Below are 56,056 nucleotides of genomic sequence, written 5' to 3' on the forward strand. Positions count from 1 at the left end.
GGGCACGGATGGGGCCGGGCGGGGCACGGATGGGACACGGATGGGGCCGGGCGGGGCACGGATGGGGCCGGGGGGCACGGATGGGGCCGGGGGGCACGGATGGGGCCGGGGGGCACGGATGAGGCACGGATGGGACACGGATGGGGCCGGGGGGCACGGATGGGGCCGGGCGGGGCACGGATGGGGCCGGGGGGCACGGATGGGACACGGATGGGGCCGGGCGGGGCACGGATGGGGCCGGGGGGCACGGATGGGACACGGATGGGGCCGGGCGGGGCACGGATGGGGCCGGGCGGGGCACGGATGGGGCCGGGGGGCACGGATGGGACACGGATGGGGCCGGGCGGGGCACGGATGCCCCCGCCCCCAGTCCCGAGAGCGGGAGGCCCGGATGGCCGGCGGGGGAGCCCCGCACCCGTCTCGTGCGGCCCGCGGGAGGCCGGGCAGCGGCTCTAACGGCCGGGGGTCCGGGCGGGGCGGGGCCGGGGCGGGCCGGGAGCGGGCCGGGGGCGGGGGCGGGGCGGGGCCGGGGGCGGGGCGGGGCGGGGCGGGGCCGGCGCGGCCTATCGGGAGGCGGCGCGGCCTAGCGGGGCCGGCAGCGGCGGCGGCGGCGGCGGCGGGGCCGGGCCCAGCGCGGCCCAGAGCGGAGCGGCCATGGCGGCGGCGGCGGCGGGGGCGGCGGGGGTGGCCAAGGGCGGCGGGGGGCGCGGCCCGTCCGACCCGTCCCTGGGCCTCAAGTGCTTCAAGATGGACCGGCGGAAGTCGTCCATCTCCCGGGAGGGCGAGCGGCGCGCCAGCCAGTGGTGCCGCGAGTTCCTGGGCGGGGCCTGGGGCCGGGTGCAGCCGGACCGGGTCCGGGTCACCCCCATCAGGTGAGGGCTGGGGTGGGGGCGGGGCGCGGCGGGGGCGGGGCGGGGCGCGGCCGCCCCTCCCGGCCCGAGCCGTGCCCCTGTGCCGCCCGCAGCGGGGGCCTCAGCAACCTGCTGTTCCGCTGCTCGCTCCCGAAGGACGTGGGCCCGGTGGGCGACGAGCCCCGGGAGGTGCTGCTGAGGCTCTACGGGGCCATTCTGCAGGTGGGCGGGGCCGGGGGCGGGGCCGGGGCGGGGCCGGGAGGGCGGGGCGGGGGCGGGGCCTGGCGGCTGACGGGCGGGGCAGCCATCCTGGAGGGGGAGGGGCATGATTCCCCAGGCTCTTGGCGTGGATGAGGAAGGGCGTGGACCTCTATCTCCCGCGTTCGCCCTCCCCCAGGGAGTGGACTCCCTAGTCCAGGAGAGCGTCATGTTCGCCATCCTGGCCGAGCGCTGTCTGGGCCCTCGGCTGTACGGGGTCTTCCCGGAAGGGAGGCTGGAGCAGTACATCCCGGTACGGAGCCCCTCTCCCCGCCCCCCCCCCCGCCCCGACCCCTCCCGCGCAGGCAGAGCCCCGCCTAGGCCCCGCCCCCGGGAGCTGCGGCCCCCCGCCCCCCCGCGCCCCCGCCCCCGCCCCCGGCCCCGGGCCCGGCCGCCCCCCCCTGACGGGGCTCCGGGCGCAGAGCCGGCCACTGCTGACCAGGGAGCTCAGGGACCCGCGGATCAGCTCGGCGATCGCCACCAAAATGGCCCAGTTCCACCAGATGGAGATGCCCTTCAACAAGGAGCCGCACTGGCTCTTTGGGACCATGGACCGGTGAGGGTGAGGCCGAGGCGGCCTGGGGGCGGGCCCGGGGCGGGGCCGGGGGCGGCCCCTGAGCCCCTGCCCCCCTCCTTCGGGCCCAGGTACATGCAGCAGATCCGAGATTTGACGCCGCCCTCTTCGACCAAAGAAAACCTCCTGCACACCTACCACCTGGAGGAAGAGATGGGCACGCTGCGGTGGGCACTGGGATCGGAAGCGCCCCCTCCCGTGGGTGGCAGCCAAGGGGCTGCAGCTGGGGAAAGGCCGCCGTCTCCACTTGATCTTTCTGGGGGCTGAACCCCCCTTCTCAGTCGGGCCCCCCATGCTGGGGAAAGGCTCTGGTCCCCTTCCCCTTGGCCTTCCTTGGGGCTGAAGCCCCCCCTCCCCAGTCACCCCTACCCCCAACAAGGCCCTGCCCTCCCAGTTCCCTACCCCCAAGACAGAGAAGCTCTAGGAGGGAGGGAACTCTACCCTCTGCCATCCCTGAAAAGCTCAGCATCCATCCCTGTGCCCCCCCCATTGCAGGAAGATTCTGGATTTAACCCCCTCCCCGGTGGTATTCTGTCACAACGACCTCCAAGAAGGTACAGGGAGTCAGGGGAGGGGGTGCAGAGGGGGGCCCTGGGCTTGTCCCCTGACTGACCAGCCTGTCTCCCCGCCCCTGCCCCCCAGGGAACATCCTGCTGCTCTCTGACCAAGAACCTAGTCTCATGCTTATAGATTTTGAATATAGCAGCTACAATTACAGGTGAGTGGCCTCGCCCCCCTCCTCTCCCATTTCCTCCCATCTCTGCACTCCCCCAGACCCACCTACTGTACCATTCCTCCCCACAGGGGATTTGACATAGGTAACCACTTCTGTGAGTGGATTTTTGACTACACCTACAACGAACCTCCCTACTTCCTAATGAACTCTGAAAACTACCCCAACCGAGAGCAGCAGGTCTGTGGGGGAGAAGGAAGCAAGTCCTTGGTCTTGGGGTCTTTACCCTGGAAAGGGGCTGAGGGGCAGCTTTTTCCTTTTTCCCTGGGCCTGGGATTTCCTGGGTGTGTACGTTTGTGGGGGGGGGGGGCTCTACAGAGAGCTGGCTAGAGGGATCTGGCCCGGGTCACCCAGCCTGAGAGACAGAAGGAGCCCGAGGCTTCCTGGCATCTCATCTTCACCTCATAAATGTTTGTTGGGTTGGAATGCATTGGATTGGTAGAGTGGACAGGGGGATGACCTGGCATGAGTCCTCCTGAAGGCCTCTGATTTGTGGCCCCCTCCCCACTGTAGCTTCACTTTATCCGAAATTACATGTCAGTAAGACAGGGGGACGAGACACTCTCCCCAGAAGAGCAGAGCAAGCTGGAAGAGGCCATGCTGGTGGAAATCAACAGGTGAGGGCTGGGGGGCTGGGGAGAAGGGGGAAGGAGGAGCCATGAAAGGCAGGGGGCTCCAAGAACATGTAGGTTACCCAGCAAAACTAGGCCTGTGCTGAATTTGCCCATAGGTATGCCTTGGCATCGCATTTCTTCTGGGGATTGTGGTCCATCCTCCAGGATATTATGTCTACCATTGAGTTTGATTACCTGGTAAGCTCCTACCCAGAGAATTTGGGGATGGAGGCCCTGGTTGGGGATCTAGGGTTAAGGCAAAGGATGAGGGCTGAGGCCTCTTGTCCTGAGGTGCCCAATGGGGTACTCCCCCCCACCCCAGAATCTTCTCCCTGGTCTCTTAGTTAGGCTTTCCTTCCCAGGAATATGCAGGAGCACGCTTCCAAAACTACTTCAATCTGAAGGAAAAGTTGGACCCCAAGTTGACGGGTCTTAACAGCCCTCCTCCTCCCTGATTTCACCTCTCTAATGGGACACCACAATCCAAGGGACAGACAGGATGGAGATGGGGTGGGAGAAAGAGTTAGAAGGGAAAAAACGAGGCCTGAGCTGCCCCCACATGGTGAGAATGGACCAAAAACCAAAGGATCGGCTGCCCACAGAGCAGTGAGAAACCCCAAGCCTCTCTTAGCACCTAGAGAACCTGTTCTTCCTGTCCCTGCCACCCCTGGTCTGAATTGTGATCCCGAGGGGGCGGGGGGAAGACATCCATTGGGGCCTGCCTAGCCAGAGGCAGCCACTCTTGTACCCGCTGTAACTTCAGACCAATAAAGACTGGCACCTACTGGCATTGCCCAGCTGGGTCTCATCTCTCCTTTTTTTGATTGTTCCAAATACTGAGTGATTTTGGAGGGGGCTAGGGACCCCCATAATTAAGGCTGCCATGGAGAGCAACCTGCTGGGCTGGGGGGGGGGGAGCCCCCCGTAGGGCCCTGAGAGCCTGGGAGGGGTGGGGCCCCAGGCTTCGACCTTTCCCCCAGATTGGGCTATTTTTAGGTTGGGCGGCAGACCTCACGTGAGGGAAGCACCCCCACCCCAAGCCTCCCGGCCACCTCCAGGTCCGGAACCCCTGCCCACAGGACAGCCCCCAGAGGCGGCCATCTCCGCCCCTCGAGTCTCTCGACCCCAATTTGGGAGTGAGGGATCAGGTTGCGGCGGGGAGCGGGCGGGGCTGGAGGCTGCCGCTGAAGGACGGACGCGAGGGCACAAGCCACAAGTGCCAGGCCTCTGCCCGGAACGGACCCCCGCTCCTAGATCGAGCCGTGAGTAGGGGGCTCCCACGCGGCCGGGGAGCAAAAGGACAGCCCTCCCCAGCCTGTCCTGCGGCGGCCACTCGCCGGGGCCGGGGCACAGGATGGGCAGGGCTGAAGGGGGTCACTCGCGTTCTGCGCCCCCTCCCCGCCCCCGCTGCACTCCTCTTCCCTCTCCTCCCCGGGTTCTATATGGGGGTTCTTCAGAGCCCCGGCCTGGCGATGACACCCGAGGCCACGCGGGGCCCCGGCACCCCGGGTTCCTCCCAGCCCTGCTTTGGGACATCGCCCCTCGGGGTCCTTGGAGGCAGTCCCGCCTTCCGAGTGGGTGGGGCCGTTGTGGTCCCGCCCCCTCGCGTGGGGTCGCTGGAACGAAGGGACTGAGGGGCTCGAGGCTCGGCGGCCGTTGGCGGCTCGGGGCTGGCCATGGGGCGCAAGGCGGCCGGCCGGGGCCGGGGCCAGGGCCGGGCCGGCGTCTGAGGGCGGCCCCACAGCCTCGAAGCCCAGCCCGGCGTAGCCCACCCGGCAAGCCCGGGCCGGCCGGCCGCGGGGGCCGGGGTCGAGCTCCGTGGTGAGGGGCCGGGGGGGGGGGGGGGGGACAAGGGGGCGGAGCGGGGCCAGGGCTGCCCTGGGGAGGACTCAGAGCTGGGGCCCCCAGCCTCTGGAACCGGGGACGGGGTCGGGGGGAGCTTGTGCTGCATCCTGGGTTGGGGCGGAAGGTCCTGAAGCTGCCAGGTAAGACGGGATGCTGGGTGGAGGGGGAGGCCGCCACACAGGGAGATGCAGGATTGGGAAAGGTCAGTGGTTGCAGGACTCGGACAGGCACAGTCACTAAGGCTGGGTGCGGGGGTGTCCAGAGATACAGGGCCAGGCAGGCCAGGAGCCGGATGAGAGGACCCAGGCCCGAGGGGGAAGGGGGCAGAGCCCCTGGGCTGGAGTAAGCCAGGCTTCAGGGAGGCTGAGTCCAGGAAAGGAAGCTGGAAGTTGAAGGGAGAGGCACCAGCAGAGAAAGCTGCTCTGATGGAAAGCATGAAGGAAGGAGTGGTAGAGCAGGGAAGGAAGGTCCAGGTGGCTTGGCACATCACCTAGGATGTTGGAGTGAAGGGAGAGTGAAGGAGTGCAGCAGCAGCTCCACTGGGAGGCCTGGGGGTGAGGTGCGTTCCATTTGGGGCTTAAGAGGGGCTGAGTGGTGACTTATTTGGGACTCCCAGGTAAGAAAATGAGCTCCACTAGTACAGACTACCAGTCTCTAAGGCACCTTAGAAGAATGAGAGGGAATTGCCCAGGGCCTCACGGTCCTAGGTCAGAGGTGGGTCAGAACACAGGCTCTGAGGCCAGCTCCTGTTGGACCAAGCTGAGCAGTCAGGTGGGAGTGAATCTCTTGGGAGAGTTGTTTCTTTCCATGGGGAGAGATGAGATGGGACCGGGCAAGGATAGGAAGGGGAAGCAGAGGAGGCCTGGGCCTTCTGGGAGGTAAATGAAGAACTGTCCAGGACTGGAAAAGTGGGAGGGGCCAAGGCTCAACAGGACCCAGGGGGCTGCACCTCTGCTCCTTAGTTAGGCATGGCTTCATGTCCCCCGAAGGCCACAACTGCCCTCCAAGATGGCAGAAGCCCACCAGGCCGTAGCCTTCCAATTCACAGTGACCCCTGATGGGGTGGACTTCCAGCTCAGTCGAGATGCCCTGAAGCATGTCTACCTGTCTGGCATCAACTCTTGGAAGAAACGCCTTATCCGCATCAAGGTAAAAGCCCAGGCAGGGCCAGGGGAGGGGGCTGGACTGTCAAATGCTTTCTGCTCAGTGCCAGGGTTCCCAGAGGCAAGAGGGGAAAGGCGATTCTTGCCTGGTCCTGTCTCACCTGGCTCCCGCTAGGCTCCCCTTCCTCTGTTGGTCCCCACACTGGCCACATGGGGGCAGCACTCCTGTTTCCTAAATTTCTCTCGGCTGGCCTGTTGGTCTCATGATTCCCCGTTCCTTAAGAGCCCTGGGGGGCTCTGCCCCCGCCCCCCCCATCCCCACAGAATGGCATCCTCAGGGGCGTGTATCCTGGCAGCCCCACCAGCTGGCTAGTCGTAGTCATGGCAACAATGGGCTCCTCCTACTGCAATGTGGACATCTCCTTGGGATTGATCAACAGCATCCGGAAATATATCCCAGAGGGGTGAGGAGGCTGAGCCGGGGAGGGCATGGAGACGGGTTGTGGGCTGGGCCATGGGCATCGGGTAGGTTCGGCTGCTGGGTGTGGAAGCGAACCCTGGCTTGGGCATCACATCCCCTCATTGTTGCTTACCGTCTGGATCACATCATTTCCTGGGCTTGGGTTTCTTCATCTGAAGAAGCTGAACTTCTGAGAGCCCTCTGTCCCTAGACTGAAGAGCCATTGTCACTGTCCAATTAGACTGGTCTCTTGAGACATCTGGGAGTCTCAGTCCAGAGCTCTCGGAGCACCGTGGATCGCTCTAGGACTTGTGGGTTTGGGGAGGAAGGAGGATGGATGAGATGGAGAAAAACCATCATGGAGAAGGTTGTTGAATCAGCACCGTGTCCCAGCTCCTTTTTCCAATCCCTGGACAGAGGCAGCCATTACCTGACCCTGCAGACCCGAACGCTCATCAGTGTGGGCATCTTCTCCACCGGAGTCTGGATGACTGGCATCTTCCTCTTTCGCCAGAGCCTGAAGCTGCTGCTCTCCTACCATGGCTGGATGTTTGAATTGCATGGCCACACCAGCCGAATCACCAAGATCTGGGCTGTGAGCAGGGCCTGGCCTGGGTTGGGAATGGGGGGGAGGGACCCTGAGAACAGGAGGCAGAATAGAAAAGGGCACCCTGGGGAGGAGATTGCCAGGAGAATTTTAGACCTTGGTCCCCTTTGCTCTTAAGCCCTTTGGTCTCTCTCTTGACTTGGAATTCAGAAGACTGGGCACTTCCCAGACCCCATAATGCTCTCATAACCTTCAGATCTGCGTCCGGCTCCTGTCCACTCGCCGACCCATGCTCTACAGCTTCCAGACTTCTCTGCCCAAGTTGCCAGTGCCTAAAGTGGCAGCCACAGTCAATCGGGTGAGGGACCCAGACGGGCTGTTGAGGTTTGGGGGAAGGGGGTGGCTTGGCTAGATAGAGGGTGGGCCGTGTCTCCAGCCCTGACCAGTCTCAGAGAAGGCCAGGCCTGGCATGGAGACAAGAGCCAACCCTGATGAGAGCTTGGGGGGGTGGGGGGCAGTACCTAGAATCTGTGAGACCCTTGTTAGATGATGAGGAATATTATCGAATGGAAATGCTGGCTAAAGATTTCCAAGAGAAGACTGCTCCCCGGCTCCAGAAATACCTGGTTCTCAAGTCCTGGTGGGCAACCAACTATGTGAGTGCTCTCCCCACCCCCACCCCCATGGAAGTTCCTCAGTTCTCTACTCCTCCCTCTCTCCACCAATCCCCAGGACCCCTCCTCCTACTACTACCAGACCCTGACCTCTCCCTCCTCCAACCTGACCCTGACCTCCCCCTCCCCTACAGGTGAGTGACTGGTGGGAAGAATACATCTACCTCCGAGGCCGGAGTCCCATCATGGTGAATAGTAACTACTATGTTATGGTAAGAGCTGCAGCCCCAGGGGACTCTGGGGCCACAGGGCAAGGGCATCCCACAGCTTGACTTGGCCTCTGATCTGTTTTCTGCAGCTTGAGCTGGGAGCCCCCAAAACAAGACAGGCCATGCTGGTCAGTTGCACAGAGAGGAGAGTAAACCTTGGGATCCCAGCAGGGCCGCCCTGGACACCCTGAAAGGCCATACATGCTAGCCATGTCCAAAGAGCAGACAGGGGGATAGCAAGTGCTAGAAAATGCTAGGGAAGAACCTAGAGCCCCAGGGCCAAGGGCGGGCTTCTAAGGGAAGTGGGATGCCAAGGGTCAGAGGTCAGGAAACAGATCCTTTATTAGTGCCTTCCCTTCTTTTGAATTCTTCCTTAGTCCAGTATCCCACTGGAATATTTCAAGAGGCTCCAGCTAGTCTCCAGTGATATCTGCTCAACCCTCCTCAGAGCCAACCCTGCCCAAGAATCTCTGGGAGCTCTTCATTGCTTACTGGCTAAAGTCTTAAATAATTGCTCCTGCCATTTAAGACCCCTAACCAACCCTTCCTCCTCCTCCTCCTCAGCACAGTGCCTCAGCTCCAGCCAGGTGGGGTCATTCATGACCATGTGTCCTGCTCCCCACCCAAAACCCTCTCTAAACTCTTCACTGCTAACCCAACCGTAGCCACCCTTTAAGGGCCATGTTCAGTGCCACCTCCTTGGCCCAGTTTTCCCCGTCTCCTCTCCCTTCTAACTTCTAGCATGTATCAAGCAGGTCCCCAGCTGGGTCAATGGCTTTGTCATACCCCAAAACCTGGAAGCATCAGGGCAGCCTGGGCCTCAGGGGAGCCTCGGTGGTTAACCTCCACAATCTTCCATGAGCTTCAGGGTTGCTGCCCTGTGAATTGGTTCTTGAATGAAGAATGGCAAGCCATGTGCTAGGCTTGCAACTGAGAGACAGACAAGGTCAAAGGGTGATGATGGCATTGTTGTTCAGTCATCTTGGTGACCCTGTTAGGAGTTTCCTTGGCAGAGATACTGGAGTGGTTTGCCATGTACTTCTCCAGCTCATATGACAGATGAGGAAACTGAGGCAAACTTGCCCAGACAACTAGTGTTTGAGGTGGTTTGGAACTCGGGGAAGCTCAATCTTCCCTGACTGCAGCCTCTCTGTGCACTCTGGCACCCCTAATCATAACAGCTAGCATTTCTGTAGAGTTTTAGTCCATATGGAAGCTGACTTGATCCTCACAACAATTCTGGAAATCAGGGAGCTATTAGCTGTTTTACTGATGAGATTTCAGTTCCTTGTTTAGGGTCACACAGCCACATTTGAACTCAGATCTTCCTGACAACCAAGTCTGACACTTTTCACTCTACCATCCAAAACCCTTCAGTATGTTGTCTCAGAATTTCACCACAGCCCCAAGAGGGGTGTTCTTTTGATTGTCATTTTACAATCGAAAAAGCTGACGCTGTGAGAGGCTAAGTCTTTGGCTTAGGAAGTGTCAGGGGCAGGTTTTGAACTCAGCGTTTCATGACCCAGGTAGAACACTCCAACTGCTATACAATGCCAGAGCCAAGGGAGATGGATGCAGCCAGAGTGATGTGAGAGAAACTTTTTTTTTAGTGGGAGCAATCAAGGAAGGCTTCTTAGAGGAGAAGGTAACAGATTGGGCCCTGAAGGAAGCCAAGGACCCCCAGCAGCATTGGAGGGAGGAGAGGCCAAGGCAAGGTCCAAGAGAAAATGCTAGGACAGCTTGTGAGGATCAAGGGAGCCCCAAGGCTAGAGCTGACTTGGAGAAGCCCTTGAAGGTCAAACTACATTTGGGGGCTGGGAGAGGGGCACATTCACACCTTCATTGTCTCCCGGACACATCCAAGTAGGTACAAAGGGCCAGCTAGGGCTTGGGCAGCATGGCTTCTGGGATGCTGGGAACAGCATGCCATAGAAAAGGAGCCAGAGGAGGCTGAGTTGGCTCTCTCCCTGACCTTGATGGTGACTGAGCAGAGGAGCAAGAGACCAGAACTGCACTTTTCTCTGCTTCCCTCTAGTCATGAGATTGGGCTCTTGGGCTTATGGTTTTTGGCCCACAGTTTGGCTGGCAGCTTGGTGCCATGGAATGAATAGTGTTTTGGGGATTTAGAGAGAATTGGGGATGAAATGCCACCTTCACCTGACCTTCACCTGAGCTCTGAGACCAAAGGTGGTACCAGCAGAGATGTTGGAGTTGGAAGAAGGGCCAAGAATCCACTTTGGATGTGTTCCCTACTTCTCTCCCATGTCCTTGAGAGTATGTGCTTCCCTCCCAAGCTCAGCAGGTCCACACTCATGGGAAGGGTCCCACAGGGTGACTTCATGGTCCTCTGTAAGAATGCGATTCAGGAAAGGGGAAATGTCAGATGGGGAGAGAATATGGGTTCAAGAACCTGACCAAGGAAAAGGACCAAGAGAGTAGAAGTGGTGAATTTACAAGGAAGCAACAGATGGGTGCAGAAGGGCAGTCAAGAGACCCAAGGGTGTGAGAGATGGCCAGAAGCTGAGGCCTAGGAGAAAAGGAAGGAGAGGAAATAATGGGTGGCACAGGCCATGAGGAGGCTGAGGGTGGAGAGACTTTCTGGAGAGTATTATCTCTCCTTAGGATTAGCAAAGGGCTGCCAAGACTAGAATGAGCCGGCTAACCTGGGAGTCTAAAAGCTAGTCTTAAGGGATTTGGCCAGCAACTTGTAGTTTGCCTGCGGGTGGGGGGTGGGGGGCGGAGATTTGTACCTGGAATTCCTTACTGCAACAAAGAAGACTTTGTCCCTAAAATAACAGGATGGCACAGCCCAGACCAAAATCGATTGTTCCTCATCATTCTACAATCATTAAGCATTTACTGGCAAGTGAAATGAATCTCGATCCCATCATCAGCTTCCACTTGAAGATGGGAAGATAGCATCCACAGTTCTTGACTCTTGGGTCAAACCCCCTCTGCCCCCTGCAGCACATCTCTTGCCAATCACTCCCTACCCTACTTTGCTGATTTGCTTCCTCCTGAACATTCTGAGCCCTTATGACACTGCTCTCTCTTGGGTCTCCTGCCAATCTGACCACTTCCTCTCCACCACCTGTGCTGGTTCATCCTTCAGGTCATGTCCCCAAATGGTGGGTGTTCCCCAGAATCTCTACATTGTGATGTCCTTCATTTCCTTGAATTTATCTGTCTGCCAATGACTCCCAGATCTATCTCCCGGGCTTCAAGTGCCAAAAACCTATTTGACATTTCAAACTCAAATGTCTACAACAGATCATTCTTTAGCCCTTGACCTCCATGAAAATACCACAGTCTAGGACTTCCAGATCAGTTACCTTGGCATTCTCCTGGACGCATCCTTTTTTTTTCCACCCCATATGACCAATCAGTGACCAAATCTCACTTCTCTGCCATCACAACATGGCTCCTATCTGATGCTTTGTCACCACACCCAAGTTCCTGCCTCAGCGAGATTCTGCCAACACCTCAAATCTCCCCATTCCAGTTCAGAGGGCCATTACTGACTGTCAGTGGCAGTACTTCTTGCCTCCCTTGTTTGGTTTCCTCACCTGGTGCCAACTTGACCTTCCAACCACCTCAGGTGTCACTTCTCCTCCTGAAGTGGGGGATGAAAGTAAACTGACATGACCCCCATCTCTGTCCTGTGCCTCTACACTGTCCCCCTTGGCTTCAGTCTCAAAAGGAGACCCCATCCTCTGCATGAGACTTTTCCTGGGAGAGGGGCTCAGCCAGGGCAGAATTGGTACCTAATACCTCTTGGTTGAATCAGAAAAGAACTGATTGATGCAATAAGCAACTGGGAGCCTCTGTTGATTCTTGAGAAGGGGAGTGACCTGAGGAAATGAGTGTTGTGGGATTCACGTAGGAACTGGTAGGGTGGATCAAGAGGGCAATAATGGAAGATTTGGCAGGAATTTACTGGCTCCATCATTTTCAGAAATTAGTTTGCACCTATGTAAGATTATATATTTGTAGTTCTTGGGGCTTGTCTCTGGTCTTGAGTCAACAGTGAGAAGCTTTAAATCAGGGGCCATGCCCAGTGGACATCTGAATCCCTTTGCCTGTTTAATTAGCTCTGGGGAAGTAAACCGAGGCCCAAAGAGAGGGAATGTCTAAGTAGCCCACTTAAAAAGATTTGAAACCAGATGTTTTGGCCCAGACCCATGAGAGAGGAGGGGTTCTTTCCTTCCCCTGAATTGGATATTCAGGGCAGTAATCTCAGGAATTTGGGGAACCATTTCCAAGGAAGGATGGACAGGACTAGAGACAAGGATGAGAAGAGGCCATCTGTGGTCTGACTTGGTGGGGTTCAGAGGCTCCCCCCACCCCCAGCCCACAGCTCCTGCTTCATTCCCCCCCCCCAGGATTTTGTCATGACCCAACATACCAACATTCAGGCAGCTCGACTGGGCAACGTGGTTCATTCCATGATCATGTACCGACGCAAGCTGGACCGTGAGGAGATCAAGCCTGTGAGTGTGGATCCAGGGGCCTGGACTCAGGAGGGCTGGGGGCCAGCAGGCCCCTTGATGGGCCCCTGAAGTCTTCCCCTCTCCTGGGCCTGTTCCATAGGTGATGGCTCTCGGCATTGTTCCCATGTGTTCGTATCAGATGGAAAGAATGTTCAACACCACCCGAATCCCTGGCAGAGATTCAGGTACCCAGTGCTGGCTTCCCAACTTCCCCCCTCCCCCTTCCCCCCCCCCCGTCAGCCTTGGCCCTTGGCCTCTGGGAGACCAGAACAGTCTCCAACCTGGAAAGAAGCCTATACCTCTATTTCCTCTATTTCCCAGTGGGACCTCATCTCTTGTCAGATGCCAGACCCAGAATACCCACATATAGAGTCAAAATCTATGTCTAGGAGGTGTGGGGAGGGCTGAGAATGAAGGAATTTGGGGAGAAGAGCATTCAGCCCTGTGTGCCAACCATTTTAAATCAAAGGCACACAAACACACAAATCCAAGGCCAGCTCATCAAGGTCCATTGAAGGGGCAAAGGCAGGGGCATGTAGTGAAAGGACTGTAGGATCAACCAGTATAGACTTAGATGACCTGTAGGAAGGGTGAGCCAGCCCTTCTTGGGGATGCTGGGAGAGGGGCCTAGGTCAGAAGAATCATGAGTGGTGGGAGCCTGTGTGGGATGGACAGAGGGCCAGAAACCGAGGAAGCAACAAAGTCTCTGTTGGGGCTGGCTTGGCTATAGGCACAGGAGCACAGACAGAGAAGGTTGAGTCGCAGCAGGATGGAGGATTCTCCCAAAGGAGCTGTCTGGGTCCCATTCTGTCCCCACTTCTCCAGGCTTCCATCCTCCATCCTTGCAGTTGGCTGGCAGCAGTGATGCTGCCTTCCCTGCCCCCATAACCTTTGGCTCCCCTGCCCCCAGATGTGTTACAGCACCTTCTCGACAGCAGGCACGTGGCTGTCTACCACAAGGGCCGCTTCTACAAGGTCTGGCTCTACCAGGGAACCCAGCTGCTCAAGCCTCGGGATCTTGAGATGCAGTTCCAAAGGATCCTGGATGACCCTTGTCCCCCCCAGCCTGGAGAGGAGAAACTAGCGGCCCTCACAGCTGGGGGCAGGTATTGGAGCTGGGAAGGCCTGAAGACCCTGGGGGAGCGTATACAGAGAAAGGGAGGACAAGCAGTGGGCAAAGCCATGGGGTTGGGAGGAGTCCCCTAGAACTTGGGTACATTGGAGCTTATCTGAAGATGATGCCTGCTTCCTGGGAGAAGCCCACCTGAATGGGGCCTTCTCACTCCCCTCACTGGCTTCCAGAGCAGAGAGCCTACCATCCCCTCCTTGCTGAGCTATCCTAGATAAGTCATTTCCAAGTCCTCCTTAGGAATGGAGGGGATGGATTCAGTGGCCTCTTGAGGAACTCCCATAGTGCTCCCCAAGGCCTCAGGTGAGCCTAGGGGCCCCCACATCCCACCTGATGCTTCCATGGTCCTCCAGGGTACAATGGGCAGAGGCACGCCAGAACTACTTCAGTACAGGCAAGAATAAGGTTTCACTGGAGGCGATCGAGAAGGCAGCTTTCTTCGTGGCCTTGGATGAGGAGGCCCATGGCTATGACCCCGAGGACGAGGCCAGCCTCAGCCTCTATGGGAAGGCTCTGCTCCATGGCAATTGCTATAACAGGTACCACCCCCTCTTCTCCTACCCTGCTCCTCCCTTATCCTTATCCAACTGCCTCTCTGGACCTCCTGGCTGGGAGCCCACCATAGCCCCACCACTCAAGCCTACCCCTGTCTTCCCCTGCCTGTTTCTGCCACACACAGGTGGTTCGATAAGTCCTTCACCCTCATTGCTTTTAAGAATGGTAAGCTGGGCCTCAACACTGAGCATGCCTGGGCTGACGCTCCTGTTGTTGGACACCTCTGGGAGGTAAGGATGCCCAGGTCTGGGAGGTGATGGGAAGAGTGAAGCTTCTGCTGGAGTCCTCATCCCACCCCCTTCTGCAGTTTGTGTTGGCCACAGATGCCTTCCACCTGGACTACAATGAATCTGGCCATTGCCAGGGGAAGCCGAACCATGCCCTGGCCCCCCCTCAGAGGCTACAGTGGGATATCCCAGAGGAGGTAGGTGTTAAACCCAGGATGAGGGCCCATTCCCATCAGACAAGCTGAGGCAATTCGTGGTATGGGGGCCAGGCCATCCCCCTTTCCTTCCTGTCCTGGCCTCCTGAGGGCCACTGGGGGCTCAGTTTCTCCCTGGGCTCACCCACAGGGCCAGAAGATGATCGAGAGCTCCTACGAGGTGGCCAAGGCCCTGGCAGATGATGTGGAACTCTACTGCTTCCCATTCCTGAACTTCGGCAAGGGCCTCATTAAGAAGTGTAGGACCAGCCCCGATGCCTTTGTGCAAATCGCTCTGCAGCTGGCCCATTTTCGGGTAAGAACCCAAAGGCCACTCTGGGCAACTACTTGGGGTGATGAGGCAAGTGGAGGGGAGGAGGAGAGCTGGCCCGAGAAGGGCCCCAACACTTGAACTCACTCCAGGACAAAGGCAAGTTCTGTCTGACTTACGAGGCCTCAATGACACGGATGTTTCGGGATGGCAGGACAGAAACTGTGCGATCCTGCACCAGTGAGGCCACGGCCTTTGTTCGGGCCATGATGAACAATGGGTACATGGTGAGTGCCAGCCTGGGGAGGTGGGGACTGGGGCTGGGGCCTCCCTTGGAGGTCTGACTGGCCACCGGTTTCTGTTCCTCCCCTGTAGAAGCTAGATCTCCAGGATCTCTTCCGCAAAGCTGCTGATAAGCACCAAAACATGTACCGGCTAGCCATGACTGGAGCTGGCATCGACCGGCATCTCTTCTGCCTTTATATAGTCTCCAAATACTTAGGCCTCCACTCCCCTTTTCTGGCCCAGGTGAGTGACCCCTGGGAAGTTCTGCTGGGGAGGTTTCTGGAGCTTCCAGCTTCTCCCTTTCCATCCATTCCACTTTCATCATCCCCTTTCCTTTGCCTCAGGTCCTGTCAGAGCCCTGGCGCCTCTCCACCAGCCAGACAGCCCAGTTCCAAATCCGCATGTTTGACCCAGAGAAGTATCCTAACCATCTGGCACCTGGAGGGGGCTTTGGCCCAGTGAGTGACCCCTCTGGGACCAGGGGAGGGGGTCTGGCCTCTGTAGGCAGAGTCAGCAGCCATGGTGGGCAGCCCATCCCAGAAGTACAGATGCAGGCCCCTTTCTGTCCTGGCAGTGTACCATTCTTTCCCCTTTCCTAGCTGGAAACATTCACTGTCCATTGATGTCCATCAGTCTTTAGCCTTAGACATGAAATCCAAGGGCACTGTCTCCAGAAGGTTCTTCTGAAAATGGGTGTTATCACCTGAGCAGGGCGGAGTCACAGGGCCTGGTTCTTTGCCATTAAGTTTGTCAGGTTAGCTCACTCCCTCTTGGAAAAAAGATGGGTGAGAGTTGACTGAGGCTGTAGTGGAGTCAGAGTGAATGGCTCTGTGTCTTTTGGATGTTGGGGCTGCTTGTACATGGAAGGCATGAAGTGGCCACATCCTGACCTTGCTGATCTCAGGAGCTAAGACTGGGCCAGAGACCGGCCCTATTTTTAGTCCCCAAATTTCTCACCACCTGCACTCCTTCTTCTTGGTGCCACCCAGGTAGCTGATGATGGGTACGGGGTTTCTTACATGATTGCTGGCGAAAACACCATCTTCTTCCATGTCTCCAGCAAATTCTCAAGTTCAGAAACAGTGAGTTGAATGCTAAGCCTGGGACCTGGGCAACTGGGGAGGAAGGGGGGAGAGGAAATAAGGAATAGGTGCTAGGAGCTCCATGGGCCCTGGGGCAGTGAGGGAACCCTGCCTGGAACAGGAGTGGGCAGTCCATGTGGAGATTTTAGAGAATGGCTATGGGGGCTTGGTGGGCCTGGGGCCTGCCTTGCAGTGACAGGGAGCTTTGCCCCAACAGAATGCCCAACGCTTTGGGAATAATATCCGCCAAGCCCTCCTGGACATCGCTGCTCTTTTTGAGCTTCCTGTCCTTAAGCCAGAGAGCTGAGACTGGAGAAGGTGGCCAGCTGCCCTTCCCTTTGCCCCTGACCCCAGTGGCAGGAAGGGAGGGACCTGTGGCCCGCTCCCAGGGATAGGGAGGCAGCCACAGCCCACGAGCACGCCTCACCTCAGGAGAGCAAGGCCCCTCTATCCACCTGGCCAAACACTGACCCCTAACAATAGAGACACAGGAGGCGGGAGTGGGAACAGAATTTGTATTTTTTTCAGTAGATGTTAATAAAAATAAGGCTCTTTGTGGAATTCTGTCCTAACCATTAGGTAACAGACTTTGGTTTCTGTATTGTGTGTGAGCTGACACAAGCATGACAGTGGGGTGGGGATGATGGAGCTGAGATGAGCAGATTGGGAGGGCTGCGGCCCCTCCCTGAATTGTTCCCCAGGATTGAGTGTGTGCTGGGGTACTCAGACTCATGGTTACACATTCAATAAAACTCAGGTTACAGAATACTCACAATTCCTTGTGTTAATGCTCTGCCTCTCTCCTGCGTCAAGGACAGGGCCATTGGACAGCCCTCTCTAGCCTGGGCCCAGAGATAGAACTCTTTTGCAAGGCAATGAGGTTAAGTGACTTGCCCAAGGTCACATTTGAACTCGGGTCCTCCTGGCTCCAGGGCCTGTGCTCTATCGACTGTGCCACCTACTTGCCCCATAGGTAGAACTCTTGAGATTCACTGCTCTTGAATTCAGATAGGGCCACTGGTTGAACTGGCCTGTGGGTCCCATGAATAAAAGAACCTCAGGAGACAAAGGATGCTCTGTTCTGGTCATTCTTCTCTTGAAGGACCCACTCATCTTGCTGAGCTATTTAGGTTTGGGCAGAGTGCCCCAAATCTAGGGTCAACTGGGGGAGTTCATCAGTCTTGGAGGGATGGAGTCCCAGGTGGAACGCTGTGGAGCAGGCATCTATTGGCCTACAGCTGGAGAGGCAGGAAGAGGCCTGGAGGAATGCAGGGCCAGGGAAAGGAGTCTCAGAGTAGTTGTATAGTTAAGATGGGTGGAGGGATGGGGAAGGGAAAGAGGCAGGACATTGTGGCAGCCAGGGAGACTGTGGGCTCTTCGTGGAAGGGCCCAGGAACTGGGACTTGAAAGGCTGAAGCAGCTTGGAAAGACAATGAGGGGAAGGAGCAGGGGAACCCTGGGAGCCCACCCATTAGTGTCGTTGTATACCCAAGACTGAATTGAACAATCTTTACCCTGAAAGGGAAGCAGGTCTGCAAAGACAGATGATAGCACTCAGGCTGGGCTATATCCCTGAGGGCACCAAGGTTAGAGTGGTGTGACCTGGATAAGGATCCAGCCAGGGACAGTCAGAGAGGCTATGAAAAATGACAAATGAGCACCTGGGTCTTTTCAGGGAAGGCATTCTTTCCGGATAGGGTGGCTTGATTCAGCAGCCGGGTGGTGCCAGGAGAGAGTGTTCATGGACCTGGGGGGAGGGAACAAGACAGAACCCCAGCTGCTCCCACTTCCGGACACTAGCTCCAGACGTTTGTAGGGCACCTTTGATGTATTTATTTGGTTGACCTCTAATCCCCATCGATGGTCACGGGGTAGGGGGTGCTGCCCTCCAGGAGGGGGGCATTCACATTGCTTGCGGGCCTTGGCATAGGGATCCTAGGCTCATCCCTGCTGGACGAAGCTCCCGGGAGGCGTGTCTGCCGTCCCGTGCCATCCCGAGTGGGGGGACAAAGCCCTTGGACCCAGCCCGAGTGGCATGAAGAGCTCTGGTCTTCTAGCCCGCCCCACCCACAACCCCCGAAGGAGCTAAGCCAGGGGAGGAGACGAGCAGCTGCTGCTGTCCACCGAGGCCAAGCTCCCACCTCAGGACCCCCCCCCTGTCGCGGGATCCCAGCTCGTCCTGCCCCTTTCCCATTCCGGCCGTCGGGGCCCACTTTGAGGTTATCTTGGCCAACCCCTGAGGGGCCTGGCGCATGGGCCCGGCAGCTGTGCTCTCCGCCCACCGCCGGGCTAGGAGGAGGCGCGCCTCCCCGGGCGCACAGCACAGGCTTGGCCCAGCAGGAGGCCCTCCCCCGCCCCCCCCCCCCCCCGCCGGGCGCCGGGCGCGCATGGGCAGAGGGCGACAGCCTCGGTCCGGGGCGGGCTCGAGCAGATGGGGCGGAGCCCGGAGCCCGGCCACGGAAGGGATGGGCGCGAGTGCGCCTGCGCCAGGGCCGAGCGGGGGCGCGGCGGCCCCGGGGGCAGATGCGCCTGCGCCAGGGGCGGGGCCGGGGCGGCGGCGCAGGCACGACTGCGCCTGCTCGAGGGGCGGGGCGGGGCGGCGCGCCTTTGGCGGGAGCTCAGCGGGCGGGGCCGCCAGTAACGGCCGGGGCGGGGCCGCGGAGAGGAGCGTCCGGCGGGGTCCGCCCCATGAGCCCGCCCGGAGGTGGTGGTGAGAGAGGGCCGCGCCCCCTCGGCTGCCCGGCCGGGCCCGCCCTGCCCCCAAGACCAGCCCCCAGCCCCCTGCCCAGGCCCCTCTCTGGAACTTTCTCCCCCCGGCGCCCCCCAGGCCAGGCCCCTTTCTCGAACTTTCTCTCCACAATGACCCCTGGCGCAGGCCCCTTCCTGGAACTTGCCCTTCCCCCCCCTCACGGCCCCCCATGCGGTGCCCCCAGACTGGCACAGGCCCCCTTCCCCAAGCTTCTCACCTCCTCGGGTGCCCCCCGGGGGCCGTCACCCGCTCCTCCAGCTCCTCAGCCCCGTGCCCTCTCCTCAGAACTAGCCCCCGGGGCCCCCTCTAACCGCCTGCCAGGGGCTCCTCCCCTCCTCACCGGCCCAGCCCCCCCAGATCACCCCCTCACGGGGTGCTGCCCCCCCACTCCTCAGGCCCGGGAGGCTGCACCCCACCCCGCCCCTTTCCCATCCCCCAACTCCCCTCTGATGCCCCACGGGGACCCAGCCCTGAACCCCTCCCCCAGACCCTGCAGCACCCTCTCAGCCACCCAGCCCTCCAGATCTCACCCCGATGCCCCCTCACCAAGCTCACCCACAGTCTTCTGAAACCCCCCACATCCCATACCACCTCCCAGTGATCAAAAGAGACCCCCCATGCAGCAGCCCCCAGAGCCCAGCTTGAGTCTCCCTGCCCCCACCCCCAGATGGCTGAGTCCGATCCTGGGGACAGAAACTATGACAACATGCTGAAGATGCTGTCCGACCTGAACAAGGACCTGGAGAAGCTGCTGGAGGAGATGGAGAAGATATCGGGTAGAGCCGCTAGCCCTGCTCCCTCCTGCCGCCCTCCTCCCCTCCTCCTCCTCCTCCCCCCTTCCCCTCCTGCCGCCCTCCTCCTCTCCTCCTCCTCCTCCTCCCTCCCTCCCTTCCCCTCCTGCCGCCCTCCTCCCCTCCTCCTCCTCCTCCCCCCTTCCCCTCCTGCCGCCCTCCTCCCCTCCTCCTCCTCCTCCTCCCTCCCTCCCTTCCCCTCCTCCATCCTTCCTCCCTCTACCTCCTCCCACCCTCTCCTCCTCTCCTCCTCCTCCTCCCTTCCCCTCCTGCCGCCCTCCTCCCCTCCTCCTCCTCCTCCTCCTCCCTTCCCCTCCTGCCGCCCTCCTCCCCTCCTCCTCCTCCTCCTCCCTTCCCCTCCTGCCGCCCTCCTCCCCTCCTCCTCCTCCTCCCCCCTTCCCCTCCTGCCGCCCTCCTCCTCCCCTCCTCCTCCTCCTCCCTTCCCTCCCTTCCCCTCCTGCCGCCCTCCTCCCCTCCTCCTCCTCCTCCTCCCTCCTGCCGCCCTCCTCCCCTCCTCCTCCTCCTCCCTTCCCCTCCTGCCGCCCTCCTCCTCTCCTCCTCCTCCTCCTCCCTCCCTCCCTTCCCCTCCTGCCGCCCTCCTCCCCTCCTCCTCCTCCCTCCCTCCCTTCCCCTCCTGCCGCCCTCCTCCCCTCCTCCTCCTCCTCCTCCCTCCCTCCCTTCCCCTCCTCCATCCTTCCTCCCTCTACCTCCTCCCACCCTCTCCTCCTCTCTCCTCCTCCTCCCTCTCCCTCCTGCCGCCCTCCTCCCCTCCTCCTCCTCCTCCTCCCTTCCCCTCCAACATCCTTCCTCCCTCTCCCTCCTCCCACCCTCTCCTCCTCTCTCCTCCCTCCCTCCCTTCCCCTCCTCCATCCTTCCTCCCTTCTCCCTCCTGCTACCCTCCTCCTCTTCTCCTCCTCCCTCCCTTTCTTCCCCTCCTCCATCCTTCCTCCCTCCTCCCTCCTGCCTCCCTCCTCCTCCTCCTCCCTTCCCCTCCAACATCCTTCCTCCCTCTCCCTCCTCCCACCCTCTCCTCCCTCTCCCTCCTGCCACCCTCCTCCTCTCCTCCTCCAGCCTTCCTCCCTCTCCCTCCTCCCACCCTCTCCTCCTTCACTCTCCCTCTTCCCCTACCCTCTCCTCCCTCCTCCCTCCTGCCACCCTCCTCCTCTTCTCCTCCTCCCCTCCCTCCCTCTCTTCCCCTCCTCCATCCTTCCTCCCTCTCCCTCCTGCCACCCTCTCCTCCTCTCTCCTCCTTCACTCTCCCTCTTCCCCTACCCTCTCCTCCATCCTCCCTTCTTCCTCCTCCCTGCCCCTCTCCTCCTCTCTTCTTCTCTCCCTTCCTTCTCTGCCCCCGCTCACTGTCTCCTGGGCACCACCTCCCCAGGCCCTTGGGGAATATTGATCTTCTCTCTGTGGAATCATTTACTTAGTGTTGATGCAAACTCAACTTGAATCTTTTAAAGTAAACTGAAACTGTGGGGTGTCCAGAAGAGAGTCAGGGCAACGACTGGGCCCTTTCCCAATTGGGGATTTATAGGATCATAATTTGTGGCGTCACAGCTGAAGAATCTGGGGCTCCCAGGACCAAAACCAGAGGAACAGGAAGTGTGTCCCAGGCAGGAGGGCCAGCTTGGGCAAAGGTCCCTAAGACCACCGATGGATTTGGTTTGTAAGTGGAGAAAGGGGAGAAATGTAAACTGAGCCTGGGGAAGGAGGCCAGCAGACACAAGAGCTGACATGGATCTGAGGGGCCCTGGGGAGCAGGCCAGTTTTCACCCTTGAGGCCTGGTGCTTGGGCAGCTGCGGGGTCGATGGGATTGGGGAAAGAGAGAAACTTGAGCCGGAGGCCACACCCTAGTCCAAGAGGAGGGAGGAGGGGAGAGGGGCTCCATTCACTTGACAAGGACCTGGTTGTCTCAGGAGCAACAGAGTTGGGGAACTGGACAGAAAAACCCAGAAGAAAGAAGAGACTGGGCTCCATTTTGGCTGGATTAAATTTGGGAACCAGTAGGGACATCCGGAGGAGAAAAGCTCCAGCAGTTAACTAGTGAGAGTAGGCCTGGATTTGGGAGTCATGGGAGCTGTAAAGCTCACCAAGAGAGGCTGGGAAGAGAGAAGAGAGCAGGACCCCAGTACCTCTGCTGGATACCCGTGTTTGGAGCCCCCAGGGGGCCCAAAACCTGAGTTCTAAAGTGACCTTGGACACTTCTCATGTTGAAACCGGACATGGTTCTTATCCCCTACCTGCCTCAGTTGGGCATCAGAATAGCATGTGCTACCAGGTTTGTTGGAGGATCAAATGATGTCATATGGGTAAAGGGCCTGGTCTAGGGCTTGGCCCAGAGGCTGTTGTCCCTTGAGGACAGCCAAGCATTTCCCCTGGAATTCTTCTCCAGGTGCTTTATCCCTGGGAGGATCATTGAGACCTGCCTGGCTGCCTTTGAGCTATAGAGAAGTGGGGGCCTGCCCAGAGAGTAGCCCAGGGAGGTAGGATTCACACCTGGCTCTCCTGATTCCAGCTGCTCCAGCCACATTCTCCCAGCTCTTCTTCTCTTCCCTGACTTGATTTCATGTCTTGACATTCATCCATCCCACCACCCTTTCAGACAGAAAGGGCATTTCCAGTTTGACAAATAAAATCATGAATAATTTCATATCCATAAATTTCTTTCTCTTCCCTTTTCAAGTCCCATCTTTGAAATGTAGCCCTCAGGCTCAGGAAAGAACTGAGCAAAACCACCAACATGCCCAGTTGTGGTAGAAGGCAGATCCTCAGGGAGGCAGCTGAGCTACCATGGTGCCCAGAGCTCCAGGCCTGGAGGCAGGAAGAAGACTTCAGCTTCCTGAGTTCAAATCCCAGATACTCAACTAGCTGAGTGACCCTGGGCAAGTCACTTCCCTCTGTTTGTCTCAGTTTCCTCATCTGGAAATGACAAAGCACTGCAGTGTATCTGCCAAGAATGGGGTCTCGGGACTCAGGCACAACAATGGACAAGGCATTTGCTAAGTGCACCTCCCACCAACCTTGTGAAGCAAGTGTTATTATGAGACCTCCTTTACCAATGAGGAAATCCAGACAGTCTTTGGTGCTCTTTTCTTCCTTCTCACTATTCTCTTTAAAAACTTTTTAAAACTTTCGTAGTTTTAAATTTAGGTGACTCCTAAATCGGAATCTCCAGACCCAACATATCTTCTCAGGCCTTTACATCCAGAAACCTACAGGACACCACAGTTTTTCATGTGATTGTCATCCAACTGTCCTGCTGGTGCCTTTGAGGTCCCAGATGGAACCTGGTAACATCTTCCCTTCCTCTTCCTGCCTGTGTCATAACCAGTCACCTAGGCTGTCACATTCTTCACTTAGACACCAGACACCTGTCTGGGTTTTGTAGTTACTAAGTCCTGATCATCCCACCATGAGAGCAGAGGTCAGAGACATTGAAGGCCTTGGAAGAACATGTAAGACAGCAAGCTTACTTTGTAGATGAAAGACTGAGACCCAAAGATGCATGGCATCTGGCAGAAAGCCATATCTAGGATTCTTACTTGGAGCACTGGCACATCCTGAATCCGTCCTCCTTTCCCTCCTTACTCCCAACTAGGGGATTAGCACCTGACTACACTGTTACTGGGACCTTTTAACTGGGCTGTCAGACTCCTTTCCTAGGTCATCCCAGAATACCTCCCAAGGCCATCCAAGTCAGATATTCTGGAAAGGAGCATGCACTAGAGAAGTAAAGGAAGATTAGGGGTTCTTTTAAAGTGAGAGCTGAGGAAAATACTGTCCTCCAAAACTCTGGCTTGGGTCTGGAGAGAGTCAGGCAAACTTTTCTTTCCCACATAGCCCCACTAAAAGTTGGGAAAGTCGATTCTTGCTTGGTGATCTGCTTTCTACCCTTCAGGAAGTCCCAGGCACCCACCAGCTTCCTTCTTAATTCATCTAGGAAATGAGGGAGGTCTTCTAAATCAAACAGACTTTTTTGGGAATACTGTATGGGATGGTAATCTGTGTTGACATCTCATTAGACTAAACTCTATGCATGTGAGAACTGGGGATTATCCCAATTCTCTCTGCATACCATAACCCAGAACAGACCTGGATATTCCCCAATAATTTGGTGAGTCTATGATTTCTTTAACATTTCCTCTGATAGTGAAGATGCTCTCCACCCAGGCCTTCTCCTGTGTGATTCATATCACACATAAATATTCCAACATTCTAGGGTCCTTGCCTCTAGACTTCCTAACATGGATTCCTGTAGAGCCCATGGGCTCTTCCTAGGGGTGCTTCAATCTCACTATATAACCAACTTGATTTCCACATCATAAATCAGTTTGATAGTACCATTTACACCCTTTCTCCTGTACAATTCTTCACTAGTCATAGGCTGAAGTCTCCTTGGGCCCACCATTTCCCACCCATTCCCAATGTCCTTTGTGGGAGGGGCCTGCAGTGTTTGGAAACCATTGAGCTTCATGATTCAATCCCCATTCAGTATTACTGAAAGAATACTAGTTAACACCAGTATGATCTGGGATTTCAAGGTCAGAATCCAATTCAGTTGGTCCAACTCTGGGTTTATTAAGAGTGTAGATATTAAAGTAGGGAGGATACAGGTGCCCTGTTTGACTTCCTGCCACCTCAGGTCTCAGTGTTGACTTGAGCCAGGATATTTTCTCTGTTTCTCAGGAGGATTCCAAGTGGCTTCAGGAAGCCCTGGGGCTTTGAGGGTGGAAAATAGCCAGGATGAAGAGGAGAGCACTGTCCCAGGATCTGCAGAGCCCAAGGTGGGCATCCTCCCATGCATGATAACAGTTTAAAGGGTAGAGCAGAATGAGACAAGACCAGCTAGGAATGAGAAGGGAGGATCCTGGGGAGTGCCCGATGTTTTTACTGAGTGCTTCACTTCCTCCATGATAGCAGCATCATCTTTGACTAAGACGACTCCTATTTTAGGCCTCACTTGATTTTAAAATCAGAAGGACATCGAACAAGATTCTTACCATCACATCTTTCCAGGAAGCCTCTATAAATTTTAATGCATGTGAGGGAAACAGTTTGTTGGAAGACAGCCCTCAAGGCTACACTATACTCTTCCAAGCTAATTAATTAATCCTGCCTAGTACATAGTATGCTTTTCATAGAAGCTTGTTGATTGATAGTCAGTAAATAGGATCCTTTTTAAGATTTTTGCATTCTCTTCACCTTTCAGTCATTTGTATTACAGGAAACACATCTTTTGGAATAGTATTTTTGGGAACTGGCACATTGTTCTTTATGCCTTTATCAGGTGCACCCTCCATACTCTTGGGGTGAGATGGGAACAAACACAGAGATGCTTGGCTATTGGTACTTTGTTGATCACCATTTAGGGGTAATAATAAAGGTCATTATTTTTTTCCAAGTCTTTAAATATTCTCCCTTATTTTGTATATTTTGAACATTTATCTCCCGGTGACTTCAAAATAATTTCCTCATTGTGTCCGGACCTATCTGGACTCTTATGCTTTTGTCATCCCTGTTTTCTCTAGTATCTTTTCTGCTTTCTCAGGCATGTTCACATCAGAGCCATGATATAAGGGGGATCTCACTGGCAGAAAAAAGTTTGTTGGAAAAATCCTAGTGTACCTTAGCTATGTTGAATCTGTTTTGGGCCCTTTCCGTTTCATCCTTAAACTTTCTCAGGAGCTTCACTGGTCTTGCCAAAGTGGGCAAGCTTTTCTTGCTAAGCTTTCTGTAAGTCTAGTGTTCCTCTGTGTTTCCCTCTCTTCCACTGTCTTCCTCTGTTAATAAATGGCTTGTGAACATTTAGTCCAAAGTTATTCAAGTGGTTTTTTATTAAGCCATCTTTGCAAAGATGGACCAGCTCTCTCTTAAGGGGATAGAGGCACCCAAATCGGGAAATTCTAGGTCTTATATGCACTTTAAAGTCCTTCTCCTTTGTGCCAATCATTGGCTGGAGTCACAATCTAATTGATACGTTCATCCCCAGACGTTTCCCTGCCCCTGATTATACTAATGAGCAAGCACAACTACCTCCTTAAGCATGAGTGAAGAAAAAAGGACTTAAGACCCTAGGTTAACTCAGAACTAAGTGAGGCAAACTTGATCTAATCTCAGTTCTTGATCAGGTTGAGACTAAATCTTTTGTCTTACACTCACATACCTGCCCACAGGTAGACCCCAGTCTGTGTAATGTAAATTAACAATCTCTCTTCACATTCTTCTGGAACCCAAACACCCCCATATTCCTCACATCCTAAGATCATACAAATGTATTCTAAAATGACACTAGCTTTGGCTCTTTACTTGCCAGGTTAATTATTTATTGAATAGCATAGCTTCTAAGAGCTTTTGTTGTTCTTATAATAATTGATTTATATTACATTTTCTTTAGCAGTGGCAGTGGTCTGTGGGCAGCTAGGTGGTGTAGTGGATAGAGAGCACTGGCCTTAGAATCAGGAAGACCTGAGTTTAAATCCTGCCTCAGACATTTAATAATTACCTAGCCAGTGGCCTTAGGCAAGCCACTTAACCCCATTGCCTTGCAAAAAAACCTAAAAAAAAAACCAAACAAACAAATAGAGTCTAGCAAAACCAAATCCCCACTATGACCAAGTCTAAAAATGTATCTTATTCTGGATTTTAAATCAATCAACATTTCTGGCCAGAGTAATCATGGGTCATGATTGTATTAATTAGTCTGAAGTCTTTCAAAGTTGTATGAATTGTTTGCTTCTGCTTTGTTTACTCTGCATCAGTTCAAAGAAGTCTTATCAGTTTTCTTTGAAGTTGTCCATTTTCTCCTTTCTTATGGCATGTTATGTTTTATTTCACTCATTTCAGAATTTGAATAGTCATTCCCCAGCTGGAGAGACCCCCATACACACACTTAGTTTCCAATATGGGACTATTATGAAAAGAGATGCTATAAATATTTCTGTACATGAGTCCCTTTCATGGATTTCATTGGGATAAAGACTTGGTAATTGTATTGCTGGGTTAGAGGATATGCAGAATTTAGCAATCTTTGGGACCAGTTCCAAATTAATTTCCAGAGTGATTGAACCAATTCACAGATCATCAGTAATGCATTCCAATATTTATCATTTTCCTCTCCTCTTTGTCAAACTAATGGATATAAAATAGAACCTGAGTTTTTTAAAATTTGCGTTTCTCTAATTATTAGTGATTTGAAGCACTTTTCATATGGTTATTAAAAACTTAACTTTCTTCCCTTGAAAATTGCCCATTGATATCCTTTGATCGATTTTTCTATTGAGGAATGACTCTTAATTCCCCAAAAGTTTGAATAAATTCCTTACCTATCTTAAAAGTTATCCTTTTATCAGAAAAAAAGTTTTCCCAGTTTCTTATTGCTTTTCTAATTTTAATTGCATTAAATTTGTGCAAAATCTTCTTAATTTTATATCATCAAACATCCATTTTATTTGGTATTATCTTCTCTATCACTCTCCCAAGAGTCATACTTATGATTTCATCTTTAATGTCTAAGTTCTGAATTCATCCAGTTGGAGTTTATCTTGGATTTCTTGCTAAGACAGTTCAGGTAGCTCACCCTAAGTTTTACCCCTTGGCCCCTGACTCAAATACTCTAAATCTGCAATTCCTCCCAAGTCTTGAGACTTTCTCTGAGATTTTATCAAGGTCCCATTAGTGGGTTTTGGTCAATATTGGCAGTGTTTGCCGCTCTCCCCTACCAAGTCTATGTTCCTCCCATTCTTTGATGGAGCCATCTCAAAAAAGTCTTCCCAAGTGACACAGAGTTGACTCCTCCCACTGTGCTTTCAGTCGGATTCAGAACTGCAGGTTGTATATATTTAATTTAGTTGATTGGTGTGTGCTGAACATTTCTCAGGGATGTGTGCATCATGAAGGTGAGATTTATGTTATATTAATAGTGTTTTACATTCCACTCCCCCCCCCTTTCTTTTCCCTAGCACTTAGGCTAGAGGGTGATTTTTATTGGTGAGTATTTGAAGCACCAACCCTTCCTATCTAGAAGAGGAGAAGAAGAATCTTTATTCTATATACTAACATGGGGAAGAACTGGGATAGAATTATGGGACAAATTAAGAGAAATTATATATGGATATAGATATGAACATGGATAAAACTGAAAAGGAATAATGAGTCAGTAGCCCACAAATACCAATGATGTGGGGGGCATGATTGGATAGTAACTGGTATGGGAAAAGACCTGAGGGTCATGGTGAACAGAGCTCAGTTGGAATTTTCTAATGGGTAGAAGTCACAGGAGCTCAGCATGAGACCGACCTTTCTAGCACTGAACCTTAGAGAAATGAAAGGGGCAGCCCAGAAAGGCAGCCCAAGCAGAGGTTGGCAAAGCCTTTGTCAAGGAGGGAGTACAGACAGGAAGTATAGCCCACCAGACACCTTCTGCAGGACCTGGTTCAAAGGATCTTAGTGCCGATGGCATCTCTGCCCTACTGAGTCATGTCTTTAGCTTTCTACTGCCAGACTAATGGTTTGCAGTTTTTGCGAAATGCTCAGTTCTCTCCACTTTCCAATTTCTGGAGGCAGCATAGTCTATAGGACAGCAAGACAAATCCTGCTTCAGACATTCACTAGTGACCCTGGGCAAGTGGTTTAATGTCTCTTGCCTCAGTTTCCTCATTCATAAAATGAGGGACTTGAACTTGATGGCCTCCAAGGTTCATTCCAGCTCTGATCAAGGACCTTCTGATTTTTTTTCTTTTCATTTCCCTCTTGCACCTTACATGAGCTCTCCCAACCTGGCTCTGGCTCATTTGGGCCGCTGACATAGAACCTGGATCCCTCCCTGTGCCTTTGTGGCACCTCCTAATACCCCTGTCTGATTGTTGCAGTTCAGGCGACCTGGATGGCCTATGACATGGTGGTGATACGCACCAACCCTGCCTTGGCGGACTCCATGCGGCGACTGGAAGATGCCTTCTTGAACTGCAAGGAGGAAATGGAGAAGAACTGGCAAGAACTGCTCAATGAAACCAAGCCCAAGCAATAGGCCACTCCCTCTACACCTTCACGTCCCTCCTGGGCCTCCAGGACTCCCAGTCCGTCTGGGTCGGGTGAGAAGTCGAGACCCCATATATAGATGTACATACATAAGTGCTCACTGCCCAATGAAGGTATTTTCAAGCACACCTCTGTGTCTGGTTTTCTCTTGCCACCAATGCGTCTTATACAAGATGGAAGAATTGGAATATACTCATGCTTTCAACAGCTAATGTTTATTAGTGTCATGAGCAGGCCTAAGACATAAGAGGAAGAAAATGGGAAAGGAACCAGATGCATTCCCGGTCATGGTGCCTCCCTTCAGCTACCCCCTGCCTCCCCACCAGGCAGGGACAGAGAGGGCCTCGGTGACATAGGTGAGAACAGATTGTCAGTTCATTCAGGGACTGGTAGGTAACAGAGGCAAGAGCCCCTGAGGCTCCCCAGCTAGCTGCCTTCAGATCTATCATCGACTTTGTCCAGGAAGTTGGTTTTGAAGAAGGGAGGATGGAAGTGGAAGGGAAAAATGGAAATCAGTCATGATGGGGGGAGAGCCCACAAAGCTGACAGCAAGGGGCAGCATGAGGTCATCTCTGACTGCTATTCCTACAAAGGAGGGATTCCCATGGAGACAGTGAACCTGCCTTGGACTGCAGACTGGACCTAGTGGAATTGGAAGTGGGGAGGGGGAAGGACAGTGTGGCTCCCCTGGGCAAGGCTGTCCCCTCCTCTCCTCCCCCCACTCCCTGAGCATCTTATTCAAGAGCCTTGTGGCTCTTGAGGAGCAGACATCTAAGGTCAGTAGATTCAAACCCACCTTCAAGTTCCCTCACTGGGCAGTGGCACCAGACCATCTAACCAGGAGCCAGGTGGGAAGTATTTCAGGAGAAAAGAGATTTCTAAGCACTCTCAGGGTCTGGGAATTCCCACAGCCCATGGTCTTGCACGGCTCACTCACTGAACCTGCCCCCTCTCCCGACTCTCCACCCCAGGGCCCAGAGAGTTTTGTCTCTTCCTCTCAGGGCAGCAGAGCTCACAGTGGGGTCTGGAGTGGACCCAGGGCAGGGATTGTCAGGGTAAAGGGACAGAGAATACCCTTCCCCCCCATCGGGAAAGGCTTCAGCTCTCGGGCCTCAAACTGTGCCGTTCCCTCAGACACAGTAAAGGTGGCGGTGACCTGCTGATTGAGGCAGTAGATGGTATTCCCCAGCACAGCACATCGGAGGGGGATGGGCTCTGGAAGGGGCAGGGGGGCAGCCTGGCTCCAGGACCCAGTGACTGTATTGAAGCGCATCACGGCAGCCCCGACCCCACGCAGCAGGTCAAAGCGGTACAGGAAGCCCCCCAGCGCCACCATGTCACTTGAGCGCCGGTGGCTGGCGCTGTAAGGGCACTCCACCCAGCAGTCCTGCAGGGGACTGTACTTGAGCAAGCGGTAGAAGAGGTGGCCCCCGGTGACATAGATTTCCCCCCGGCAGGCCACGGCCTCGTGGGCCACTGGGAAGGTCCCCGCAGGGAGAGGGGCCCGAGAGACCCAGTGGTCTGTGCGGGGGTCGTAACACTCCATGCTGTAGAGACACTCACCCCCGATGGCATAGAGCAGCCCCTCCAGAGCTACAAGCTTCAACTGGGCCCGGGCCTGCAGCATGGGCCGCACTTGGGTCCAGATGTCAGTCAGCGGGTTGTAGCAGAAGACCTCGTTGGTGCAGACAGCCCCGGGCCCTGAGCCCCTGATGCCACCAGCCAGGAACAGGTAGTTGTTCATGGTGCACAGGCCGCAGCCCCGAAGCGGAGCCTCCTCGGGCACCAGGGTCAGGGGCAACCAGGCATTTCTGCCAGGCTCAAAAATGTGCAGGTAAGTACGAGGTCCTGCCACCGAAGCCGCCGCCAGCACTTCTGCGGCTTGGGAGCCCCCTGCCAGGCCCGAGCGGCTTCCCCCGTAGGCACTGGGCAACTCGAGCACCCCGAGCACTGCCCGGCCTCGGCTGGTCCGGAGAGCCAGGATCCGCTGGCGGTCCCCGGCGCTGAGCTGCCGGTAGAGAGGGGTGTCCCCTAGCACGAGGAGTAAATTGTCGCTCATGAGGGCGTACACCTCTTCAGCCAGAGCCACCTCACCGTGCTGCTGGGCAAAGGCCAGGGCCTCCACACAGGTGCCCAGGTCCAGGTGCCGCCGCATGGCCGCCACTGTGCCGGGGAGATCCTTGGGGGGCTGACTGGGCTTGCGCTGCCCTTCCACTGTGCCCCAGGTTCCAGGGCGTTTCAGAAAGGCCATGAGCTGGCTGTCCTGAAGCTGTCTTTCTGTGAGGGGGGCTACCAACCCTGCAGGGGTCTCCCTCTGAGTGGGGACTGCTGGGCTCACCTTCTGGGCCAGACTTTCTGCCACCTGGCAGATGCTACGTTTCCGGGGTCGAGGTGCAGGCTGGCCATCGGGCACAGCCTCTCGGGGGGCCGTTGGCTCTGATTGCTTCCTTTCTGGGGGAGACCTGGGCTCACCAGGGGGAGCAGCACTTTGGGGACTGGTGGTAGCCAACCTTTCCTCCTCCACTTGGGTCCCACTCGGGCCCCTGGAATTGCTTGGAGTGACTGTTCCTGGGGTTTCCAGTCCTTTGGAAGGTGGTTGGTCTCTCACCTTGGCCTGAGGTTCCACCACTACGGCATTTGCCCTTGAAGGAAGCTCCCCGGTCTGGCTGCTCCACGAGGGCACAGGACCTGGGCACTCTGTAGGGCTACTCTGAGGGCCTTCTCCCTGCAGCTTTTCTGGGCTGGGGAAGGGATGGCTCCGCAGGACCATGGAAATCAGATTTCCCCAGCTGCCATTGGGACCCTGGGACAGAGCTCTGCTTGACAGGCCACCACTGAGGCCAGAGACTAAGGCTGGAGATTCTTTTAGGCCTTCAGCCTCGGAAGGACTCTGGACCATCTGAACAGGTGAGGCAAGGGCCACACATGGCCGATCCTTGGGCAGGGAGTCTGGGGCAATGGGAGCTGAAGGAAGGGGCTCTGAGGGAGAGACTGAGAGGGCTGAAATGGAAGAGGATGGGGTAGAGGGGATGTGAACAGATGAGGGAGGGTCTGTGGAAAAGGGAATTGAAGATGAGGAAGAACCTGAGGATGGAGACTCTGTGGGTTTGAGTGCTCTGGGGGAAACAGCAGAGGATAATGACTCTTGGGAGACAAGGCCTGAAGTGGAAGGCGATATGGGCAGAGGAGCCCCTGTGGAGACATGTCCTGAGGAAGGGGACACTGTGGGTGCAGGGGCTGATAATAGGGGCCCTGAGGATGCAGGAGCCGAAGAGGGGGACACTGTGGATGCAGGGGCTGAGGAGTCTGAGGGTGCAGGGGCTGAGGAGGGAGACACTGTGGGTGCAGTGGCTGATAATGGGGACCCTGAGGATGCAGGAGCTGAAGATGGGGACCCTGAGGATGCAGGAGCTGGAGACGGAGACACTATGGATGCAGGGGCTGAGGAGGGGGACACTGTGGATGCAGGGGCTGAGGAGGGGGATATTTTGAGTTCAGGGACTTTGGACAGGGACCCTTGTAGTGCAAGGACTGAGGATGGGTCCACTGTGGGTACAGGAGTTGAGAGGGACCCTGAAGGTGCAGGTACTGAGCAGGACCCTTTGGATGCTGGGGCTAAAATTGGGGACCCTATCAGTGCAGGGGCTGGGGATTGGGATGTTTGGGGTACAAGGGCTGAGGAGGGGGACCCTGTCAGTGCAGGGGCTGAGGAGGGAGACTCTGAGGGTACAGGAGCTGATATTGGAGACCCTGTGGGTGCAGAGGTTGAGGTCGGGGATCCTTTGGATGCAGGAACTGAGATTGGTGACCCTGTGGGTACAGGGATTGAGGTTGGGGACCCTTTGGGTGTAGGGTCTAAGGAAGGGGATCCTGAGAGTACAGGGGCTGAAGATGGGGATTCTGTTGGAGCACAGGCCATAGGAGAAGAGGTTAAGGATGAGAACTCTGTTGGCCTGGCAGCTTTGGAAGAAGGGCCTAAAGACTGAGAACCTGGAAGAAGCTCTGAGCTTGAAGACCTCATAGGGCTATGAACTTGGAGAGAAGGAACTGAAGATGGGGGGCCTGTAGGCAGTGGGGTTGATGGAGACCCCGGAGGAAGGAGTGCTCCAGGAGAAGTGACTGGACTTGGAGAGCCCAAGGTCTTGCGGGCTCTGGGAGAGGGCCCTGGGCTCAGCCCAGGACCCCGAGCATCTCCAGCTCCTCCCTCACTGCAGATAAGATTGTTCTCAGGCCCCTGCTTGGTGCTGCTCTCTGGCTTTGCCAGGACCCCAGGCTCTGACCCTGGGAAGGTGCTAGGGAGCTGGGAGACCTGACCTGGGCTGGTGCCCTCTGGAGAGACAGACAGAACTGCTCCCTTCTTCCTTTCCTTAAGATCTGGAGAGATCTGCCTTGGAGTCGGGACAGCCTCAGCAGTCTCCTTCCTAATGGGTAGTGTGGACCCTTGGTCAGAAGCCACCAGCTGCCGAATGAGGGCATTGGGGGGCCGGCTAAAGCTGCTGGCTATCAAGAGTTCCCTCTCCTTCCAGGGCCAGCCCTCCTCTGAGTCTGGGGCCTGAATAGGCAGGTGAGGGCTACCTGGTACTGGAAGCCCTATCCCCCTAGCAGTTGGGGCTGGCAGGGGGCCTGAGGCAAGGGGCTTGCTCTGCCCTTGGGAGATAGGCCCTTCCCTGCCATCTCCACCTGAGGCCACGTCCCAGCATCTCCCAGATGGTGGAACCTGTTTCTCTTCAGGTGCTGGAGTGGAAATTCTGACTCCCAGGGCTTGGGGTAAGAGCCCACCAGGAGCAAGGGAACTTGCTGCATCAATGGCATCCCACACACTCACCACTGTGCCCAGGGTGAAGGGGTCTGGCCCCGGCCCTCGAACACGGCTCCTGGTTCTGGGACTGGGCACTACATCATGCCGCTGGCCTGCCGGTCCTTGTCCATTGTCTGGCTTCTCTCCAGCTGGGGCTGCTACCAGAAGGTTGAGCTGTTCTCTGACTCCAAATCCCTCCTCACTCCAAGTCTCTGAGTGTCTGGGAGTGAAGTGTATCAGGAGGGGACCTGGCCCTGGTGACGCCCCAGCTTTGCTCTGCGGACTACAGAATGGCTGGGAGCCATCTCCAGGCTGCTTTGGAGGGGCTACCCTTGAAGTTATCTTAGGTGCCCTGGCCTGGGGAGTGGCTGGTGGGGACAGGCCTTCATCTTTGCCCCTGGGAGACGCAGGGTCTTCTGGGCTTCTTCCAGGCTGCTCCCTAGGGCTGGGCACTGGTGGATCTGGCATCACCTTAGGGGCTTTGGATTCCTGGTCCTGGCAACTCACCTTGGCCTTCAGGACTGGTGTCTGGACCATCTCTCTGTCCCGAGGATGCCGAGTCTGGTTAGACTCTGGACTCTGCTTTGCCACCTCTTTGTCTTGCTCAGACCCAGAGCCTAACCAATGCAGAGCCAAGGCTGTAGCAGCCACCACAGCCAACGCCAGCATGGCCTGAGCCAGAGTCAGGACCACTGAGTCCTCCCCATCACCATCTGCCTCAGAGAAACTCAGGGCCATCTTGCTGGGCTTCGGACCCAGCCCCAGCAGCCTGGGAACCCTGAAGGGCAGGGAGGCAGGTGAAGTGAGAGCAGCTGGGTGTCTGTCCCCGTTACCTATGTCTTGGACAAACTGGGTCTTGTGTGATCACAGGTGGTCTGGCATGAGGCCCAGAATCCCCACTAGCCCCACCTACTGTTAAGGTGGCCCTAGGTGGGGGTGGAGGTGAGAGTGGAGGGAGGGTGACCATAAAGAGGAGGGAGGGTTGGGGTTTGTGACAGGATGTGTCTAAGTAATTGGGGATGTGTTGGGAAATGAGGATGGGAAGCTTTGAGGAGAATGGAGGGCATGAAGGGAGGACCTTGGGGAGGAAACTGTTAAACTTCTAGGAGACATTATCTTAAGCTATATGATGCAGCCAGAAACCTGAGATATCAGAAACCTGAGTCTGTGTTTCACTGGGGCTGGGGGGAGGGAGCCTAGAAAGAGGAACCCAGGGTCCAGGGCTCTGACAGCCACCTTTTACATAATCCAGAGAGATCCTTGTTCCTCTCGAGTCCCCTGAGCCCCCACACGTTTTGCCCAGCCCAATGGGTCCCACCACTGGTGGAAGATCAGGACAGAAAGTGTAAAAGTAGAGGCTGAACCCTGTCCTCACTCATCACAATGGGGGCCCAGTTCGAGGGTGGGCAGCCCAGGGGCTGCAAGAGAAAGGAGAGAGAAGTGGGAAGCAATGGAGCAGTCAGAAACAGGCTTCCAGGAGAAGGCGCCCCCGAGGCCTCAGAGCCGGCAATTCCTCTCCCCATCCCTTAGCATTCTGCCCCCATCGCCACACTGGGAAGGCCACATGAGCACATTTCTGGGACTTATTGCCAGGGGAAAAGGAGCCCTTTAGAAATATCAGGGAAATGTCATTCTCTGTCCCAGGTCCTGAATCTTAGCGGCCCTGATGCCACCTTTTGGGATACCTTAACAGCTCCTGAGGCTTAGGATGAGCAGGACCCCCTCACCACCACCCCAGGAAGCAATCCCTGGTCTAGTAACTGCCCTCTAGGATGCTGTGGCCACAGCTCCCGAGGCCCCACCAGGAAGGTGCTTTGCATCTGCCTTGCTGCTGAAGCCTTCCTGTGAGTTATCTCCCCCAGGAGAAGGGGAGCTCCTGGAGAGGAGGGATGCTCTTGGAGGGCCCTCTGTATCCTAGACTTGGGCCTCAGAAAGCACTTAACAAATGCATCCTTCACCTATTCATCCACCCATTCATTCATTAGGCTTTCCCTCTGACCCCTGGGGCAGGCATCCAGGGGGAAGAGCAATCAGGAAGTTCCTGAGAGAGGTCAAGGGGAATTCATCAAACTTAGGAGCTTGGGTCAAACTTTGGGAGGGTGGGGGGCTCTGGAAGGCATTATTCTCAAAGCAAAGAGGGGAGAGGCAGAAAGACAGAGAAGGGAGGGAAGGGAGTGATCCAGAGGGGGACAGAGAGAGGGGGTGCAATGGGATAGACAAAGAGAAACAGACAGACCTTGAGGAGGCAAGGCATCATCAGTACCTGCCCCAGGATGAGTGGACTCCTCCCCCACTTCTATCTCTGCTGTTCTGCCTCTCTTCTGTTATCACCAGGACAATCTGGTAACCCTACACAGGGCAGCCTCTTCTTCCAGTAGGCCTGCCAGACTGGGGAAACCACCTGAGCTGGGAGCTGCCCCCTCCACCACCACTCCTCTCCAGTTCTCTGGATTCTGGGGTGGCAACTACAGGGGCAGCTGACTTAGGAACCCTGGATTCTGAGTCCATGTGCGTCTGTGGACTCCCCTGCCTGGGAATCTCAGCAGAAAGGACCACCAGTTTCAAGACCTGTCTCCCTGTCCCTTCTTCCTCCTCCCTAATTCACACAAATAAAAGTCTCATATTTCCTCCCTAATCTACTGTGATCTGAAGGTTCTTTCTCTTCTCTGTGCTTCAGTTTCCTCAATCATAAAATGAAGGGTTCCATCCAGCTATGGCACTATAAGTCCATGATCTAGAAACACTCATCAGCCCACACCCCTACATCTCTTCCCACATTCATTCTCACACCCCATGAAAGGAGAAACGAGATGTGGGTGAAGACACTTGCTGTCCTCACCAGTATGGTGAAGTCCTTGGAAAGGAAGACCTGAGCTATTCTAGTGCTCATGAAACCTTGAAAAAGTCCTTTCCCCTTTCTGGGCCTCAGTTAGCCTACTTGTAAAATGAGATGGGTGGGGAGGAGTAAGGACATCTCTAAAATCTCTCTAGCTCTGACTTTGGAGACAGTCCCAAAACCACAATTACTGGAAGGAAAGCAAGCTTCTGGCTTGGAGGAATTGAAAAGACTCTAGGAGGGAGGAGAGAAAGAGGAGGATAATGAAGTCTGGAAAATGTCCACCAGACAGGACGGGGTCCAGTGCAAGGGAACCCCTGTTCTCTCAAGTTCCTCAAGACAAAAGACCTGGACTAGTCTCGGGGAGCCCCAGAAGTCAGCTGTCCAAGGAATCTGACAAGTCTTGTGGTCCGAGAAAAATTCCATTGTCCAGGACCATGAAGGTAGAACGATGGTGAATAAGGGTGAGTTCAAGGACCCGATCAGCCATGTTATACATCATAGGAAATGCAGGAGTTGAACTAGGAGGCAGAGTGTTTGAGGAGATAGCAAATGAAGATCTACGTCATTGACCGTGAAGGTAGGAGTTGAGGTGAAGGGAAGCTTAAACCAAGTATGCATCTCCTCGAGGAAAGAGAGGATTGACTTAGAGACCAAAAGATAAATACAAGGCATAAGGGGTGAACTTGAAAGGAGAAAATGTTCATGAGCTCCCTGTTCTCTCAGACTCAGCAACTTATAAGCCTCTTTCCTCTTACTTCAGTCTCTGAGGGAGAAGTTTCCATGGCCCAATGAGGTACTTCTTTGTTGTCTATAGACATACCTTTAATCACTGCCTTCAGGCAGACTGAGACCTATTAAAGACCTTAGCCCAAAAAAGCTCAAGGTCTCCCACTGCATCCAGGGCCATCTCCATTCATCCTGATCCATATGTGGTTCCTGGACCCAGATGACTTGGAGAAGAAAGTGAGACCGGTGACTTTGCACAGCACCCCCTCACTCAAATTCAGTTCAGTTGCGTGTGATAACATCACCTCTCTAATGTCTCGGTTTTCTTCACAAAGGACAAAGGACAAAAAAACACCCAGATGGTTCTCTCCCATCCATAACCACAGAGACAACTTTCTCTGACCCCTTCCATCTCCTCAAGCTTTTTCCTTACCTCCTCTTTTTCTTTTTCTTTTAAAGGTCAAGAATCCAGGCTCCTTTCTCAAGGGGTGCCAAGTGTTCTTAGATGGGATAAAGGTCCCTGACTGTTTTTTGGTTTTGGTTTTGTTTTTTAGTTTTTGCAAGGCAATGGGGTTAAGTGGCTTACCCAAGGCCACACAGCTAGGTCATTATTAAGTATCTGAGGTCGGATTTGAACTCAGGTCCTCCTGACTCCAGGGCCAGTGCTCTATCCACTGCACCACCTAGCTGCCCCCTACCCCCTCTTTTTCACAGCCAATCTCTTAGAAAAGCTGTCCTCGTTTTCGGTCATCCAGAATCCGGGTTCATCTGACACCGGCAGCCACCCCGCAGCATTGAAACCAAGCCTCCACCTTCCTCACCACCATGCCTCCCAAGTTTGATCCTAATGAAATCAAAGTCGTGTTTTTAAGGTACACTGGTGGTGAAGTTGGTGCCACATCAGCTCTGGCCCCCAAAATTGGTCCCTTGGGTTTGTCTCCAAAAAAGGTTGGTGATGACACTGCCAAGGCAACTGGTGACTGGAAAGGGTTTAGGATTGCAGTGAAATTTACCATTCAGAACAGACAGGCCCAGATTGAGGTGGTGCCTTCTGCCTCAGCCTTGATCATCAAAGCTCTAAAGGAATGTCCTCAAGACAGGAAGCAGCAGAAAAACATTCAACACAGTGGAAACATCACTTTCAATGTGATTGTCAACATTGCTCGACAGATGAGGCACCAATCCTTGGCAAGAGAACTCTCTGGAACTATTAAAGAGATCCTTGGAACAGCCCAGTCTGTGGGCAGCAACATGGATGGCAGACATCCTCATGACGTCATTGATGACATCAATAGTGGAGCTGTGGAATGCCCAGTTAAAAGCTGAAAGGAGACTATTTGCAATAAATTCACATTCGACAACAGAAAAAAAAAAGCTGTCCTCATTGCCTCTGATTATCTTTGTAATAAAATTTGTAATAAATTAGAGAATTCTGTCCTCAGTCCTTTGTAATCTGACTTGCACCCTCACCATCAGAAACTGAAACTGCTTTCTCCATGTTTATCCCAGCTAAATCAGATAACCCTCTCTTACTCCTTTTCCTTCTTGGCCTCTCTGCTACTGACCACCCTCTCCAGAATATTCTTTCCTTCCTTAGGTTTCGTTCCACTACTTTCTCCTGACCAATCATCACTGGTCTCCTCTGAAGGACAATCGCCCACCCCCTACCTCACAAATATATTCAGTTATGTCTGCTCTATGCCCTCTTTTCTCTCTACTTGCCTTGGTGGCCTCAATACCTCCGGCTTAACTGTCGACTCTACGAAGCAGTTTCTCTGACCTACAGAGCCTGTTCTTGTCTCTCTCCGGAGATCCGGTCCCATATCACCCATTGTCTTTGGCTATTTCAACATGGATGACCAGAGACATCTCAAACTCAGGTGCAACAGAATGCACTGACTCCCCTTCTCCCACTCCAAGGCTTCTCTCTCCCACACTCCCGTTTCGGTTCCAAATTCCTGTTCTCATGTCAGCCTTAACTCTTCTCTCTCATGTACTGCACATGTCCAAGCAGTCTGTCATGTCTTCTCCATTCTACCCATCTCTCACAGCCTCCCTTCTCTCTACTCACAAGGTAGTTCTCTGGAGTCATCCACTGAGTTGTTCATTCTCCCTTTTCAAAGAACGGTGACTGACACGTTGAGCCTGGAGTCGGCTATGGTTGATCAGTCCAAGACAAATTGGGAAGGCTCAACCATAGGCCCTGCACACATGATCCGTCCTTGGATGCAGGAGGAAGACAGCCTAGTTTAGTGGAACACCCACGGGCAGGGTTGTGACTACAGCTCCCAGTGTATCTGTACCTGCTGCTGTGTCACCTCTCCTTCCCCAAGGGCCTTCATGATAGATAAAGTACATCCACCTGACCCTCATCCTCCAGCCCAGACCCCCGAAAGATTTCACTCAACTCTTCCAACTACAGCCAAAGCCATTAGGCTTCCAACAAAAGCCAGAAACCCTCAGGCTGAGGTTACACCTGCCTTTTCAACTCTTGCAGTCTAAAACTCCTCTGAGTAAAGCCTTAGGCTCTCTTTCCTTTTCTGTCATGGGTCTTGGTCGCTCCACTAGATTGCGGCTAGGTGGCACAGTGGATAAAGCACCAGCCCTGGAGTCAGGAGTACCTGGGTTCAAATCTGGCCTCAGACACTTAATAATAATGACCTAGCTGTGTGGCCTTGGGCAAGCCACTTAACTCCATTTGCCTTGCAAAAGCCTAAAAAAAAAAAAAAAAAAAGCAAAAACAAAAACAAACAAACAAAAAAACCCAACCCTGGAATTCTACTTAGCAAATGGCAAAATATCTTAGCAAAATCTACTTAGCAAAAGGGGTTAGGATAAAAGATTCCTTTCAATCCCCCCCTCCAAGCTCTGTCCTTTGCTGCTGTGCAAATCAATTCAGGAGTCCATCCCCCTGCCCCACCATTTTATAGATCTGCAGCCCAGGGAAGTAAAGTGATCTGCCAGATGTACCCAGCAGAGTGAGAGCCTAGGTGATGCAGCACATTTTCATGCCAATGTTGACCCAGAGAACTTTGTTCAAGCAAACATTTATTGAACACTCAAACATAAAGGCTATTATTTTTATTGATTAAATGAAATGAAATGTGAATTAAATTTTAAAAAGAAAATTAACAACTAAATTTTACCTAAAAATTCAAGCTTAAAAAATGAGGCAATAAATACCAAAATTTTTCTGAAAATTAGCACATTAGCTTTGCCTGAGCTCATACTGATTGAATGTGAACCTAGATTAAGATTTGAACCCAGTCCTCTGGACTTGAGGGCTAGTGCTTTTTCCATAGGCTACAAAGTCTCCTCTTTATGCCAGAAATGTTTCCCATCTTTCCTCTTTTTGTCTTCCCCGAGTTTAATGGTGTCTGGCATATTATAAACTACTCCATTATATAACTTGCTTATTAACCAACTCACTGAATTTTGCTAATCATGACATTGTTATGGGTCAGTTGGGAAGACAGTTTGGGTCCAAGCTGAACTGAGAGTGGCACATAGTAGCTGCATAATGAATTCTTAATTGAAATTTTATTTTATTTCATTTTTCCAATTATATGCAATGATAGTTTTTCAACATTCATTTATTTCCAAGTTTATGAATTCCACATTTTTCTACCACTCTCTCCTCCCTCCCCCTTCTCCATGCCAATGAACAGCCTAGTAAAAATTAACCATGTGGGGGCAGCTAGGTGATGCAGTGGGTAGAGCACCAACCCTGGAGTCAGGAGGATCTGAGTTCAAAAATTAACCATGTATATATATATATATATATTTTAGGTTTTTGCAAGGCAATGGGGTTGTGACTGTGCCCAAGGCCACACAGCTAGGTCATTATTAAGTGTCTGAGGTCACATTTGAACTCAGGTCCTCCTGACTCCAGGGCTGGTGCTCTATCCACTGCGCCACCTAGCCGCCCCTTCTTTTTTTTTTACATTCATCTTTAACATATTTCCACATTAGCCATGTTGGAAAAGAAGAATTAGAACTAATGGGAAAGGAAAAAACCTTGAGAAAGAAAGGAAAAGCATAAAAGAAGTGCTTAATGCATTCTTATTGGCCAACTAATAGTCTCCCAGAGTGTTCACGCTCTGGGGGAGAGTCTAAAGGGTTATTAGAATGCTTTATGTTTCTGGATGGGTTCATAGGCTCCTGGGAGTTCTCATGTTTTATGCCTTCTGGGTTTCTGAAGAGGGTGAAAACAGACTATCCCCCTTCCCTCTCCAATTTATAAAGAGAAAAGGTTGGGCTATATGACCTTCAGTTCTAAATCTATGATCCTGTGTTATTCGCATTATATGCTGAGATCCTGTGGGAATTGAGGATTATGAGGAAATAAAGGAAAGAACTATACCTAAGCTTTCCTCTAAAATACATTCGGGGACACAAGTTAATGAAATTAAATGATACTTTGGGAACAAGTCACCAGGATCAAACTTGGACTCCGAAGGGCTGAGTCACAGGTCACCTATACAATGAAAGTTAGCACCACGGGCTGCCATGTAGCAGTGTTCGCTGGGAAGCATTTTTGATGAGCACATGAGAAGACAGCAGAGCTGAGGACTTCAACGGGACACACAACCAAGCAGGAGGGCAGCTGATATCATGGTACAACTGTTAAATCTAAGCAACAGGGATTAATCGCTGTACAGCACCATTCTACAGAATCCGTGGTATTTGCAAACAATGCCTTTGGAAGTGATCTGGCTACAGTGCCGACAATTATGGGCGAAGAAAATCCCCAACATGGAAAAATAGCAAAATCTGGATTGGAAACAAGGAATGCAACTTGGGCAAATATTTCAAAAATGAAATTATCAGCAAAGCAAATTCAAAAGGAAATATTCTTCAGTTCAATGTTTTTCCAGTATTAGTATTCCTATATGTGATTTGTACACATGAGAGTAGTAGGGGAAAGGCAAATACCTGGTTGTAGCTTTAGTTGTGGGGGTCCTAGGTAAAAGCCAGCCAAGGAGCTCGAATTCAAGGAGAGTGAGTCATTATCTGAAAGAACCACCAGATGGCAATCTGCGCCAGCTATTCCTTTAGGTCTGCAAAACTTGCTCATAGACAAGTCTTTTTCTTTTTCCTTTCCCTCCTTCCTCCCTCCCTCGTCCCTCCCTCCCTTCCTTCCTCCCTCCCTCCCTTCCTTCCTTCCCTTCCTTCCTTCCCTCCCTTCCTTCCTCCCTCCCTTCCTTCCTTCCCTCCCTTCCTTCCCTCCCTCCCTTCCTTCTTTCCCTCCCTCCTTCCTTCCCTCCCTCCTTCCATCTTTTCTTCCTTCCTTTTCTTCTTTTTTTATAAATTTCTTAATTTTTCCAACTCCATGAAAAGATCATTTCCAACATTCATTTTGTTTTGTCCAACTTTGAGTTCTACCTTTTCCTCCTCCCTTCCCTGCCATCGGGCCTCTCCTGGATCAGGGAGTAATCTGCTAGAGGTAGCATAACTATGCTAAACACATTAGATGAGTCACTTTCTATCAGACTAAAGATCTGGCTTTGCCAGCCCGAACAGAGAGGAGGGCACATGTAGATCTCCCCGCTCCCGGGTTCCCAGACTCCCAGTCTAGTCTGTAGATGCAATTGATCAAATATTAAAACATGAAATCTATTATTTAGATCTCAGTTCGCAGTTCTCCAGCCTTCTCCGTTTTCAGGTAGTCACCCATTTAGCATATCATGATCGAATAGTTTTTTTTTAATAATGTAGACATAAAATGCAAATAATGATATGAGCTCTGCTAACCACACCACTCTCTCCATGGTCTTCTACGCAAGTGGTGTGCCACCTGATGTACATTGCCGAGTCTCATAAAAAGGAATGGGAGAGAAAGTTGGCACTCCCCTTTCTAAATTTCTTGAATTATAGGAAATTGAGGCAAACAAAAGAAAATTCCCTCTGGCTGAAGCCGGTACTGGAAGTAGGAATATGACTTGGGGTGATCTACTAAAACTCCACTAACTGGGTAGCATTCCCTCTTCACTCCTTTGGTCTTTATCTTCATCTCCTGGCACTGTCTTCTCCCCTCTAGAAGGCTGCATCTGAGATCTGACTACATAAAAAGAGAGAACCAAAGTGCAAAGGATGGCCTGTTATTCTCTCCCCTGATTCTGTTTTCCCTCTAGAAAAACAGGGATGAGATAGGTACAAGACAAGGCACACATTATTCTTTCCCTGCACCAAAATCTCAGCATTTGCTCTTCCAGTCTCTTTCTGAATAATTTTTTCAGGTTCAGAGCAGGGAAAACATTCAAAGAGGGTCAAGAAAAAAGCAAAAGGCAGTTCTTGGGACCTAACGAGAGATTCATCAGTCAACACATGTCCTACCCGCAGGGTCAAGCATCCATCCTTCCTGGTAACTGAGGTACTTAGTGCTGAACAGTATCTAACACTCATGTTAGGTCCCTGAAGATGCTTCTTCCCAGCCCCAAGAGACCAGCTCCCTTGAGCAGATCGTGTTTGTCTATGGTTGTCCTCAGTCTTGAGGTCACAGCGGAATTGTTGCAGTCAAGGGTCATGGATGTGAATCCTAACTCTGCCACTTTCTGTGTGATCTTGAACAAGTCCCACTTCCTAAACTCTTCTGTAGAAGGAAGATAATGGTCCTTTCAGAATTCCTGTCTTCCCCTTTCTCTCCTCTCTCCCCACAGTGCAGTTACACAGGAAGGAATAGAGGCAGTCACTATGAGAAGATAAGCCTTGAAGCAAGGACTAGGGGCGACTGGGAGGGTGGAGTGGCCATGCACAGGGACCTGGAATTGGGAAGAACCAGATTCAAATTCAACCACAGATACTTAGCTAGCTGTGTGATTCTGAGCGAGTCACTTAGTCTCTGCTTGCCTCTGCTTTCTATTTTTTATCTGTAAAATGGGGCTAATAATAGTGCCTCCCTTCCAAGATTGTTGTGAAAATAAATTGAGACAAAATATTTGTAAAGTGGTTGACCTATGGTGAATGGTCAATTAAAGTGTGTTCCCTTCTAAAGATCTTATTTCTATCTTTGTGCATGTGGCACACACTAGGAGCTTAACAAGTGTTTGTTCATTGGATTCTTGGTTGTTGATACAAGTCAGTTATAATTTTATCATCTTGTACCATTAGCTTCGCACAGTGACCGGTGGTTGATGGAATCCATAATTCGGGAAGAATCAATCAGGAAGAAGTGAGCTTTCTCATCTGAGCTCAGGGGCTCTTAAGGGAAGAAAGAAGAGACCCTGGCTGGCCCTGGCCCAGAGCCACTGCAGGGACACCAAAGCAGAGATGCAGCAGGAGCTCCTCTCCTCTACAAGATTCCAGTTTAATGTGGGATATGGCAGGGCAACGGGGCTCAGTGTCGGAGAAGAATGAAAGACTAGGGGAGAGAACACAGAAAGGTGGGGTGACCTGGGCAGACCTAGAGAGTAGGGTGGCCCCTTGAGATGAAACAAAGAATTTCGTTACCAGACACCTGGGCAAGGCAGTGTTCTCTGTCAGCAAGCCTTCAGTCATCTCTAGATTCTGTCAATCTATACCCTCCTGGAACTAAACCTCCAATTTTCCTCTCTCTGATACAGTTCCATTCAGAGTCCCACCCACCTACCAGGCCTCCTGGTCAAGCAGGGCCCCTCAAGGGTTTCCATTATTTCTTCTCAACTCTCACTGGACAGCTGGGGTAAGTGAGAAAGGTTCTAGATTTAGTAATAACTCAGGTTCAAAATCACTACTGCCTAGCCTTATGACCTTGGTCAAGTCCCTTTCTCTTGCTGGGTCTCAGTTTCCACTAAACAAAAGCAAGTAGATTGGCAAAGGTGATTTCTAAGGCCCTTCCCAGCTCTGGCTTTCATTCCCTTCAAGCCCTGACATTCTCTGTTCTAAGATTTCTCCCAGCTTTGATATTCTTGGTTCTAAGGGCCCTCCCAGCCCTGAAATTCTCTATTCTAAAGTCTCTCCCAACTTTGACACTTCCTTTTCTAATTTTCCTCCCAATCTGACAATCTGTATTCTGAGGCCCATCTCAGCCCTGACATTCCATGTTCTCAGCTTCCTCTCAGTCCTGACATTCCATGTTCTAAGCTCCCTCCTAATTCTGACAATCCCTGTTCTCAGACCCCTCCTAACTTTGACATTCCATGATCTTATGATCCAAGGTTTTGATGCTCTTCATGTGCCCATCACCCATAGGCTGGTGTTTAAACATCACTGGCATTGAGAATATGTACATTTATGAGAAGATATTCTCATTCCCCTTAGCTTGCCCTTAACCCTGGATCTGCAGCCCCATTCTCCACCATTCCTCAGGTCCCCACCATCTACCTTCTGTCCTCAGCATCTGGTGAGCCAGAACCTTTCAGGGTCACTCCATTCTCTTCATCCTTTTTGACCTTGTCTATTACAATTGACACTCTGCTTCATCCTCTGCTCTTTTCTCTTGCTTTTCCCTCTACCTTCCTGACCACTCCTCTCTCTCTCTTTCTCTCCCACCCTCTCCACACACACACACACACACACACACACACACACACACACACACACACACGGTGACTTCATCTGCTTTCATGGGTTTATCTATATCACCTCCATATGGATGATCACAGTGGTAGATGACCAATCTCATGGGGTCTCTCTTCCAGGGCTACATCACTATCTCTGCCTGTTGGACAGCTCCACTTGGGTGGATGTTCCATCACACAGCAAATGCGCCATTATCTTCCTAAGATCCCTTCCCCCAAACTTTCTCATTTGTTTTAGTGTCACCATGATCCTCCCAGATTCACAAACTCAAACTCTTCCCTTTCTCTCACTTACCATCTCCAATCAGTTGCAATCTATCTTCAATCAGTTTTGCCTCAATCAGAATTAATGATGTATTTCTCCTCCCAATCTGCAGAGAAATAGGTTACTTGGAGCCAAGTATTCTATATATGGTCAGAGATGATCTCTTCAATATTTTTACTCAGTTTTTACAAATGAAGGTGAAACCTAGAGAGGATTGGGGATCGACATGGCTATAATGCAAAGACAAAAAGCATTATTAATAAAAATTTTTTTACCCTAAATATTTCCTTCCATAAGCATCTCTCTGCTCATACAATCACCACTTGCCCCAGACCCTCATTATCTCTCCCCTGGAATATGATGGTGGCTTTCTGATGGATCCCCTTGCCTCCAATCTCTCTCCTAATCCCTACTCCCATCTAGCAGCTGCCATAATCATGTGCCTAAAGCTGGTCTGCCCCTCCTGCTCAAATGTCTTCAATCTCTTATTGCTTCCAGGATAAAATAGCCTCCTTAGGTTGCCATTAAAGACCTTCCCCAGTGTGACTTAAACCTGGGAAAGTAGGTATTCCTAGAAGATAGGAGCCAATGGGGCCACTCAAGAGGCAGGTATGAATACAGGGCTACTGCTCAGAAGAGATGCTGGTGTCGGCACAAGATTCACACGTGAAGGTGGTTGAAGTCCAGAACAGAATAAGATTATCTAGAAAGAGCTAGGGAAACTTGAGAGAAGAAACCTGAAGCACTGTCATATTCTCAAGCCTCCCGAAAAGGCTGGAGGAGATGGGTCAGATGGGAAGAAGGAAAATCAGGAGTCCATGATTTTTTTTTTTTTGGTAAGGCAATGAAGTTAAATAACTTGCTCAAGGTCACACAGCTAGGTCATTATTGTGTAAGGCCTGATTGAACTCAGGTTCTCCTGACTCCAGGGCCAGTGCTCTATCCACTGTGCCACCTTAGCTGCCCCTAACCCATGATCTTTTAAAAATAATTTATTTTTTCCAATTATAGCTAAAAACAATTTTTAACATTCATTTATCAAAATTTGAATTCCAAATTCTCTTTTTCCCTTCATCCCCTGGTTCCTCCTTGAGACAGGAAGCAATTTGATATAGGTAATACACATGCAATCAGGCCAAATATATTTCCATTTTAGTCAGGTGAAAAAAAAAACAAAGACAAAAAAAATGCACAAACAGTGCCAGAAAATGGAAGAAAGTAAGAAAGAATGTGCCTTCATTTGTTCTCAGATTCCATCAGTTCTTTCTCTAGAAGGGGAGTATTTTTCTGAAGTCCTTCAGAGCGTTATATTGCTAAGTCACTTCCAGCTGATCATCATACGATATTGTGATTACTATATCCACAGTTCTCCTGGTTCTGCTCGCTTCACTTTGCATCAGTTCACGTCAGCCTTTCCAGGTGTTTCTGAGAGCATCCTGCTTCTTATTTCTTAATAGTACCAGAATAGTCAATCCCAATCATATGCCACAATTGATGGGCATCTTTGCCATCATAAATATTTCTTGTCTTTTTTTCAATCTGTTTGGCATACAGAGCTAGTAGTGGTGTTGCTAGATCAAATGGTATGCACAGTTTGATTGCCCTTTGGGCGTGGTTCCAAATTGTTCTCCAGAATGGTTGGATCAGTCCACAACTCCACCAACGATGCGTTAGAGGCATCCGATCTTTCTAAAGTCAAGGGAAGAATGGAACTTTGTTGTGGAGGATCACTGGGGTCCAAAATCACAAAAGATTCAAGGAGAATGAAGTCGGACAAAAGGACAATAGCCTTAGCCACCCAGAGGACACTAGTGATCTCGGGAGAAGAACAGACTTGGGGGGGGGGTATGGAGCAATCAGTGATGGTCACTCCTCTCCCCTCTCCTGCTTAGAGGCAAACTAACCCACAAAGAGCAAGGTATAAGATCTAGGTCTCACAGCATGTAAGGCACAGAGCCAGGAGAGGAACCCGAGTTTCCAGACCACTATCTTGGGGCTCCAAACAGTTCCAGGCTCCAGGGAAATCGATGGCGAAACAAAGGTTGGGGTGGGTGGGGCTGTTTGTTGGGGGAGAGATAATGGGGGGACCGGAAAGCAATGCCAGCTCTTGTGCGAATAGGCCACGGTGAGGTTGAGGGGCGGGGCCACAATAGGGTTTGTGGGCGGGGCTTTGGAGCACGGGGGGAGACTGGACCTCGGTGGGGTGGGGGAGTGGGGGGCACCCGGAGCAGGAGGGTCAGTTTGTTTCTGAGCCTCTGCTTCTTCAGGCTGCTCCCCAGCCCTCCCCGGAGGAGAAATAGGTGAGTGTGGTCCAGGGGCGGCTCTCATCTTTCCTTTCCTGCATAATTGCCTCAGGGATCTTATTACCCCAATCTCTCCCTGACCCCCAAGGCCCATCAATGTGAACCCCAGATCTCTCACTGATCCACTCAGCCCCCCTCATCCTGAAGCCCCAGCCTCCCACGGACCACCCCAGCCCCTCCCTGAGTCCCCTCTCATCTGTCACTCTGATGGTTGCCTCTTCGGGCCAAATGGGGACCCGGCCTCGGGGTCCTTGGGGCGTTAGCCCTCCAGTCGGCCCCCCCCCCCGCCCCAATTCCTCCCCACCAAAAGGTCTCTCTGTTTGTTGTGCGGGTGCCTCGGAGACCGGCCGGAGGCGTGGCCCATCCGGCCGCTACAGCCCTAGGGGCCAAATGCTACCAGCTCGGAAGCGGGGTGCGGGCGCCCAGGGGTGGCCTCTGGCCCGTTCGACATCGTCTTCTGGCTCTCAGGTGCCGCAAAGCTCATCCAAAGTCCGGGATGGATGACAATGTGTGGGTGGGCCCTTGGCGGCCCCATCGCCCCCGGGGCCCCATTGCCGCACTCTACAGTGGTCCGGGGCCCAAGTACCAGCTGCCCCCTAGCACCGGTACGGGACTTTCGGGCTGGGGGACTGGGGCCTCGGAGGGGGAGAAGAGCCAACACCACGGTAGCCAGTTAGCGCCCTAACCTCCCCGGCAGACGGAGGGAGGGCTCTGGGGGAGGGGAGGTTGGATTGGGCAGGCTGCCCCGGGGGCCTGGCCGGGGGTGGGGGTGCCTGGACAGAAGGAGACTCACCCCAGGGTACCGTAGCCTCCAGCGCGGCCGAGTCCTGGGGGGATTGCTGGGTGGGTGCCGGGCAGGGAATGGGGGGGGCGACCTCCCCCTCCCAACTCCCTTGCGCCCCGGCTTCCCTCCTCCCCAGGTTATAAGATGCACGACCCATCCCGTTTCCGGGCGCCTGCCTACACATTCGGCTCCAGGTTCCCCTCGGTCACCACGACGTGTGGCCCCGGCCCTGGGCACCTCATCCCGGAGCGCATGACGGTTCGGGGCCCCGACGGCGGGCCCGCCTTCTCCATCTACGGGCGGCCCCGAGATTCCCGCCTGTTTCACACTCCGGGCCCTGGTCAGAGAGTTCAGCGCCCCCTTCCCGCTCTGGGGTCCCAATCTGAGCCCACTCCCCAATAGCTGGGCTCCGAATCCCTCCCCCCAGACCCCCGCCGGGGGCCTAGCCCTTTCCTGGCCGAGACAGGGAGGATCTGCCGGACAGTCCTAGGGTCCCCGGACTTGGATCACCCGGCTAGATTCCGCCGCGGGCCTCCTTGGGACCCGACCCGGAGGCCCAAGCCTCTGTTCTCTGCCCCCAGCACCCATGGCCCGCGGCCCCCGCAGCCCTCCAACCCGGCCTCCTCTCTGCAGGTCGCTACTTTCCAGAACGGGCCACCCATCTGGCGTTCCCCAAAGCCCCCGGGCACACCATGGGCAGCCGGAGCAAAGACTTTCAGATCGACGGCACCCCCGGTGAGCCCCCCCCCCCCCCGCTCTGGAACAGGGCACACACACACACACACACTCCTCTTGCCCCGCGAGGACTGGGGGCTCAGTGGGGTTAGAAGATTCCTTCCCTTCTCCGGGCCTCAGTTTCCCCAGGTGCAAAATGAAAAAGGTTGGGGGGCTCTTAAAGCAAGTCCTTAAGGTCCCTTCCAAAGATGGGAAGGAGGGAAGCCCCACCCCGCCGCAGTGCGGGAGCAGCTTGTCCCCCCAATCCGCTCTCCTCGCTCTCCCGCCCCAGGGCCCGCGGCCTACACTGTTCCCTCGCTCTTCGGCTGCCGGCTGGTCCACAAGAGCTCGGCGCCCAACTTCTCCATGAGCGGCCGAAGCCTGGTGGGCAGCTTCTGCCAAGACCTGAGCAAGGTGCCCACGTCGGAAGAGGGGAGGGCGGGAGGGAGGGGAGGGAGGGGAGGGAGGGGAGGGAGGGGAACGGGGGGAAGGGAGAAGGGGAGAGAAGGAGGGAGAAAGGGAGGGGAGGAAGGGGAAGGGAGAGAACCGAGCTGCCACCTACTCACCCCTGCAGACCCCAGGCCCCTGCGCTTATCAGGAGGTGAATCCCACCGTGTACAAGGCCAAGGCCCCCCAGTTCACCATGCAGCCCCGCACCTCCCTGCCAGAAGACAACACCGAGAAGCCTGGTCCAGCAACTTACTATCCTCAAAAGGTGGGGTCTGGGGCTCTCAAGCTGGAGACTGGGGAACAGTTGAAAGAGGGGAGACAGGACCGGGAAAGAGGGAGAGAGAGAGTGAGGAGAGAGAAAAGGAAGGAGGGAGGGAGGGGAAAAGAGAGGGAGAGAGCAGGGAAATGTAGGAGAGGAGAGAGAGACAGGAAGAAAGGAAGAGGAGGGAGAGAAAAAAGAGGGAGGGGGGAGAGAGAAGGAGGGAGAGGGAGGGAGGAAAAGAGAAAGAAAAGAGAGAAGAGAGAGGGAGGGAGAAAGGAGACAGAAGAAAGAAAGAGGGAGAGACAGAGAAACAAAGAAGGAGAGAAGGAGGGAGGGAGAGACAGAGATAGGAAGGGAAGGGAGAAGAGAGAGAGAGAGAGAGAGAGAGAGAGCAGAGGACTAGGAGAGATGTGCAGTGCTCAAAGAGGTGAGAGATAAAAACCCTCAAAAAGGTGGATTGTTCATGGGAGACTAAGGAGCCTTCAAGGGAAGTGAGTCCTCCAAGAGGATTCAGAGAGATGGGAGAAGGGGAGAGAGGTTCAGAGAAGCAAAGCATCCTAGGATCTAGGGACCTCAGAAAGGTGGAGTTTAGGGGGCTCAGAAGTCTGAAGAGAGTGACTTAGTGCTGGGGGGAGTGAGGGACTCCTACTTAGTTCTCCCCTCTCCTGCAGTTTCAGTTCACAGTACCTGGTGGTCCCTCCTTTGGGATCCGCCATTCAGCATATGAGGCTCGGTTTATCACGGAACCACAGGATTAACCTCTGGAAGACTGGGCAGGCAAGACCTATAAAGATATCACCCATGAAGCCTCCTGGCCCACCTCTAACCCCCATTCTCCTCAGCATCTGTGTGTGGCCCCTGGTGGGCCCCAGAGTATACTCCCTTTTTCTCAGGTCCTGGGCAGCAGTGCCTCTGTCACCCCTACAGCTGGAGCACCTACCCTTAGTTTGAACCTAAGCTAGTCTTACTGTCTGACTGTCTGTCTGTCTGTCTGTCTGTGTAGCTGTGACCCTGAGCATTATTAATAAACCTCCACCTCTAGATGCTGCTGCTCCATCATCCCTTCAGCCTGGGTTAGCAGACAAGCCTATCAGTCCCAGGGCCCACCAGGCCCACCAGGCCCAGGATGGGGAAGGAGGCCCTAACTGCCTCTCTGGTCCTATTTCCACTCCTCCTGACTCAAGCCTTGGCCCCACCCATAAGTATATTTAGGAATTTTCTTCTTATCAATGGCTTCTTTGAGGCATAAAGTCAGTTAGGGTGGCTCTAGTTCAAAGGATATGGACATTTTAGTTATTTTATATGCATAATACCATTGTCCAAAATGATTGTTCCATTTCACAACTCCACCAACAATGTATGTGTGCCTATCCTTCCCCAATTCCTTCAGTGTTGATGGTTGTCATTTTTTGTCATTTTTGCCAATTGGCAGTGTGAGGTAAAACCTCATGATGGTTTTGATTTGCATTTGTTTGATTATTAGTGATATGGAGCATTTTTTTCATGTGCTTCTGAATACTTTGCAAGCTTTCAAGAACTGTTTCCTCATATCCCGTTGCTGTTTTTATATATATTATATATATATATATATATAATATCTATAATAACATGTCTTAGGTACTAAACCCTTACCTAGCATTTTTTTTAGCATGACCTGTGATTTTTTTGATCTGAAGAGCTTCTTCCAAGGGATTTTCTCTCCCAAATGCAGGGCAGCACTTTCTTGGCAACTTCTAGTCCTAGAGAAATAGTTAGTTACCTGTGGCATTGAGAGATGCCATGATGATAATTAATGTTGTTGGAGTTAGCATTTCCATAGACCTTTTATGAGTGCAGAGCACTTTAGAATTACTTCATTTGATCCTCACAAAAACTCTCCCTTTTATAGATAAGGAAACTGTGGCAGCATAGGCTAAGTGACTTACCCAAGGATCTGAGCCAGCATTTGAACTCAGGTCTTCCTGATTTCATCTCCAATCATAACCACATCTCCAACAATAACCAGAGTTACATCATATTTGTCCTTGATTTTCAAAGAAGACTGTGACATCAGGGAAAGAGGGAGAGGTGCTATCACATGCATGTGAATTGGATTTGAGTGGCAAGGGTGCTATGCTAAGTCATCAGTCTCGCTTTCTCCTCCAGAACCATCTGGGTCCAGCAGCCAGATATGAATCAGGACAACTGGAGATAGCCCTGGATTCAAGGCAATCGGGGTTAAGTGACTTGCCTGAGGTCACACCACTAGTAGTAAATGTCTAAGGTCACATTTAAACTCAGCTCTTCTTTCAGGGCAGGTGCTCTGCCCACTGTACCATCTAGTTGCCTTATGGCCAGTATGGGTCAGAAATAAGACGAATCCAGTCTTCCTGACTCTAAAGCCAGCTCTCAATCCACCATATTTTGTTGCCTCCCATTATACACCCCTTGAATACAAGATTTTTTCCAACTGAATTCCTTTTCCTCACAACTACTAATTCATAGGATTTAACAATTCATTATTACTGTCATGTCGTTTATCAAGTTGCTGCTTGTTCAATCATTTCAGTCATGTCCAACCCTTCACTGCCCCATTTGGGGTTTTCTTGGTTTGCCATCTCCTTTCCCACCTCATTTTCCACATGAGGAAACAGGATGAAGCGACTTGCCCAGGGTCACACATCTATTAAGAGTCCGAGATCAGATCTGAATTCAGTTCTTTCTGACTCTAGGTCCAGTGCACTATCCACTGCACCACTTAGTTGTCCCATTGAATTAAATTAGTAAGTAGCACAGTATTAAACCAAGCCAAGGATCATTTATTAAATACCTGACATGCACCCAAGCTAAACAAAGAGCACATATTCTAGAGCCCTCTCAAGATAGCCAATGGAAACAACTATGTACAAAGAAGCTGGCGCTGGGCCAGACCAGAGGTCCAGGAAAAATAAGACAAGAGAAGAGCTTTCCCAAAGCGAGCTTCAGGATTGTTCGACTTGGATGTCTTTCCCTTTCCCATCACCTTCCCCTCAACAGCAGTCGAAGAAGGAACAGAAAAGAAAGAACTGGGTAGCTTTGAAGCTAGCTAAGAAACCAAAGGAAAAGAGCAGTCAAACAGATGGGGTTGGACTTGCTCTCCTGCCATAACCCTGCTTGACTGTCCTTGTGCATGAGTCTTGTTCTCAACAGGTCCACAAAGCAGCATCACTCAGTCTCTGCTCCTCCTGCCTCAGTCTTCAGCCCTGCTCCGCTTCTGCCTCCCTCAGTCTGCTTTAGATCCTTGGCCAGTCTCATAAACAGTTGCCAACTCTCCCTCAGGACTCCCCTGCCCGCTCCCAGCAACCTGAGGCAAACACCCAATTTAGAGTTTGGGAGATGGTTTCTCTCTTTCGCCACAGCCTATAAAAGGTAGAAGTCTCCCAAGGTGCAAAGGAAATGAGAGCAGTATACTAGACCACATTTCTTAATGCCCTCGATCCCTTAGGCAGGCCATTTCTGGGGGGTTCTGGAAGCTGGGTTATGTTCAGTTTATTCCTATTAAATTACAGCTCATTAGATTCATCTTGATGTTCTCTTTGGAGTTCAACCATTCAATCAATTCCAAATCCTTCTCATTATTCCCTTATCTCAGAGGGGCCTGTATCCCTTTGAGGGTAAGCTGCAAGTGGCCTCAGAACCTTCCCAGTTCTGAAAAACCAGAGTAAAAGATACTTTTGCTTTAAAATTTTAATAAAAATTTTAATTAAAAATAATTTTAGAGGCATCTAAATAGCACCCTGGAGTCAGGAGGACCTGAGTTCAAATCCAGCTTCAGACACTTAATAATTACCTAGCTGTGTGACCTTCAGCAAGTCACTTAACCATTGCCTGGCAGATAAAAAAAGATAACTTTAAATGACAAAATGAAAATAATACAGCAAAATAATGTTAATTTAAAGTTTCCCAAGTCAATATGCAGCTTTCTGTTTCTGTTTGAATTTAGCATCATAGCCCTTATCTTGTCCATTTTTCTACAAGAATAGTATGAAATATTCAATGGGAGAGAGAGTTTATTTACCTACTATGTACAAAGCACCTTAGTAATCATGTCACAAATATTATCTCATTTGATTGGCTCAGATTTGAATTTAGATTTTCCTGATTTCAGGACTAGCCCTGTCACTGATGCAACATCTCAGCCATGGCTAGGTAGAAAATAAAAGGAAACTTATACTTAGGGTGGTCTCTCACCTACCATTTCGGTAACCCTAATCAAAGCAAAGCAAAGAAAAAAATGTTCATCTGGCATGCTTGAGGCTTTTTTATGAAACCATTTCCTTCTCCATAGGGTCACTAATCCTTTTACACTCTCTAGAACTTTGCCAGGTAGCCAAGTCAACCTCCCTCCTCCCAGTCTCTCAGATATTGGTACATTTTGCCCTTCTGAAGTCATAAGCTGCCTCTCCTTAGACATACCAGCTAGGTATGAGTTGGAGCTCAGCAGTCAACTCAGCTGGCTATTTTTAAAAATTTATTTACACATTGTGAGGAATGTAGGGGAATGTACCGGACATTGGCGGGGGGGGGGGGGGGGGGGGGAGAAGCTCTTAGGGAATCTATTACAAAGGGGGAATGGCCCAGCCAATCAGAAAACTGGGAGTTTTCCTAATCCCATTCCAGAGATGGCAAACCCCAAACCGGTTCTCAACTGGTCAAGAGTGACCTAGAGACCTTGACCTAATGCAACTGAGTTTACACAATTAGGTAATTGAATATTAGCCCACACCCCCCCATTAGCATATCATGTGTTCTATGATGTGGGGGGATCAAATTAGGGGCATGTCATGGAATGGGTGGACCTCTTAGATTGTCACTCAAACTCTGAGAGCCTATGAACATCCAAGAGGGAGGGGAAAGAGTTTCTGAAGACTATAAATGACCTGATGTTCCAAAGCCACCTGGTGCCTCACCAGGCACCCAGATCTTGCAAGGCTCATGAATAAAATCTACATTTTTCTCTCACTCGAGCAGGTTTTTCTTTCATTCATTTATAACACACTATTAAAATAGTCTTGTTGCAAAGGTAAACATAATCCCCCCCCCCCCACAAAGATCAGGGAAAGCCCATGAAAAAATAAAGTGATAGTCTATGTTTGGGTAACATTGGTCCTGACTCTGCGATGGATTGGCATTTTTTTTTAAATCGTAAATCTGTCAGAAAAGTTTCAGCTTTACCAGAAGATGTCACTCATCAGGGCCAGGAGACTACAATTCCCCAAGGTCAGCTTCCTCACCCTCCCCTTTCCTACTGACATCTCTGCCCTATCAGCTAATTTTGTTCTGTCCTTTATCATCTAAAGATTATTTTCCTTGGACAAGAACATAATCCAAGGTAGAATTGAATAGTTCTCATTTCTTTCTGCTGACAGTTATTGTCTCAGCTGTGATACAATATAAACTCTTTTTTCCTGTCCTTTAGTTTCTCACTGCAGTCTCCAATTACTTATCATACCATTTTTTTACAGACTTCTGGGCTTTTATGTTTGTCCTTTGCTACCATGGATCAGTCTTCTATCATTTATTTTAACAAGCTAAGCCAGCGGATGACTCATATTGGGCTTCTCAAGACAAATCCTGTTTTTCTTCCTCCTTGGTAGTGTTTGCCTTTTGATTTCAGAGTTACACATACCTCCGTGGGTAGATCTTCCCTACAGAATTCTGATTCAAAAGATCCTAATTCTGCGAACATTTGAATCTCCCATAACCTAGGGTGCATTGGCA

At 52.6% G+C, this 56,056-nt stretch overlaps 5 protein-coding genes and 1 long non-coding RNA gene across 12 annotated transcripts; 5 read left to right on the top strand and 1 right to left on the bottom strand.

Annotated features, from left to right (window-relative positions):
- The first annotated feature begins 631 nt into the window (after nt 1–631).
- On the top strand, nt 632–3,849 carry CHKB (choline kinase beta). Of its 2 annotated transcripts, none has more exons than XM_074227161.1 (11): nt 632–872; nt 965–1,073; nt 1,249–1,362; nt 1,532–1,665; nt 1,755–1,850; nt 2,179–2,237; nt 2,326–2,401; nt 2,488–2,596; nt 2,930–3,033; nt 3,124–3,228; nt 3,393–3,849. In XM_074227161.1, the coding sequence occupies exons 1-11, from the start codon at nt 655–657 to the stop codon at nt 3,430–3,432; spliced, it is 1,164 nt and encodes a 387-aa protein (XP_074083262.1). In that variant the 5' UTR covers nt 632–654; the 3' UTR covers nt 3,433–3,849. The 2 variants fall into 2 exon arrangements, with proteins under 2 accessions (XP_074083262.1, XP_074083261.1); XM_074227160.1 differs by having other exon boundaries at nt 3,147–3,228.
- Nucleotides 3,850–4,190: 341 nt separating this feature from the next.
- On the top strand, nt 4,191–16,876 carry CPT1B (carnitine palmitoyltransferase 1B). 2 transcript variants are annotated; one of them, XM_074227151.1, is made up of 19 exons: nt 4,191–4,292; nt 5,865–6,024; nt 6,303–6,442; nt 6,856–7,033; nt 7,242–7,343; nt 7,504–7,641; nt 7,794–7,871; nt 12,251–12,358; nt 12,459–12,543; nt 13,269–13,464; nt 13,841–14,026; nt 14,167–14,272; nt 14,350–14,466; nt 14,615–14,779; nt 14,887–15,021; nt 15,110–15,262; nt 15,364–15,477; nt 16,009–16,101; nt 16,319–16,876. In XM_074227151.1, exons 2-19 carry the CDS (start codon nt 5,884–5,886, stop codon nt 16,406–16,408), a joined length of 2,325 nt encoding a protein of 774 aa, XP_074083252.1. In that variant the 5' UTR covers nt 4,191–4,292; nt 5,865–5,883; the 3' UTR covers nt 16,409–16,876. The 2 variants fall into 2 exon arrangements, with proteins under 2 accessions (XP_074083252.1, XP_074083251.1); XM_074227150.1 differs by lacking the exon at nt 4,191–4,292 and adding an exon at nt 4,596–4,851.
- Nucleotides 16,399–19,126, bottom strand: LOC141515516 (uncharacterized). Its single transcript, XR_012476341.1, has 3 exons — nt 19,068–19,126; nt 17,763–17,848; nt 16,399–17,359 (listed from the first exon to the last, which is right to left on the bottom strand). It is a non-coding gene; the product is annotated as an uncharacterized LOC141515516 (long non-coding RNA).
- SYCE3 (synaptonemal complex central element protein 3) lies at nt 18,663–28,806 on the top strand. 2 transcript variants are annotated; one of them, XM_074227167.1, is made up of 4 exons: nt 18,663–18,811; nt 19,518–19,626; nt 24,329–24,426; nt 28,510–28,597. In XM_074227167.1, the coding sequence occupies exons 2-4, from the start codon at nt 19,518–19,520 to the stop codon at nt 28,543–28,545; spliced, it is 243 nt and encodes an 80-aa protein (XP_074083268.1). In that variant the 5' UTR covers nt 18,663–18,811; the 3' UTR covers nt 28,546–28,597. The 2 variants fall into 2 exon arrangements, with proteins under 2 accessions (XP_074083268.1, XP_074083267.1); XM_074227166.1 differs by lacking the exon at nt 24,329–24,426 and having other exon boundaries at nt 18,669–18,811; nt 28,510–28,806.
- Nucleotides 28,807–37,866: 9,060 nt separating this feature from the next.
- Nucleotides 37,867–38,367, top strand: LOC141512284 (large ribosomal subunit protein uL11-like). The gene has a single exon (XM_074221090.1). It carries the CDS (start codon nt 37,867–37,869, stop codon nt 38,365–38,367), a length of 501 nt encoding a protein of 166 aa, XP_074077191.1.
- Nucleotides 38,368–48,004: 9,637 nt separating this feature from the next.
- Nucleotides 48,005–51,358, top strand: CIMAP1B (ciliary microtubule associated protein 1B). Of its 4 annotated transcripts, none has more exons than XM_074227162.1 (7): nt 48,005–48,104; nt 48,418–48,712; nt 49,028–49,231; nt 49,525–49,626; nt 49,898–50,019; nt 50,180–50,320; nt 50,989–51,358. In XM_074227162.1, the coding sequence occupies exons 2-7, from the start codon at nt 48,604–48,606 to the stop codon at nt 51,073–51,075; spliced, it is 765 nt and encodes a 254-aa protein (XP_074083263.1). In that variant the 5' UTR covers nt 48,005–48,104; nt 48,418–48,603; the 3' UTR covers nt 51,076–51,358. The 4 variants fall into 4 exon arrangements, with proteins under 4 accessions (XP_074083263.1, XP_074083266.1, XP_074083265.1 ...); XM_074227165.1 differs by having other exon boundaries at nt 48,418–48,575; XM_074227164.1 differs by having other exon boundaries at nt 48,450–48,712.
- The last annotated feature ends 4,698 nt before the right edge of the window (nt 51,359–56,056 follow it).

This window comes from Macrotis lagotis, chromosome 2 (assembly GCF_037893015.1).
Source record: "Macrotis lagotis isolate mMagLag1 chromosome 2, bilby.v1.9.chrom.fasta, whole genome shotgun sequence".
NCBI classification, from domain to species: domain Eukaryota; kingdom Metazoa; phylum Chordata; class Mammalia; order Peramelemorphia; family Peramelidae; genus Macrotis; species Macrotis lagotis.

Bases quoted from the DNA above. Each gene is read 5' to 3' on its own strand.
- CHKB (XM_074227160.1), top strand. From the start codon at position 655: ATGGCGGCGGCGGCGGCGGGGGCGGCGGGGGTGGCCAAGGGCGGCGGG. The intron at 873-964 runs GTGAGGGCTGGG...TGCCGCCCGCAG, and splicing joins GTCCGGGTCACCCCCATCAG to CGGGGGCCTCAGCAACCTGC. The intron at 2,402-2,487 runs GTGAGTGGCCTC...TCCTCCCCACAG, and splicing joins TATAGCAGCTACAATTACAG to GGGATTTGACATAGGTAACC.
- CPT1B (XM_074227151.1), top strand. From the start codon at position 5,884: ATGGCAGAAGCCCACCAGGCCGTAGCCTTCCAATTCACAGTGACCCCT. The intron at 6,443-6,855 runs GTGAGGAGGCTG...ATCCCTGGACAG, and splicing joins CGGAAATATATCCCAGAGGG to AGGCAGCCATTACCTGACCC. The intron at 7,872-12,250 runs GTAAGAGCTGCA...CCCCCCCCCCAG, and splicing joins ATAGTAACTACTATGTTATG to GATTTTGTCATGACCCAACA.
- SYCE3 (XM_074227166.1), top strand. From the start codon at position 19,518: ATGGCTGAGTCCGATCCTGGGGACAGAAACTATGACAACATGCTGAAG. The intron at 19,627-28,509 runs GTAGAGCCGCTA...TGATTGTTGCAG, and splicing joins GGAGATGGAGAAGATATCGG to TTCAGGCGACCTGGATGGCC.
- LOC141512284 (XM_074221090.1), top strand. From the start codon at position 37,867: ATGCCTCCCAAGTTTGATCCTAATGAAATCAAAGTCGTGTTTTTAAGG.
- CIMAP1B (XM_074227162.1), top strand. From the start codon at position 48,604: ATGGATGACAATGTGTGGGTGGGCCCTTGGCGGCCCCATCGCCCCCGG. The intron at 49,232-49,524 runs GTCAGAGAGTTC...TCCTCTCTGCAG, and splicing joins GTTTCACACTCCGGGCCCTG to GTCGCTACTTTCCAGAACGG. The intron at 49,627-49,897 runs GTGAGCCCCCCC...CTCCCGCCCCAG, and splicing joins TCAGATCGACGGCACCCCCG to GGCCCGCGGCCTACACTGTT.